At 53.9% G+C, this 66780-nt stretch overlaps 5 protein-coding genes across 9 annotated transcripts in view; 3 read left to right on the top strand and 2 right to left on the bottom strand.

Moving 5' to 3' along the window:
• ATXN2L (ataxin 2 like) overlaps positions 1–8755 on the top strand; it is a 12162-nt gene extending 3407 nt beyond the window's left edge. The window contains 19 exon segments of the mRNA XM_055340069.1: positions 1–27; positions 877–968; positions 1382–1582; positions 2292–2467; positions 2643–2756; positions 3628–3825; positions 3915–3986; positions 4446–4516; positions 4703–4940; positions 4943–4997; positions 5076–5145; positions 5641–5787; positions 5907–5979; positions 6070–6257; positions 6567–6696; positions 6782–6903; positions 7054–7266; positions 7442–7631; positions 8240–8755. The exon segment at positions 1–27 is cut by the window's left edge and continues 98 nt beyond it. Of these exon segments, the coding sequence (XP_055196044.1) occupies positions 1–27; positions 877–968; positions 1382–1582; positions 2292–2467; positions 2643–2756; positions 3628–3825; positions 3915–3986; positions 4446–4516; positions 4703–4940; positions 4943–4997; positions 5076–5145; positions 5641–5787; positions 5907–5979; positions 6070–6257; positions 6567–6696; positions 6782–6903; positions 7054–7266; positions 7442–7631; positions 8240–8322 (2460 nt within the window). The 3' untranslated portion in view covers positions 8323–8755.
• A 1811-nt stretch (positions 8756–10566) lies between these two features.
• TUFM (Tu translation elongation factor, mitochondrial) lies at positions 10567–14182 on the bottom strand. The gene is made up of 10 exons (XM_055340070.1): positions 14007–14182; positions 13709–13903; positions 13086–13252; positions 12728–12832; positions 12475–12639; positions 12194–12326; positions 12013–12117; positions 11749–11900; positions 11522–11641; positions 10567–10920 (listed from the first exon to the last, which is right to left on the bottom strand). Exons 1-10 carry the CDS (start codon positions 14047–14049, stop codon positions 10747–10749), a joined length of 1359 nt encoding a protein of 452 aa, XP_055196045.1. The 5' UTR covers positions 14050–14182; the 3' UTR covers positions 10567–10746.
• A 7229-nt stretch (positions 14183–21411) lies between these two features.
• Positions 21412–33182, top strand: SH2B1 (SH2B adaptor protein 1). 4 transcript variants are annotated; one of them, XM_055341237.1, is made up of 10 exons: positions 21412–24770; positions 26968–27995; positions 28471–28572; positions 28820–28911; positions 29021–29196; positions 31407–31619; positions 31794–32005; positions 32130–32357; positions 32752–32851; positions 33034–33173. In XM_055341237.1, coding segments are annotated over exons 2-10 (2064 nt in total). In that variant the 5' UTR covers positions 21412–24770; positions 26968–27056; the 3' UTR covers positions 33036–33173. The 4 variants fall into 4 exon arrangements, with proteins under 4 accessions (XP_055197212.1, XP_055197213.1, XP_055197214.1 ...); XM_055341238.1 differs by lacking the exon at positions 21412–24770 and adding an exon at positions 24783–24954; XM_055341239.1 differs by lacking the exon at positions 21412–24770 and adding an exon at positions 24783–26603.
• A 4624-nt stretch (positions 33183–37806) lies between these two features.
• ATP2A1 (ATPase sarcoplasmic/endoplasmic reticulum Ca2+ transporting 1) lies at positions 37807–53000 on the top strand. 2 transcript variants are annotated; one of them, XM_055341236.1, is made up of 23 exons: positions 37807–38117; positions 38445–38462; positions 38882–38964; positions 40322–40426; positions 41071–41209; positions 43120–43200; positions 44053–44138; positions 44294–44591; positions 44760–44926; positions 46644–46732; positions 47006–47108; positions 47312–47443; positions 48752–48874; positions 49003–49221; positions 49936–50271; positions 50430–50650; positions 50763–50965; positions 51152–51237; positions 51330–51463; positions 51588–51705; positions 51870–51987; positions 52237–52281; positions 52711–53000. In XM_055341236.1, exons 1-22 carry the CDS (start codon positions 38000–38002, stop codon positions 52239–52241), a joined length of 2982 nt encoding a protein of 993 aa, XP_055197211.1. In that variant the 5' UTR covers positions 37807–37999; the 3' UTR covers positions 52242–52281; positions 52711–53000. The 2 variants fall into 2 exon arrangements, with proteins under 2 accessions (XP_055197211.1, XP_055197210.1); XM_055341235.1 differs by lacking the exon at positions 52237–52281.
• On the bottom strand, positions 52954–66433 carry RABEP2 (rabaptin, RAB GTPase binding effector protein 2). Its single transcript, XM_055341241.1, has 13 exons — positions 65821–66433; positions 65148–65354; positions 60360–60517; positions 58027–58137; positions 57593–57940; positions 57247–57342; positions 57063–57161; positions 55779–55934; positions 54865–55042; positions 54731–54742; positions 54578–54633; positions 54223–54339; positions 52954–53612 (listed from the first exon to the last, which is right to left on the bottom strand). Exons 1-13 carry the CDS (start codon positions 65879–65881, stop codon positions 53511–53513), a joined length of 1701 nt encoding a protein of 566 aa, XP_055197216.1. The 5' UTR covers positions 65882–66433; the 3' UTR covers positions 52954–53510.
• Between the last annotated feature and the right edge of the window lie 347 nt (positions 66434–66780).

The following is a 66780-nucleotide window of genomic DNA, read 5'->3' as shown; positions in this document are numbered from 1 at the left end:
GATGACTATGACCTCGAGTCTGACATGGTACAGCCCCCCTTCCCTGAGAACCTGAGAGCAGGGCACTCTGCTGCCCGAGTGTGGGTTGTTGACCATGATGTCACTCTTGAACCAAGAGTGCTTCTGGGGAGGGAGAGAAAAGTCTTTCACTGTTGCCCATTGATGGCTGTCAGTTTCCAAGCAAAAAGCTACAAAAAATAATAGCAAAAATTTGTATTCTCCTACTGTCTGTGATTGACAGCTATTAGCATTTGCTTGAAGATTTTTTTTTCTTCAATTTAACAAAGCATAGGCAAGATTGTGGACCATGTAGACCCATATACCTTCTAAAAACAAATACTTTGCATCATTCAAAAATTCTTATGAGTTAATGCATTGTTACACTTTATTTCATTTGCACAAGAATTTGTTTTCCCTGCTTGTTTTTGAATTGTTTCTCATGTTGGTGTATAGATCTGGTTATTGCTTTTAACTTCCATATACTTGTGCTTATATGTGTACACATTTATGTATATACAACAAAACGAGTTTATCTTTTTGTTTACTGATTGGTACTTGTTGCCATTATTTTGCTGTTAAAAATAGTGCCTTACTGAACTTAAGAATGTGTGTCCCCATGTACACCTATGCCAAATTTTTCTAGCACATAAACCCGGAAATGGATTTGTTAGGTCTTAAAACTTTGGTTTTACTTGTTGCCAATCTGTGCTACAAATTGGTAGTACTGTGGATATTCCTACCAGCCTTGTTCCTTCCTATTTTTCTATTCTTGGTGTGGTCAGATTTGTGTGTTTTTCAACCTGGTGTTGGAGAATGACAGGTCATTGTTGTTTTCCTTGCTGAGTTTTAAAAACATTCTCCTGCATCCCTCCTCAGTCCAACGGATGGGACCCCAATGAAATGTTCAAGTTCAACGAGGAGAACTATGGTGTGAAGACCACCTATGATAGCAGTCTTTCTTCTTACACGTGAGTGTCTTGGTACTTCCCACATGGTGTAGTTTGAGGCATGGGGTCATGGCATTTGTTCATGCTTTTCTGGGTGTCCAGGTTGCCTTTGCCACACTCCTGGTCTGCTTTATGTGTAATTGTCCTCTCAAAATATCAGGCCATCTCATGGGTAGAATTAGCTGCTGCTTGTCCATTCATCTATACTTTTCCTCTAGAACTTAACCCATGCTTAGATAATACTCTTCTAGTTTAGAGAGAGGCCTTGTTGCCCCTCCTGGGACCTAGTAGGTGCCCATTATATATGTGCTGAGTTGCTGGAGGGCTTAAACATCTGTATACTTGAGCTGCTGATAGGACTGGCAGATGTTTTTCCTTTCTCTTCTCTTGTCCCCTGACACTGGGGTGGTGCTGGTCTATGGCGATCCTCTCAGGGTACCCTTGGAGAAGGACAACTCGGAAGAGTTTCGTCAGAGGGAGCTGCGTGCAGCCCAATTGGCTCGAGAGATTGAATCAAGCCCCCAGTACCGCCTGCGGATCGCCATGGAGAACGATGATGGACGCACTGAAGAGGAGAAGCATAGTGCAGTCCAGCGGCAGGGTTCAGGACGAGAGAGCCCCAGCCTGGCATCTAGGTGATTGCTGGGGACAGCCTGGTGTGTTTGGGGTTCTGGATGCTCCAGGGATTGGGCCAAGAGCATTGTATGCTCCTATTTAAGGCCATGTGAGATGTAGGTTAGTACATAGTTACTCCCAATTTGCAGGTTTAAGAATGGAGGCCTCCAAGGGAGTGACCAGCGGAGGACGCTCCGTGTCCACGCTCAGCCCCACGCCGGCCTTTCCCGCTGGGCCTTGGGGGGAAAAAAATGGAGGCCTAGAGCAGATGAGTAATTTTCCCAAAGTAACAAAACTAAAACTTACAGATTAAGGGAAAAGTATTGAGTTTTGATAGTCTTTTTTTTTTTCTCTGCACATTCATCCGTATGTGTACATCTTCTTTAAAGTAAATGAAATCAAAGCGTACATGATGTTCAATAACTTGTAAAAGCTGTACTTTGAACTACGCTGTGACTCTATTTTTCTCATAGGTGAGGAGTGGTAGAACTGTGGAGGTTGGTCAGGTCAGCATTGAGGCAACCTAAGGTCATAAGCTTATAGCTACAGAACATTTAACCAGAACAGATAGATCTTCAAGCGGGGTAGTGCAAAAAGCTGGAACTAGGCTCTTTGTGTGCATGTGTGCACTCATGCATGTGTGTGTGTGCACTTTTAGAAGGAAAGGTTTCATCTTCCAAAATGTGTGGGGTTTATGACTAATTGACCATACTTGAACTCTCTCCCTAGGGAGGGAAAATATATCCCTCTACCCCAACGAGTTCGGGAAGGTCCTCGGGGAGGAGTTCGATGCAGTAGTTCCCGGGGTGGCCGGCCTGGCCTTAGCTCTCTGCCGCCTCGTGGTCCTCACCACCTTGATAGTAGCAGTCCTGGCCCAGGTTCTGAGACACGTGGTATCAATGGAGGTGAGTTACCAAGCAAGCAGGCTTTTGTTAGGGGGGTAGAAAAGAGGAAGGGAAGGAGGTGGGAAGGATCACTGAAAGGGTACATGATCGGGCTGGAAGGGTGATGTGTTGGTGATAATGTAATAGCAGATACTCTGCCTCTTTTTTCCCATCTTAAAAAAAAAAAAAAAATTAGGCCCTTCCCGCATGTCCCCTAAGGCACAGCGGCCTCTGAGAGGTGGTGCCAAGACTCTGTCTTCACCCAGCAGTAGGCCTTCTGGAGAAGCTTCTGTTCCACCTCCTCCTGCAGGTAAAATTTCAGTTATATATGAAGAAACAAATTGGTGGGGGGCTGTAAGTATCAGTTGTGGGAATACTGAAATGGGAGACAGTTTCAAGATATGAGATTTTTTCTTTTAAGATTTTATTTATTTTAATCATGAAAGACAGAGAGAGAGAGGCAGAGGGAGAAGCAGGCTCCATGCAGGGACCCCGACGTGGGACTCGATCCCGGGTCTCCAGGATCACGCCCTGGGCCAAAGGCGGCGCTAAACCGCTGGGCCACTGGGACTGCCCCAATATGAGATGTTTTATAGGGGCTTGGATTTATGCTTTTTTAGGAAATAATTTATTTCTCTCATGTAGAAATGCCAGCACAGCAATCCACGGCTTGCATTTGGCTGGCAGATGTTTTTTGTTAGTTGTCGGGATGCCTGGCTGGCTCAGTCATGGAACATGTGATTCTTGATCTTAAGGTTGTGAGTTCAAGCCCCACATTGGGCCAAGTCTCCTTTTAAAAAAAAAAAAAAGAAGTCAATCTTAGCTATCAACATTTTAAAACCGGTTTCAAACGGGAGACAAAATTTCTGGTTTCTTTGGAAATGCAGAAAGTTCTTTAAAAAAAAAAAAGTTCTGCAGACACTGAACGTATCCTGACAGCATGATCCTAGTCAGTTGGGGCTGCTGAGTTGTGACTGCCTTTATAAACATTCCAATCTCTTATAGTGCCCAAGAGTCTGTCTTACTTGAATTTGTCATCTGTCTGTTCTCTTGGGCATTTAGGTTTGTGACCTTGCATATAAAAAAAGTGGATAAACTTTCCTTGTGTTTCTGATGGGTTTCCTATGCCCCTTACTCATTGACCAGCAGTAACCATCGTACAGCTTTCCCTTTTCTTGCAGTGGGCCGGATGTACCCCCCACGCTCTCCCAAGTCGGCTGCCCCTGCCCCAATCTCAGCTTCCTGTCCTGAGCCCCCCGTCGTCGGCTCAGCAGTACCGACCTCTTCAGCTTCCATCCCTGTGACGTCATCGGTTGTGGATCCTGGGGTAGGCTCCATTTCCCCAGCTTCTCCAAAGATCTCATTGGCCCCCACAGATGGTAAGAGCCAACTGGATGAGGGCTTGTGGACAGTGTGAAGTGTGGTTCTGGACAGAAGGACCTTCAGGCATGTGTCTTGTCTTGCTCAGTAAAAGAACTTCCAGCCAAGGAACCTGGGAGAACTCTGGAGTCCCAGGAGCTGTCCCGGATAGCTGGGAAAGGTGAGGATTTTGTTTTCTGAGGTGTAATGTCCCTTTGATTAGGAGAGCACTTCAGATAGTTAAGTGCCTTCGGCTCAGTCATGATCCCGGGGTTTTGGGATTGAGCCCCACATCCGGGTCCCTGATCGGCAGGGTCTGCTGCTCCCTCTCCTCCTCCTCCCTGCTTTTATGCACGTGCTCTCTCTCTCTCTCTCTCTCTCTCTCCCTCCCCTCTCTTTTTTTCTCGCTCTCCTTCTCTCTTTCTCTCTCTCTCTAAGAAAATGAATAAAATCTTTTAAAAAAGGTAACGAGAGTTGTGGGGGTTCAGAAACAGCGTGTGGTTGGTTGTGTGATCCTGATTTGCATTATAGAACTCATGAGGGTTTTTTTCTTGTTTTCTTTGTCCTTTGGGGTACTGGCATTGTTATCACCTTTTAGAAGAGAAATGTATATTTTTTCCTTTTTCCCTGTTTGTCCTAGTCCCTGGCCTTCAGAATGAACAGAAACGCTTTCAATTGGAAGAGCTGAGAAAGTTTGGGGCCCAATTTAAGGTGAGGAGTGTGAGAAAGAGCCAGGGTTGTTAGGATGAGGGTGGTAAGGGGGCTTATAGAAGAGGCGAGGCACAGGACTAGGACCAGGGGGGATAGATGAGAGCAAGTAAGGATGCAAGAAGGGAGGCCAAGCCTGGGGTCCAAACCAGCTGCCTGGGTACTCTATGTGTGCTGCTTTCCTTCCAGCTGCAGTCCAGTAGCTCCCCTGAGACCAGCCTGGATCCTTTTCCTCCCCGGATCTTAAAGGAGGAGGCCAAAGGGAAAGAGAAGGAGGTTGATGGTCTATTGACTTCAGAGCCAGTGGGGTCCCCGGTCTCCTCCAAGGCGGAGTCTGTATCGGATAAAGAGGACAAGCCACCCCTGCCACCAGCAGGAGGCACTGAGGGGCCAGAGCAGCCCCCGCCACCTTGCCCAAGCCAAACTGGCAGCCCCCAGTGGGCCTCATCAAGGGAGACGACAAGGATGAGGGCCCGGTTGCTGAGTGAGTAGGATGGGGAGCTGGGTGGGCATTAAGGGAGAGGAGCAAGCCGTGAAGATTGACTTTCCTCTTTCCTCACAGGCAAGTGAAGAAATCAACACTGAACCCCAACGCCAAGGAGTTCAATCCCACAAAGCCTCTGCTGTCTGTGGTGAGATGGGATGGGGAAATGAGGACTGGTTTCCTGAGAGGCTTGAGAGTTGGGGTGATAGAGCGTGGGGGAGGGGCTGTGAAAGTTGGGCTACTCTGGGGAAAACAGGTGTCACACTTGGGAATGAAGGGTCATATTTCTGAGGAGTGTTTATATGTTTCTCCCTGAGGTTTAGGGGGTTCAGCTCAAGGAAAATGTGAGTTGGGGTAGTTAAGTGTGGATTTCATTCAGGGCCCTGATTTGGTTCGAACTCCTGTACTTAAAAAAAAAAAAAAAAAAAAAAAAGCTTGGTGATCATGGAAAAACTAACTTTTTTGCCTTGGTTTCCTCACCTATAATTTGAAAATGCCTGTCTCCTGGTGTCCAGTGTGAGGCTTAACCAAGATGCAGGGTGGAAAGCATCTGGCATGCAGCACTGTGAATGCTGTATTGCTGTTTAGGCACTGGAGGGGCATACGAAAAGCAAAATTACGTGTCTTCCCTTGTCTCTTACAGAATAAATCGACCAGTACCCCAACTTCTCCGGGGCCCCGAACTCATTCAACTCCCTCTATCCCGGTGCTGACAGCAGGCCAGAGTGGGCTCTATAGCCCCCAGTACATTTCTTACATACCTCAGATCCATATGGGACCAGCTGTTCAGGTAAGAGAGACTGAGCCAGGTCTGGAGTAAGGCTCAGTTGGGCTGGGGAGGACCAGATGAGGTCTGTTCTGGGCATTTGTGAGCAAGGTATTCAGCTTCATCTGTGTTCTTGTCCCTAGGCACCTCAGATGTATCCATATCCTGTATCCAACTCTGTGCCTGGACAGCAGGGCAAGTACCGGGGAGCAAAAGGTGAGTGGAGTTCGCAGGCTGGTTGGTGGGGCTGCCCCATTCATTGCCTCCAGATGGAGCTTGAGCGTGGCACTCTTTCCCATACCCCAGGCTCCCTGCCCCCCCAGCGCTCGGACCAACACCAGCCAGCCTCAGCCCCTCCGATGATGCAGGCCGCCGCTGCTGCTGGCCCACCTCTGGTGGCTGCCACACCTTACTCTTCCTACATCCCTTACACCCCGCAGCAGTTCCCAGGCCAGCCTGCCATGATGCAGCCCATGGCCCACTACCCTTCGCAGGTGACCGAGGCACAGGGAGGATGTGGGGGTGGGGTGGGGAACAGAGCTAAAGATCACATCTGTCCATCATCCAGACTCAGTTAGCTGAGAGAGGCCAGCAATGTTCTGGGTGTCAGACTTGGGCTTCAGTCCTCACTGGGGTAGGACCTGTAGCAAGGTCTGCTGTTCTTTGTAGTACAGATAAAATAGTACCTCCTTGTTGGGGTCACTGAATGTTACAAAGGAGTGGTTGTGACAAGGCCAGAATTGTGCTGTACCCGGGTTCTCAGGTGGCAGGATGTGCTGACCACTTCTCTCTTGCCCCTCCAGCCGGTGTTTGCCCCCATGCTTCAAAGCAACCCACGCATGCTGACTTCGGGGAGTCATCCCCAGGCCATTGTGTCGTCCTCCACTCCTCAGTACCCTTCTGCAGAGCAGCCCACCCCCCAAGCCCTCTATGGTGAGTTCTGTGTCCTTCTTGGACTGTGCTCCTTAGATGCCTCCAGTGTGCTTAGCCCTGATTCTCTCCCTCTTTCCTGCTGTAGCCACTGTTCACCAGTCCTATCCACACCATGCCACGCAGCTCCATGCCCACCAGCCGCAGCCGGCCACCACACCTACTGGGAGCCAGCCGCAGTCCCAGCATGCGGCCCCCAGTCCCGTCCAGGTGCCTGCCCTGGGAGATCCCGAGTGGTCGGGGCAGAAGGGGGTAGCTGGAAGAGGGGGTTGGAGCCCCAGGGGAGGTTCAGGGTCAGTGGGTGGTAGCCCTGGCACCTGAGGAGCGGGGTGGCACTCACCCTTCCCCTCCCCCTAACAGCACCAGGCGGGGCAGGCCCCACACCTGGGCAGTGGACAGCCACAGCAGAATCTGTACCACCCAGGGGCCCTGACAGGCACGCCGCCTTCTCTGCCACCGGGACCTTCTGCCCAGTCCCCTCAGAGCAGCTTCCCCCAACCAGCCGCTGTGTATGCCATCCATGCCCACCAGCAGCTGCCCCACGGCTTCACCAACATGGCCCATGTTACCCAGGTAAGAACCCAAGGAACTTATTTCCTATGCTTCTGTTTTGCTGTCCGGACTTAAGACCCAGGCCTGTCCTGTTCTTCAATCCTTGGTGTTCCTTTCCTGATTGCTCTTAACACCGGCATTCTCAGAGCCCATGTCTAGCTTCTGGGTTGCTCACAGCTGTTTTCATTCTCTACAGGCCCATGTCCAAACTGGAATCACAGCAGCCCCGCCCCCTCACCCTGGGGCTCCCCACCCGCCCCAGGTGATGCTGCTGCACCCACCCCAGAGCCATGGGGGCCCCCCCCAAGGCGCGGTGCCCCAGAGTGGGGTGCCTGCACTCTCAGCTTCCACACCCTCACCCTATCCCTACATCGGACACCCCCAAGGTGAGCAGCCTGGCCAGGCGCCTGGATTTCCAGGAGGAGCCGATGACAGGATTCGTGAGTTCTCGTTAGCTGGGGGAATTTGGCATGGAAGAGCTGATGGGCTGCAGGTGGGGCAGGATGCACGGGTTCTGGGAGGGGAGTGAGGGGTCTTGGAGGCAGGGCTGTCCCACAGGGCGCCCGCCGACCTGCACCTGTCTGTGAAGTATGTAGGGTGGGCAGAAGCCACAGTCGCCGCCGCCAGGGGCTTGCTCCTGGCTCTGTCCTTTGCTTCCCTCCGTCCTCGCTCAGTTGTGATCCAGCAGCCCCCCTCCCCACTGCCTCCCCAGCTCTCAGTGACCCCGACTGTCTCCTGACTTAGCCGAGGTAAGGTCAGCGCAGCAGACAGGGCCAGGCTGGGGTGTGGGGGGCTGAGCTGGGCACATGAGTAAGGGCTCTGGCTCACTGGGAAACAGCGATTGATCTGTGCTTCTGACAGCCCCATGAGACACCTTGAGGAGGCCGCTCCTACCCAAACACTCCCCCCACACCCCACACTGGACGGCATTGGATGAAGGGACAGCTGCTTGGGTTCTAATGCTCCTGCTCTCTTCTCTTTCCCCTCCAACCAGTTCAATCTCATCCCTCCCAGCAGCTCCCCTTCCACCCCCGGGGAACTGAAGATTGTCCTGGCCGCGACCTGAGACCTCCATGAGTGGAGGGAAGAGTGATCTATGTCTCTTCCCCCAAGCAGCTCGGACCAGTCCCAGCTCCCCAATCCCCCCTTTCCCCTGGGGGAGCTGGGGAATTCCTGCCAAGCACCTTGAAGGGGAGGGGCCTCAAATGGGCAGGGCCAGGGTCCAGCGGGGGTGGGGGGGTTCCTGCTCTGCCCCTGCCCATCCCCACCCCATCTTGCCCTCCCATCCTCTCATCTATCCCCCGCTGGAGACGGAAGATCTTTTATTTTCTATTATTTATAACCTCAGACTTGGGCCCCCTGTTTCTTTCTTTCCCATTAACTTGAAGTGACCTGTGTGAGAGACAGACAGACAGATGCCCCACAAGGATGGTTGAACAAGGACTTTTACTTTTTATTACATAAAAAATAATTAAAAAAAAATTAAAAAAAAATAAAATTTTAAACTAACTTAACCTGCCTGTGGTTTCCTCTGGAGAACAGAGTGAGATGGTAGTTGTGAAGTCTTCGGAGGACTGAGGTGGCCCCCAGCAGTGGGGAGAATGTGGCAGTACGGTCTGAGGATGCTTGTCCTGTCACTGCCACGGGTCACCCAGCTTCCCAGTGGCTTTATTCTCGGATGCTGGCCTCATCCTGAGGTATGATTTCAAGTTTTTATTGCTAGTGTGAGTACTTATGAATTTCATCTACCTCTGCACTGAAAAGTGGTTTTGGCTGCTGGAAACAGCCTACAGGGTGCATAGCTGGGAGGTGTGGTGTGTTGGGTGTTGTGAAGATGAGCCCACTGGCAGAAGAGGGGAGATGGCTGGGTTGAGGAGCCTGGTTTAGGGGAGCAAGAAACTAAACCAGGGCCTAAATGGCACAAAAGAGCTAGGTTTGGGAATGTGGAAGTGATAGGTTGCAGAAGTGTTTGGTTATTCCCAAGGAAACAGGTTGCAATTTTTACTGTGTCCTGGCCTCGGTTTTCTTCTTTTAAGTGAACATCATTTTGCCCTTAGAGCATCAAGGGGACAGGGCTGGTATTCATGGGTAGGTAGAGGTGTTTCAGCTGAGACCAAAGCCAGAGAAGATGGGGCTGAAAGCAGGGCAGGAAAAGTAAAGGTTGCATCACATCACTGGGAAGAGATCCAAGGTGAGTCTGAAAACATAATTGGTGGCCGTGATGTGGGAGGGAGAGGGTATATACAGATAGGGGAAAACAAATGTGCAGGGTTGGGGTCCCCAGCGGAAGAGCTCAGGGGCTGGCACTAGGGGCAAGGGGGCAGCAGGAAAGTCACCTGGGGTCAGGATGGCTCAGGTGCAGATGGGACTGCAGTGCTTTTGGGTGGCCTTGAGGCTCACAGGAAGGTCCCTGCCTTCATGCAGACAGAAGTCCCACAAAACTTCGGCTCACCTCAGAAGCTGAGGAAGGAGAGTAAAGCAAACCTGCGCTATTGCTGGATAGTCTTTTCTGAAGCTTTTGTCCTTTGTTTAGCCCCCACCTCTCTGTGCTGTAAAGTCACAGATTTCAGTTGTGACTCAAAACAGCTCTTGGGTTGGGCCTAAGAGCCTCCCCTTTCTGGGTGGCTGGTCAGTGCTGAATATGCTCATTTGTCAGGAAGTAAGGTTGAAAGGGGTGCCCTGCCCTTTAATCCCTGCTGAAAGTTAAGCTTTTTTGTTTTTGTTTGGGGTCAGCATCCTGGCCAATCATTTCAAGTTTTAAATAGATACTCAGCATTTTATTCCCATCCTTACTTTAATTTTAAATCTCAGTACATGTTCAAAATGAAACCTTCACTTTATTATTTCTCAATTCCGTGTCTGAAATGGTAGGGGGGATAACCTACACAGACTTACCAGGTTCCTCCTTTTAAATGCAGGGTGTTGGTTCTAGCAGTGAGCTACAGTTCCCACTGTCCTAAAGCTTAGACAAGGGTAGGTAGATGTGAACAGCCTCAGTAACTACTACGAGAGGAGAGGTGGGCTTGGCACCTCAGCTGAACACGCGCTGGCTCCAAAGGATAAGTCCCCAGTGTCTCCCATAGGACAGCCAACAATCCAACTACAGTATTTTGCTAGGCAGCCACAACTAACTTCAATAGACCAACTTTGCTCCTTTTCTCAAGTCATTCATAATAGTTGTGACAGCATTAAGACACGAGCTTTTCCAAACTACCAGAGATGAATTGAGGGATCTCACAAGCTCACATGTCCCCAGCTCCATGTTTAAGTTGGAGAGGATGGGGGAGGGAGAAACAAAGGACACAAAACACACAATGTCCCTCACTATTCACAGAACAGTTTATTGACCTACCTCACCTGGCAGGCCCTGGGGCCCCTCCTGACCAGGGAAGGGTCAGTCTAGCTGCACTGCTGGGCTGCTCTGGGGAGGGAGCATCAGAGCTAGGAGAGAATGCTGGGCAGTGCGGCCTTCCAACAATAGAGCCAGAGCAGAGGCCAGACTCAACTCCACTTGAGGTTCTTGTCTTCCTCAGTCATGGCTGGTGTCTCGGTGACCAGGCCTGTGCCAATGGTCCGGTTGCCATCTCGCAGGGTGAAACGCTGGCCTTTCTCTAAGATCATGGGCTGCCTCAGGATTAGGCTGAGCTTCAAGTCCTCCCCGGGCATAGCAAGCTCCTGGTGGGGGCAGAGACAGGGTTCATGCATGGCCCTCAGGACACCTTCCCAACTATTTGCTGCCTACTAGAGTTGAAAGTTACAGAAATGTTAACTCAATTGACTTTAAATTAAAAATTTTAAAGAGTTCTAGGAAATGCAGCAGGGCGGTGGGGGGTGTGTGTGTCTTTCTGGGGACAGCTTCACCCCAGCTGCCAGGCAGATACAAACAGCATATATGGTGACAGAAAAGGACAAGGTGACCAGTGTTCCTAAGGTTCCTTCTTGAAAGTCCAGAAAACTTTGGGTCATGCAGGTTTCTTAGTCACAAGACTTTTCTGAGCCATTATGTGTAGTGGAACTCTCAACAGGGAGAATCCTTTTCTGGAAGATCTTTGTACAGATAAATAAATGATAGGCCATGCTAAGTTTTTCACTGGCCCAGGGAATACTGGGTGGAGACTCTCACTCTAAACCCACCCAGCCACCTTTCCATCACTGGCTTTATACCAATAATCAAGGAAAAGTCACCCATGTTGTCACATAATTGGAACTGTGAGTAGGTAGAGCTGATACGAAGAGTGTCTCTTCTATTTCTTCACATTCCCTATACCCACCATACCTTCCCTGGTGGCAAGATAACCCGACAGGCCATGTCCCAAGTCAGGGAGAACATGACAGGCATGAAGTGGGACACAAAAGGCTTATGGCGGCCACCCTCTTCTTTGCTGAGGATATAAACCTGCAAGAGAGAGAACAAGGGTGAAGCTATGCTTGATTGGGAAGACTGCCTCTGCATGGGGCAGTTTGGCTCAGCACTGCCCATCATCATTGGGAGCCCTCCCTCACCTGTGCCTCCACCTTCTGGTGGGGCTGGATGGATCCTGGCTTAGCCATGACCAGGCCACGCCTCAGATCCTCCCGCTTCAAGCCTCGGACCAGGGCCCCCAGGTTGTCGCCTGCCTCTGCCCTCTCCAGACTCTTGTGGAACATTTCAATACCTAGGAGGGAGGCGAGACAAGGGAGGAGGGTCTAGGGCAGAGGGAAGGCACAAAGGATCTGCAAGGGAAATCCTGGAGCCAGCCCCTGGGTCCCAAGTCCTCTTTCCCATACCTGTTACCACAGTGCGAATGTTCTTGCTATGTCCCAGGAACTCACACTCATCTCCCTTCTTCAAAATGCCACGCTCTAGTGTACCTGTCACCACCGTGCCCCGGCCTGGAAAAAAATAGGACATCAGGTATTCTGGGTCAGGCTATAGCTAGAGAAGGGTGCAAGTGAAGAGGGTCCTCACCAGGAATAGAGTAAATGGACTCTACAGGCAGCAGGAAAGGCTTCTCCAGGTCTCGGTTGGGTACTGGGATGTAAGTGTCCACAGCATCCAGCAGCTTCTGCACAGACTTCACGCCTAGCTCGGGGTCTCGTTGCTATGAGGGGAAATGACAGGATTCTGAAATTGTCATTCTGTTCCTCTTACTAAGAGATGCTCCCCAGATTCAAAGCAAAGCTCTGGACACCCATCCAGCCCCATCCGATGCCAGTAACAGCCCTTGCCTGACCCCCTCCCCCCCTCACCTCAAGGGCACAGAGGGCAGAGCCTACGATGACGGGGGTCTCTTCCCCTTTGTAGCCAAACTCAGTGAGCAGTTCCCGGATCTCCAGCTCAACCAGCTCCACCATCTCAGGGTCTTGGACAGCATCTGCTTTGTTTACGTACACCACAACATGCTCTACTCCAATCTGTGGATGGCAAAGAGAGAGAAATAGTGTCCTGAATGGACCCAATTTCCCACTCTCTCTTTCCACCCCTCCCCAGGCTCTTGAGTACCTGTCTGGCCAGAAGCAGATGCTCTCGGGTCTGGGGCATAGGGCCGTCATTGGCCGCCACCACCAGGATGCAGCCATCGAGGGGGGCGGTGCCTGTGATCATATTCTGAGTAGGAGGAGAGGAAACAGCCCAGTTCAAGGACCCCCCCCACCTCAGCTCCAAATCTGTCTAACCAAACACAGCAGTTAGGAATGGAGGCCCACCTTTTTCTGCTATCTCCTTCTACCCACTTTGAGTGGCTATGCCCAGAAATCCAGGACCTCAACCCATGCACCCTGAATATCCTAACCTCTCCACAAGTCCAACATTTTTTCTGGTGGGAGACAGCCCCTGACCCTGTACCCAGCAACACTCTCACCTTAACGTAATCTGCATGACCTGGGCAATCTGTGTGGGCATAGTGGCGGGCAGCAGTGCTGTACTCGACGTGAGCCGCATTAATTGTGATTCCTCGGGCTCGTTCTTCAGGGGCATTGTCAATCTCTTCATATTTCTTAAACTTGGCTCCACCTCCCTCGGCTAAAACTAAGGGGAAGGAGAAGAATAAGCCTCTCAGATGATGTACCAGAGATAAGGAGGCAAGGCTTAAGCCACACCGAGTCCCTCCCACCTACTATACAAAAGGACAGTCGGCCAGAATAATGTGTCCATGATACACGTCCTCCCTCAGCTCCTGCAGTGGGTGTAACTCGGGTCAGAGGGAAATGTAACAAAGCCTCATGGTCCAGCCCTGCGACTTCTCTAGGGTAAAGCCTCTGCCTACAGGGCGCTGGCCACAAGAGAGAGGCCATTCCAGCTCCTCAGCTTATGCATCACAAAATCTTTCACGTTCAGGAGAAATGTGTTTCCCGCATCTTGCAATCCACTGCCTGCCAGGATTCTGGCTCCTGGGGCCACAACACCTCCAGCAGCACCTCCCCAGCTCCAGGTCTCTCCTGCAGGGCGGGCGCTTCCGGACGCCCCCGACCCATCCCCGCTTACTCTTGGTGATGGCCGCGGTCAGTGTGGTCTTGCCGTGGTCCACATGGCCGATGGTGCCCACGTTCACATGGGGCTTGTCGCGCACATAGGTCTTCTTGGCCTCCACGGCCAGGCCACGGCATAAGCGGGGCAGGGCTGGGGCCTTCAGCGGCCGCAACAGGCCCTGCAGCAGGGAGGTCGGGCCGGTGCAGAGACCTGCCGGGGCAGAGGCTGGGAGTCAGGGCGCGGGTCCGATCCCGGCCGCTCGCGACAACCCCCACGTGGCCCCGCGCCGCCATGGCCTTCCCCGCCCCCTCACCGCTCAAGAGGGGCGTCGCGCGCAGCAGGGTGGTGGCCGCCATGGTGGTCGTACTCGAGCCCCGAGTGCCGGGTCCCCGGCGCCCGCGCGTGCTGAAAGGGAAGGGCACGGGGGACTGGAGGTCACTTCCGGCGGAAGTGAAGGCCCAGAGGACAAGTCTGGGTCTCTCTAGCCTCCAGTCTTCATGGCCATCATACGACTTCCGGGCGTAGGACCCAAGACAAGACCGGGAAGGTGTCGGTGTCTCGGGGGCGGGGAGGGAGGGAGGTTTCCGCAGCGCCCTCGGGCCTCGCGTGCTGATGAGGGCAAAGCGGTTGTCTCTGGCGGCGACGTGGAGCGACCGGTCTCTCCCCAGCGCCGCGGAGGCTCACGGGCGTTGTAGTTCCCGGGGCGGCGCGCTGTGTTTGCGCGGGGCCTGGGAGTCAGGTAGGGCTAGGCGGGGTCGGGAGCGAGGGGGCCGGCCTCCAGGAGGCCGAGGCGGCGGCCCGGGCCCGGGCTGCTCGGGGGCGTTCTGGCCCAGAGCCCCCGGGAGGCCGACGCACCGCGCGGGTCTGGCGAGAGATCTGGCGGCCGTTGAGCCGCCGCTGGAGGTAGGATCAGGCCCTGCGGCCAGGCTGAGACACACGGGCCTGGAAGCCTTTCGCGGGTAGCGCGCAAATGTGACCCATCTCTCCACTGAGCCTTTGTTTTCTTATCTGTAAAATGGGAACCGTAGTATCTATCTACTTCGTGGGGAGATTCTGACATCTGGCCTGAGAGGAAATGAGCTGGACAGGAGGCAGCAATGAGCCCAGGGGCCTCCGGGCCCCACAGTCCTTGACCCTCAAATACCCGCCCTCGGGCTCACAACCTGCTGGGAGAGACAACTTGGCCGTCCACCCCTGGGGCCCCCCAGCAGGCCAGAGACTAATTCCCTTGATCGCCTACCCAGTTAACGCAGATGGTACCGAGGTGAGGGACCCGCCGCAGGTGCCCATACCCGCAGCCTGAGTCTTTCTTGTTCCTGCAGTGTCCCCAGCACCAAACATAGGGTGGGGCACCCAGTGAGCGCTCAGGAAACTTCTGTTGACTGAACAAGTGAGTGCAAACCCCGCAAATGACCATTAACTTTCACCTCCATCATCTCATCACCCTGGGATGAGAATGGCAGTGCTTAACCCAAATGGTGTTTCCCAAACTCATCAGATCCTAAGACTCCACCCATGGTTTTTGTTTCAAATAGATCCCCTAATTCCTCCCTTGAAGATTATAGTTCAGGAGGGTCTGAGCACAGACAGGGAAACTGTATTTATTATACCACACACTGTTTCCCACGCTCCAAAACTCAGAGCTAGAGCTTTGTGTGTGCATCAGGCATTGTGCAAATGCTTCGTATAGGCTCACATTCAAAGCACCCATGTTGCCCTGTGTGATTGGAGCCATTAATTCCCCCATTTTGCAGGTGAGAAACTGAGCATCAGGGTGATTTAGGAACTCAATACAGCTAACCTCCAAAAAAGTGTGCACTTAACCACTGCCTGGTACTGTCATTGAGCTGTCAAACTACTGCTCAGATAAAATGAACTTGCTAAGACTTCTGTCCTCCTGGCCCTCCAACCCGTCAACTCTGCTTCGGAAGGGCTGGTGCCTAACTAAAGGCTTTCTTTGTCTTTATCCTGTACCTTTGTCACTGCACTCCTAGGGATTTCTTCTAAAACACTACCTGCCACTATCAGAATGTAAGATTTTGGGGGGAGGGAGTGGCACTTGAACAAATGCTTTCTGTTTTAGTGGTACTGTGTTTATTTGAATGTGTGTTAATTTGGAGGAAAAAAACTGGGATGGCAAATACTGAGCTTAAAAAATGAGTCAATTTTTTAAAAAATGAGTCAATTTAAGAAACTATGTGGTAGATGATATGGGTAGTGTAACTATATGGCAGATTTGGGGGGCAGATGGTATACGGATGACTGAAATTTGAGAAACATAGCAGCCGCTGTAAAGGAGTCCAAAGGGAGAAGACTTTTTGTTGTTGATGAGCTGTTGACTGTGGCATCCTCTGTAATGGTTGGATTCCTTGATTTACGAGTAACAGAATTTACATTGGCTGGTTTACACAGAAGAAGGATTTGTTTAACTGTTTGAGTTAGCTTATAGAATTGCGGGACAGGCTAGAAAAATTACTACCAAGCCACAGAACTGAATCTGACTTGGCAAGAGAAGCGCTGCTCCCGCTACTGCCACCAAACCCAAAAGGTCAGGACTTTGACTTATCTGTGCCACCTACTTGCTCATGGCACCGAAGCCACATCTACATCAAGAAAATGACCTTCCCTTCCGACCCTCCTGCCCCCCAAAGTCAGGCACATTCAAAACCTCCTTTGAATGCGCCTGATTGGAGAAGTCTAGATCATCCTGTGTCTGTGTCAGAGGAGTCTGAGAGAGCTGGCCTCACTTTGATGCTGGAGAACAAGAGTGCTAGAATGGAATTTCCCCAGATGTCAGCCATGCCCAGTGAACCCAGATGTCCTGCATGTGGATGTGGGAGCATGAATCTGGCATAGCCACTAGATGACATAGTAATAGAGGGGGCTCAGAGTTGCAGAGACAAGGGAGCCAACCACCTGGAAAAATGCTTGTGAGCAGTGCCAAGTGAAGAAGGAAGGCTGACTGCTGGAGAAACATAGCATGTGGGGGTTGGCGAGGGTTAGGGTTAGAGGAAGAGTGGGGAGTGAGGGGATGAACAGCAAAGGAAATGGGAAAAGAATCAGGACTTTAGGAGGCTGTGAATTTGTTTAGAGAAACATTTTTCTCTTTCAGACGTGAGTTTTTGAGTGATTATAGTTAAAGACTTTTTTTGTGCAGAATCTTGAACTCTTTAAAAAGATACTTTTGGAAAAAAGAAAAGATACTCTTGAAATCAAATGGCAGATCACAGGCCAGGAGTCTGTGCGTTTGAGCTCCTGCTTAACGGCCATTTTTCCATCTTCCTATACACAGGGTCTCGAGTTTGCTCAAGGTGGCCCTTTTCCCAGTTCTGAGAATAAATCCTGACAGGTCTCGTCTACTTCTGGTGGTCCCATTCTCTTTGCCAGGGGCTTTGTTTAGGGTTGGGTGTGTGACTTTCTTGGGGCCGGTGATTGGTAAGAGGAGATCTGCTTTGGGGGGCTTCCAGGAAAGGGTCTCTCACTCTGAAGGAGACACCAAAGAGCTGGACTGCCTTCTAATTCTGGGTGTTGCTGGGTGGGTCTGGACGCACACTGGACCAAACCTGGAACTGCTCTACCCATCATATTTCCAGTCAGTGATGAAGCCGAAATCCAGAAGAGAGCAAAACAGGATTTTAGAAGACTGGACTCCTTGTGAAGAGGAATGTCATTATTTAAGCCAGACTGTGTCACAGTTTTCTGTGTGTATTCAAATACCTCCTAACAGATAATCTGTCTTACTGCACTTGATACCCTGAGACATGTTTCTTGGTTTCACTTGTATGAGACGGAGTGGCCTGAGTAGGGCAAGGAATGGATTTCCTTTCTCTCTGTATCCTCCGCTTGGCCACTGTAGGGCTCTGGTTGATTGCGCTTGAACTATTAATGAGCCTTCCAAACTAAAGGGTGCCACCATGTGGTGTGTATAGACCAAACAATCACGTCTAAAACAACCCTTCATTCTCTCCCAAGCTCTGCTTACACATCTGAATAAATGGTGCCACCTTTCTAACTTCCCCTCAACCCCAAAGTCTAACCCATTTACTCAGGCCTGCTGGTTTCATCTCCAAAATTATCTCGGATGTGACCATTTCTGTCTATCTCCACTGTCGACCCTGTGGTTCATTCTGGGATCATCTGTCACCTAGGTTAGTTCACAACCTCTACAGCTCCTGTTCTTCTCAATAGCTGGCAAATCCATCCTCCACCCAGTCCTCAAATCAGCCTTTAAAATGTGGATCAGAAGGGGCTCAGTTGTTACAGCATGCAAGTTTGTTTTGTTTTGTTTTTTCAGATTTTTTATTAGAGAGAGAGCAGGGGCAGGGAGGTGGAGCAGAAGGAGAGGGAGAAGCAGGCTCCGTGCTAAGGAGGGAGCCTGTTACAGGACTCAATCCCATGACTGGGATCCCATGACCTAAGCCAAAGGCAGATACTTAACCAACTGAGCCATCCAGGCACCCTCAGCATGTGACTCTTGGTCTTGAGAATGTGAGATCGAGGCCTGCCCATGTAGAGATAAGTAAATAAAATAAAAATAAAGATTGCCTTTCAAATTTAAATAAATTAATTAATGTGGATCAGAAATTAACCCTCCCCTTGTGACTCCTTACTATACTTAGAATAAAATCCCAATTCCTACTTTAAATGGGAAAATTGTATGGCAGATGAACTGTATCTCAATAAAGTTGTATAAAAATCAAACTCCCCCTGTGGCCCACCTCTTTGACTCCATCTAGTATGATTTTCCTCACTCCCAGCCACACCGGCCATCCTGTTCTGCAAACATCCCACCACTGTTTCTACCTCAGCCTTCCCTGTCCCTGTTGTGTTCTTCAATGTAGCTTTCCCCAGGGCTGTTTCTTTCACCATTCAGGTCTACCTCAGATACCACCTCTTCTGTCCAAAGTAGCTCTCAGTCATCCTCTTACCAATGGTCCTCTGTGATTTTCTCCATAGCACCTAAATGTCTAAAACTGTCTTAATAGTTTGCTTGTTGGTTGGTTTCTGGGGTTGTTGCTGTTCCCTGTCTCACCAGATCATGACAATCAGAGCTTTTTTTTGTTTAATTCTGCGAACAGTGCCTGACACTCAGGTGAAGAAGGATTTGTTGAAGCAGCTATGTGTTGAATTATTTCAGTTGAGCATTTATGCTGGGCTTATTAAGTGTCTGGTGTTTTCAATGGAAAGTAAGTCTTGTAATCACATTCATATTAAAAATAAACGTGAGCCCCTGTAACTCTTGAAGCCTCTGCTTTATAAAATTGGGAGGGAATGATGAAGTTAAATGTTATGATCTCTAAGGTTTCTTGCAGCTCTGACCTCTAAAGGGAGGGTGGGGTCTGGTGTAACTGGAATGAGTAGTAGGTTGGTCAACAACTTACTGGCAAATGGGGCACTAGGGCCCAGAGCTTTGTCCTCAGCAGACTTATTGGAAACTCAAGGGCATTCTTCACTCTTCCCCACCAGCCAGCCTCGGCAGTGCCTCCTCAGAGATCTCACTGGTTATTCTCCTTGCTGCTAACCCCACTGTACTGCCCTGGCCAGGTCAGCACCAGCCCCTCCTGGACCACAGCACTAGTCTCCTCTGCTTCCAGTCCCCACCCGACCCCCATACTGGCCCTGGATTTCCTTCCAAACACATAAATCTGATCACCACTACCCCGGTCACTCAGATGTGACTGAAGACATTCCATTTGGAAACACTTTGTGAATATCACACAAAAACAAAGGAGTAGAAGCCACTTTAGAGGTGGCCTAGGTGGGTTGGCCATCCAAGAAGACGCCACACTTTGAAGCCTGAAACAGAAGGATGAAGATTGGCACAAATAGGGGAAATGGTGTATGGAGTGAAGCTGGAGTATTTTAGGCTGTCAAAATGTCCTGAGTGAGCAGAGTATGATTTAGAGGGGCAGGACATCCTGACCAAAGCACCAAAGCTGAATTTGACATCCCAGAAAAGACGACATAATAAGAGAAATCCCCATCTCTTGCAATGGGGTAGGGTCAAGATGACCTCCAGAAGTATCCCATGAGCAACCACTTACCCTCCTGTCAGAGACCCTAGTTATTCTTTTTTAAGATTTTATTTATTCATGAGAGGAGAGGCAGAGACATAGGCAGAGGGAGGAGAAGCAGGCTCCATACAGGGAGCCCTATGCGAGACTCGATCCCCTGACTCCGGGATCACACGCTGAGCCGAAGGCAGACGCTCAATCACTGAGCCACCCAGGCATCTCCCTAGTTATCCTTTGAAGAGCCACTTTCTGCCGTGCTCAGCCCATCCCAATCTCAGATGAGTGGTCTGTGATCCAGTAATCTATCCCTTGTGATCATAAATACTGGTTCAGGGTTGGTATTCTAGTTTCAATACCAACTAGTGCACTGAAGTTCAGTTCTGGCACTAACTGCCCAAAGTTAACTCAGACCCCACAAGCTAAAGGGCTCAGAACTCCACAGACTGACCCCTTTCAGATGTGAGCTGCAGGTGGGGTTCCCCAGCCATCTTCGCTTCTGACCACCCTGCTACAGATCTGGGAGTTTCCCATGGGTTCTCCCCCCCCCGCCCAGGTGTGATAATTTGCTAGAACAACTCACAGAATGCAGGAAGATGCTATACTTATGATTACAGTTTTATAGTAGAGAATGCAAGTCAGGAACAGCCAAATGAAGAGAAGCATAGAGTGAGGTCTGGGAGACCTCGTTTCATTTCTTGGGCATGCTTGATTAAATCATTGCCATGTGACTGAATCTCTAGATCCTCCTCCCCTTCCCAGAGGTCCAGCTGCCTCAAAATCCCAAGCTTCTGGGGCGCCTAGCTGACTCAGGAGAACATGTGACTTTTGATCTCAGGGATTGTGAGTTCAAACCCCATTATAAGTGTAGAGATTAAGGGATGCCTGGGTAGCTCAGTGGTTGAGGTCTGCCTTTGGCTCAGGGCGTGATCCTGGGATCTGTGATGGAGTCCCATATTGGGTTCCCCACAGGGAGCCTGCTTCTTCCTCTGCTTATGTCTCTGCTTCTCTGTGTCTCTCGGGAATAAATCAATAAAATCTTTTTTTTTTTAATGTAGAGATTAAACAAACCTTTAAAAGAAATCCCAAACCTCTAATCATCAGGATAGGCTTTTTGGTGACCAACCCTCATCCTGACGCTATCTAGGGACTTACCATTAGTTATCTCATTAGCTAAAACTTGGGTGTGATCTAAGGGGCACTTCTTGGTACTACTTGGTAAATTCCAAGTATTTTAAAAGCTCTGTGCCAGGAAGCTAGGACAAAACCCAAATTCTTCATTATACCCGGTGACCCAGGCGGAGCTTATGAGAGTCAGTTCTGTTGCATTTGCCAGGGCTATTGGGAAAGCTCCGATCTTTTCCCACTACAATTGTTAAGCTAGTAGGATGTATGTTTGGAGCTGCTGGTAGCCATCTCGCTACCTACCAGGGGACAATCTGCCTAAGAATTGAGACAGTCTAGAGGGGAGCAGAGCTAAGAGAACAAGTTCAAATGGACATTATTTGAGCCTCTGGCTTCAGCCATGCCTGAAGTCATTCTACCTCTGATTTTTCAATTCTGTGAACCAGTAAGCTCCCTCTCGTTTCATATTTAAATTACTTTAACTTGGGAGTGTGTATGTGTGTGTGGTGGAGGGTTCCATTACCGGGAGCTAAAAGCATCCCATCACATCCCCTGTTCCTGAGGAAAAAGCGTTTCTCCCTTTTGTATCAATACCTTGGCTTAACATGGGTCTTGCATCCTATCCATCCTATCGTTTCCACCTTCCCCAAACCCTTCTTCTTCTATTACTGTCATTTCTACTGGCTCCTTTCCCTTTAGACTTTTTTTGTTTTTGAAAAGGTTTTTTTTTTTTTTTAAGATTTTATTTATTTATTCATGAGAGACACACTCAGAGAGAGAGGCAGAGACAGGCAGAGGGAGAAGCAGGCTCCATGCAGGGAGCCGGACCTGAGATCCCGGGTCTCCAGGATCAGGCCCTGGACTGAAGGTGGCGCTAAATCACTGAGCCACCCGGGCTGCCCATTTTTTGAAAAGCTTATTCGAGAGACACACAAAGAGAGGCGGAGACACAGGCAGAGGGAGAAGCAGGCTCCCTATGGGGAGCCGGATGCAGGACTCAATCCCAGCACCTTGGGATCACACCCTGAGCTGAAGGCAGATGTCAACCACTGAGCTTACCCAGGCATCCCTCTCTTTAGACTTTCCACATGATCAAGTCTCCCTGGGGACAGCTCTCAATATTCCTCCTCCCATTTCTTCACTTCCATTAATTCCTCAATCCACTACCATTTGGCTTCTGCTTCTCCCACTTACCTAAAATTACTGTCACCAAAGCCCCTATGCAGTCTTAGGTGATGAGGGATAGAAGTAGAAAATATTCACCTTTAGCCCGGAAGGCTGACCTAACCCCTGCATAGCCCTGACAAGGATCAACTACGTGCTGGCTGCTACATTCTTAAAGGGTCTTATGACTGTCTGTACATCTCACTGATAGTTAATATCCAACTGAGTGATAAGCACCAGAGAAATCTTGCAAAAGTAGTTACGAGTAGAAATTGGAAGAAAACATTTATGATCTAATACTCCCTACATGTCCCCTCCCCCTGAACACTAAGCATATAACCACCAGCTTCATAGGGCAAAATGCAGCTCTTTCTACCCACAGGTCTTTTTGGACCAAAAACACCTCAAGAATTCTTTCTCGACCATTCACCCATGGCCCCACATCATTAGTCATCAATGTTTTCCATAGGAGACAATGGCAGTGCCATGGATACCTTTCTAATCATTTGCTTGTGATGTATCTGACCAACTGTACACACACACACACACACACACACGGACACACACACTCTATATTTCCACACCCCCCGATCTTTGTTGTGTGGTTTCTCTTCCAACAGTTAGAATGTCCAGATTTTTTTCTTTTTTGGAGCAATGTCCCCAGGCCACTGGAGGCGTTGTCTTGATGAACTGATGTCTCTAGGAGTATTCCTTGGTCAACGGCTGAGGCATGTTGGTATATGAAAGGCCCTGCTCTGGACAAATCTGACAAATAACTTTCATCAAGCTCCTCTGCAAGATCAAGTTGAACTACTCTCTGCCTGAGATCATGTTTGTTTTTTCTCTCCTACCCTCTCCTGCTTCTCTCCTTACTGGTTTCTTCTAGTAGCATTGTTTGACTGAATCACTCACACAAAAATCCTCATCTCAAGGTCTGCTTCTGGGAAACCTGACCCAAGAGATCATCTGAGTACTTTTTACTCTTTCACTGCCTACCTAATAAATGTGGCTTGTTTTCCACAGCTAGGTCCTGGGTGCTATTCTCTATAGATATTGCCTGGACAAGCACTCATGTCCATAGCTTCAACTGCTCCTCACTTCTTATTATCACCAAACTGCTTTATGCAGCTCAAACTGTAGCTCCATCTCTGCTGGACAGCTCCACCTAGCTGTCCGCAGACACCCCTACACTAATAGTCATTAGCCACATGTGGCTATTTTAATTAAAACTTAAATTGTTCTCTAGTCTCACTAGCCACATTTCAAGTGCTCAACAGCTACTCAATAGATCCAGGCTATCACACTGGATAGTGCTGATACAGAGTATCCATCATGGCAGAAAGTTTTATTGGACAGCTTAGACACATTTCCAAACCTAACTCATCATCACCAGACCCTTGCTTTTCTGTATTCCTCAACTGTGTCCCTCTCCTGGAGACAGTGGGCAGAAACTACAGAGACTACAGAAACTAGAAACTAGAGAGAGAGGGTGTGGAAGGGTTTCAGGGATGAGGGAGGTGACCACAGAACTAGAGACTTTTCCATTGATATCTTCCTCTGAACTGGGAAGACGGATGGACGAAGATGGTGATGAGGACCTTAGCAAAGGCCACCTGTGAGCTGATGTTAGATTGCTTGGAACACTGGGGAGAGGTGGGGGACGAAGGCTGGATAGGCCAGAACTTGCCCTCCGCAAGGAAGTTTTCCAATTCCATCTGGCAGCCTCAGCCTTGACTAAACATCCTTGTGTGAGTCAGGGCATTTATTCATCCCCCGTCTCTTGTGTTCCAGGATGAGCATTTGATGGAAGCAAATCAGCTAAGGTCAGTTCTGGAAATTTTTTGGCAAATCTTGGAAAGGGGCACGTTCCTTCCACGTGAATTGCTAAGCTATTAGGAATTCAGTTTGGAGCCATGGAAAGCCATTTTGCCACGGAGATAGGCCTGCCTGCGAATGAAGCCAAATGCACAGGGAAGGCAGAGCTCAGAGAAAGTGAGCCACGGTTCCTCACATCTTTTGTCTCTTTTACTCGGCTGTTGCTGAGGAAGCTCGGTCTGTTCTTTTCAATGGTTTCAGCCAAGATTCCCCTCTTCCTTAGGCCAGTTGGAGGTGGGTCAGTGACAGACCTTACTGATCTTCATCATGCTTAGGATTTCAACGGCTCCCTCTCGCTTAACGATTCCCAGTGTCTGTAACTGGCCTCGCTGACTCTAGTGATCATGCTCCAGACCGAATGTCCACCGGCGCCCTGACGTCCCACACGCACGTCCGAAGGGATCCCCCTTGTTTCCGCCCTGTCTTCATTTCCCGCCTCAGATGGAATCTCCTAGACGTCTACTCCAGTCCCTCGGCTCCGAGAAGCCAAGGTCGTAAGTTCAGGCGCCGCCTCTTCGCGGGGCCTCACCCAAGGTCACTCGCGTCTTCCCTCGCCTGGCTCCTTGGGGGCGGTGTCCGCGAACCCCTCAGCCGCAGGGCCCGGCGCTCTAGGCGGCGGCGGCGGGCCTGCAAAGAGCCTCCTCAGCTCGCTGGTTTCCGGTAGCCGGTGGCCGCTCTAGCCCACAACAGGGCCTCGGGACTCGATCCCCTAGGCCGGCTTCCCTATGGCTGGCGCCTCTCCTTTGTGCCGAGTTTCCTCCGGGAGGGCTCCTGGTGGGAACCCCTTCCCACGGCCGCTTTTAGGGTCCCTTTCGGGGGCAACCGGAGAAGGCCCTGAGCCCACCGAGAGTCGCAACCTCGCAGCACTCGAAGGGCCGGCGCGGAACCGGAGGATGGCGGAAGTGAGTGTATAGCCGCCCTTCCCTCTCGCCGCCCTTCTCTATGGTCGCTTCCTTCGGTGACGGGAAAAGGGGTCCCGGCGCCTGCGTAGAGGCGGCCGGGGAGCTAGTCGCGGAGCGCGGGGGGAGGGGCAGGGAACGGGAGCCGCCGCCGCCGCCGGAGCAAACCGCGGGGACCGAGATGCAGGTGGGACCGGAACCGGAACCCCCCTCTTCAAGTACCTCTTCCCTCTCCGCGACCCGGCCCCGGCGCCTGAGAGGAGCCCTGGGTGGGGGCGGGCGTAGGGGGGCCAGAGGCGGGAGGGGCGCTCGGCCCCGCAGAGTGCAGCAGACGGGGCTGGTCCCGAGGCGTCTGCGGCCCCGGGGAATGGGCGGGTCGAGGGTGTCCAGGGAGTAGGGTCGGGTCGGAGTGCATTGACCACCGGGCCCAGAGGGTCCGAGCCGGGAGCGGAGCCTGCACCCTTCACCACCCGCCCTTCGGGAAATTTCAGAACTGAGCCAAGAGGCAGGTGCACCGGGAAAATGTGTCTGAGTCCTGCTTGGCAGAAGAGAAACTGAGTCACCAGCTCAGGAGCCGCAGGGTCAGCGGGCCTGAAGGGGGCTGGGTCTGCTTGTGGTGCAGAGGTTTGGGTGGGCCCTGTGTGAGCTGAGGTGGCCTCTGCCTGGAGATTGGTCTCCCTGCTGTGTCTGCACCTCTTGGCTCGGTTCCCCTGTGCTCCATGACTCTTGCATCTCTTGGCTGCTTCTCGTTGGTTTGGAATTGTCCCTGCGGCTGGAGCCATCTGAATGTGTAGGGTCTAGGCCAAGGAGGCAGGGGAGGGGTTGCTGATGGTGGGATTGTGGGTCTGAGCAGAAGGCTGAGGTTTGGGGAGACTTTTCCTGAGCTGCCCTCCCCCATCCCTCCCTGTCCTGGTGCCAGTCATCTTCCAGTATAATATGGGGGAGGAACACTAACAAAAGAGCCATGGGTTGTAAATGCCATGCCCAGCTCTGCCACTTGCTAGTTGTAAGATCTTGGGAAGCCTCTTCCTTTCTCGTTGCTCTTTTAGAAAAATTGGAACCTATAAAGTTAGTAATAATGGCGGTCGTTTATTGTGTGCTTACTTTGTATCGAACCCTGACTTGTTCCATTTAATTCTCCCGATGATTCTGTGGGTTAGAGAGCATTAGCTCTTTTATGGCTACAAATCTGCACTTCAGAGAGGATATATAATCTCTTCCAGATCACCCGGCTAATAGGTGGCAGAGCTGGGATTTCATCCCAAGTCTAACTCCAGATCCGGTAGCCTTAACCACCAGGCTAACCAGCCTTTAGGGCACACTCCCTAGTGAAAGAAGAGGAAGTGAAAAAGCCTAGGGCCCCAGCTCCCTGTTATGTTTTATTTACTTTGTGGCCAGCAGAGACTTGCTCTGACCCAGCCCACAGTCTTTCCCTGCCTGGTGCTGCTGCTTCTGGGCCCCAGGGTGAAGGGGCACCAAAGAAGCGGGCTGTGGCCATTCTAAGCCTCCGTCACACTGTGCCAGGGAACTGGGCCCCGGGGTCTACTTTCAGGACAAGTGTGGTTTCGATCCATCATTCATCTGTCCTCCTTCCTGAGCAGCCACCCTCCTCAGAGCTGGATCTCAGGACATAATGAGGCAGGGTCTGTAAGCACTGCAGACCTACCTCCCCTGAGAGCTGGGGCAGTGAGGGGCTGTGCATGAGGCTGGGGCAGCCAGTCCCTGGGGATGAGGACTATGCAGTGGGCAAAACTGTAGACTGGGGGTTCTGAAACTGTTCTGAGCTTCAGTTTTCTCATCTGTTGTCAAGGTTATCAAAGCCTGTTACAGGGAAAGGTAAGAACAGCACCTGGGAAGCATGTGATAAATCTTGAAGGACCTGTTTTAGAGAAGGGAGGTGGCGTGAGGGATAGATTCCTTTTTAGAGGAAGGTACTCCACGGCTGTCTGTCACTCCCAGAACCAGAGCCAGGGGGAGTGGGTTGGAATGCAGCAGAGTAGGTGCGGGCTGGACCCCGGGGAGCCAGCCAACTGGGGTGTGTGGGGTGTGAGGATGGGGAGAGGGAAGGGGGGCAGTGTGTGGTGTTCCCCATGGCTCTCCAAGGAGTCCAGACCAGAGTAGGGAGTCCGGCTGGGGGTGGGGCTCAGCCCCCAGTCCCACCTCAGCAGTGACTCTGTATGTGCCTCTCTTCCTTCTGCAGCTGCTGCCGCTCACCCCGTGTCTTCTGGCCGCTTCCCTCTTTGCTGCCCCTCCCCACAGGCTCTCCCTCTCCACCTCCTGGGGACCATCATGAATGGTGCCCCTTCCCCAGAGGACGGGGCCTCCCCCTCTCCTCCCCCTTTGCCACCACCCCCTCCTCCTAGTTGGCGGGAGTTCTGCGAGTCCCATGCCCGGGCTGCTGCCCTGGATTTTGCCCGCCGTTTCCGCCTCTACCTGGCCTCCCACCCCCAGTATGCAGGGCCTGGGGCTGAGGCTGCCTTCTCCCGCCGTTTTGCTGAGCTCTTCCTGCAGCACTTTGAAGCTGAGGTGGCCCGGGCCTCCGGCTCCCTCTCGCCACCCATCCTGGCTCCCCTGAGTCCTGGTGTGGAGATTCCACCACATGACCTGTCCCTTGAGAGCTGTAGGGTGGGCGGGCCCCTGGCTGTGCTGGGCCCTTCTCGATCATCTGAGGACCTGGCCGGCCCCCTCCCTTCCTCAGTCTCTTCCTCTTCTACGACCTCCTCGAAGCCGAAGCTAAAGAAGCGCTTCTCCCTCCGCTCAGTGGGTCGCTCGGTCCGCGGTTCAGTCCGTGGCATCCTACAGTGGCGGGGGACTGTTGACCCCCCATCCCCTGCTGGGCCCCTCGAGACCTCATCAGGCCCCCCAGTCCTGGGTGGAAACAGCAACTCCAACTCCTCTGGTGGGGCTGGGACCATTGGCAGGGGACTGGTTAGTGACGGAACATCCCCTGGAGACAGATGGACTCACCGATTTGAGAGGCTGAGACTCAGTCGGGGAGGGGGCGCCTTGAAGGACGGAGCGGGGATGGTGCAGAGGGAAGAGCTGCTGAGTTTCATGGGGGCCGAAGAGGCAGCCCCTGACCCAGCAGGAATGGGCCGGGGAGGAGGGGCAGCCGGGCCTACCTCAGGGGGAGGAGGGCAGCCTCAGTGGCAGAAGTGTCGCTTACTGCTCCGAAGTGAAGGAGAAGGAGGAGGAGGAAGTCGTCTGGAGTTCTTTGTACCGCCTAAGGTGAGGCTGCGACAAGGGTGGGTATCCGGGAGCGGGGCAGTTGACCCACCAGAGTGGAACAGCCCATGTGCATAGTTTTGCTCACTTTGATTTTTTTTTTTAAAGATTTTTATTTATTTGAGAGAGAGAGAGAGCATGTAAGAGAGAGAGCATGAGCAGAGGGAGGGGTAGAGGGAGAAGCAGACTCCCCACTGAGCAGGAAGCCCAATGCAGGGCTCAGTCCCAGAACCCCCGGGATCATGACCTGAGCCGAAGGTAGACACTTAACCAACTGAGCCACCCAGGCGTCCCCTCACTTTGGTTTTTAAAGCCAGCTCCTGACTCTGGGATAGTAGTTGTGGGCAGGGCTGAAAAAATAACATGACCCTTTGTCTAACTCCCTTAGGGCATAGAAGGAAAGATGGGTCTCTGGAAGGAAGTGAAAGGTGGTCCCTGCACACCAAAAGTTTGGATCCTGTTCTCTTTCCCAACTTAGGCGTCTCGGCCTCGACTCAGCATTCCCTGCTCTACCATCACGGACGTGCGGACAACAACAGCCCTGGAGATGCCTGACCGGGAGAACACGTTTGTGGTTAAGGTAGGAGCTCTGAGCTCCTGCCCCCACTTTGGAGCACTTGTGTTGGGGAAGAAGTTCACGTAGCTCATTGAAGGAAGGGACTTTGTGGAAGGAGGTGCCTGTGTGTCAAGTGCCTTGAGAGTGTGTCCCTGGGGCTGTAGCTTCTCTAGCAGGAGGGAACAGGAGGAGGATGTTTTTGTTCTTATTAGGGGAGGCTTATAGCCTCTGGACCTGGAAGTGGCCTGCAGGCCTCCTCTTGTCCTCGTAGGTGGAAGGCCCCTCGGAGTACATCCTGGAGACAACCGATGCTCTACATGTGAAGGCCTGGGTGTCTGACATCCAAGAATGCCTGAGCCCAGGGTGAGGAGCCTGACTGCTGTCATTGAGGGGATCCGGAGGGGATGGGGAGCAGCCGTGTGCCTCTCACCTGCTGAGTTTCTTCACAGCACCATTCTCCCTGTCTCTGCAGACCCTGCCCTTCCACCAGTCCCCGCCCTATGACCCTCCCCTTGGCCCCTGGGACGTCATTCCTTACACGGGAGAACACAGACAGCCTGGAGCTGCCCTGTCTCAATCACTCAGAGAGTCTGCCTAGCCAGGATCTGCTGCTGGGACCCAGTGAGAGCAATGATCGCCTGTCGCAGGGTAAGGGTGGAACCTCACAGGGCTGGGAACCTCAAAGCCGCCCCCGCCCCCCGTGCCAGGCCCAGGCCTTCCTTCCAAACTCAACTGCGCACCCCATTCCTGCCCCTCAGCTGCACCCCCTACACACCGAATGTCTGGCTTTTGTCCCAGAACGTACCCTGCCACAGTTGGCCACTTAGAATTCATCACCATCACCACCTTGCACGAGCCCCAAGCAAACTCCCTTCCAACCTTCCGTACCCAGCCTTTGCTCCTTTTCTATAAAGCTTGTGCAGACCTCCACTCTGGCTGGAGATAACGACTCTCTTTCCCAAGCTCCTGGAACACTTCATACACGTCTTTGTTTTGCTTTTACTCTGCATCTCTGTAGGTATGTCGATGTTTTTCAGTCAAAAACCAGATGTTTTTGACTCTTTATTTCTTGGCCTGACTGAACATACACAGCCCGACTTGCACACAGGTATGCCCAGAGACATGTGTCTGCCTGGCCCAGCTCTCACCTTTTTAGACTCTATTATTCCCTTTGTCTTGCTCCTCTATTCCGAGTGGAGGTTCAGTGGTGCCTGGCACCCTGGCTGTGCTCACTGAGTAAACAAACAGATTGAACAGTCTTGGAGCTAAGATGGACCTTACAAGTCATCGGTTCTATTCCCCTCAGGCAGCTAAGACCAGGGAGAAGCAAAGGCTTTTCTTTTCTTTTCTTTTCTTTTCTTTTCTTTTCTTTTCTTTTCTTTTCTTTTCTTTCTTTTCTTTTCTTTTCTTTCTTTTCTTTTCTTTCTTTTCTTTTCTTTTCTTTCTTTTCTTTTTTCTCTTTCTTTTTCTTTCTTTCTTTCTTTCTTTCTTCTTTCTTTCTTTCTTTCTTTCTTTCTTAATATTTTTATTTATTTATTCATGAGAGAGAGAGGCAGAGACACAGGCAGAGGGAGAAGCAGGCTCCATGCAGGGAGCCTAATGTGGGACTCGATCTGGGGACTCCAGGATCACGCTTTGAGCCAAAGGCAGGTGCTCAACCACTGAGCCACCCAAACATCCCTGGGAAATGGCTTTTCTGAGGTTACCCGAAAGCCCCTGAAAAAGACCAGGGCTATGCAAGTCTGCTCTCTGCCCCCCTTCTCTCCATACCCCACATACACCTGTCTTCTGAGCACTGACTGTGTGCTCAACCTATTCCCACAGGCTCAGGCCTGCCAGCCAGCAGACATTCAGGAATGCCCTAGTCCACACCTGAGCCTGTGCTAGGGTCTGGGGCAGGATGCAGGAACCCAGAGATGCTTGAGATGAGCTCCTTGTCCTCCGTGGGCTCCCAGACCAGCTGAATTGATAAGCTGTCACTCCCTCTGAAAAGCAGGACTCCAGAATAGAGAGCCTGTGCTAGTGTCCTCTGAGCAGCACTAGCAGGAAGCGCTGTGGGAGCTCAGAGGAAGAAGGGAATCGAGGAAGGTGGGATAGACAGGATATCACACAGGGGAGGTGAGAGAGAACAGGGCTTAGAGGAAGTAGATGGCCAGAGCCAGACCTGAGGTGGGGAGAGCCTGGGAGCTTGGGAAAATCGGGCGGGATGATCAAGCTCATGTGGAGACTCCAGGAATATAAGCCAATGTGAACATCAAGGTGGGGAGGTTGGGCTGATTAATAGGAGGATCTTTGATGCCTCTGAGACTTGGGGACTTTGTCCTGTAGGCCAAAAAAGGACACTTTTGGGCAGTCCCGGTGGCTCAGCGGTTAAGTGCCACCTTCAGCCCAGGGTGTGATCCTGGAGACCCGGGATCGAGTCCTACATCGGGCTCCCTGCATGGAGCCTGCTTCTCCCTCTGCCTGTGTCTCTGCCTCTCTCTCTCTCTCTCTCTCTCTCTCTCTGTCTCTCATGAATAAATAAATGAAATCTTAAAAAAAAAAAAAAGGACACTTTTTAATGTGAGAGTACTTGCAGGATTCTTCCCCCCAATCCCGGCAACAATCGCTGTCATTTCAGCTGTTGATTCATAAAAAATGGAGGCACTTTTGGATTCCAGGACCTCCTTGCAGTAACTCTCCGGTCCCCTAGCAGTGCCTGAGCCTCAGTCAGGAGCCAGCCAGCAGAACCATCAGGGTGGCTGCCTCAGGAAGGGGTGGGCATCTCAGCCCACTGACTCTGCCCGAGCACAGCACATGCAGCACACACAGGGCGATTTCTCTGGTTCTCAACTTTGCCCTCCTCCCTCTCTTCCCAGGAGCCTATGGGGGTCTCTCTGACCGCCCTTCAGCATCCATCTCCCCCAGCTCTGCCTCCATCGCTGCCTCCCACTTTGACTCCATGGAACTGCTCCCCCCAGAGTTGCCCCCCCGCATCCCCATTGAAGAGGGTCCCCCAGCGGGCACAGTTCATCCCCTCTCGGCCCCCTACCCACCCCTGGACACTCCAGAGACAGCCACAGGTACCAGAGGTGAGCGTGTGTCCAGTTCCAGGCCCAGCTGCCTAAACCCTTGTCTCGGGATCCTGAGGGATCGGACCCCGGGGGAAGGAAGTGACAGGTGGAGGGGAAGCCAGGCTTCTCTTCTCCCAGGATGGGGGAGGCTTCCCTGACGCCCCGGTTTCCCTCCCTCTCTCCTTCCTGAAGGATCATTCCTGTTCCAGGGGGAGTCAGAGGGAGGTGAAGGGGACCAGCCCCTCTCAGGGTACCCTTGGTTCCACGGGATGCTCTCTCGACTCAAGGCTGCGCAGCTGGTGCTGGCCGGAGGCACTGGCTCCCATGGTGTTTTCCTGGTACGGCAGAGTGAGACGAGGCGGGGCGAGTACGTCCTCACTTTCAACTTCCAGGGCAAGGCCAAGGTCAGTGAGGAAGAGGCTGTGTGCCCCAGAGGGAGCCTGCCGGGAGTGGGGCTGGCCAGGGGAGGCGCTTCTGGGACACATAGGGCATGGGCTCCTGTTTCACCTCCCTCATCCCCGCCCTTAGCACCTGCGCCTGTCGCTGAATGAGGAGGGTCAGTGCCGGGTCCAGCACTTGTGGTTCCAGTCCATTTTCGATATGCTCGAGCATTTCCGGGTGCACCCCATCCCTCTGGAGTCTGGAGGCTCCAGTGACGTTGTTCTTGTCAGCTATGTCGTGTCCTCCCAGCGACAGCAGGGTGAGCAGAGCAGGTCTGCAGGGGAGGAGGTGCCCGTGCACCCAAGAAGTGAGGAGGTGTGTGTGCCAGAAAGACGGGGTGGGGGGAGGGCTATGAGGAGGAGAAGCTTCGTGAGGGAGAGTAGGGTAGAGAAAGTTTCTGGGTGTTGGGCTTTTGAAGAGGAATCAGGACGCTAAGGACATAGGGAGGCAGAGGGCTCCTTGCTGGAGCTGGGAGGAAGTGGAATTTGGGTTGGTGCATCCCCATTCCATCAGACCCCCGTTCCATCATCTGTGTGTCTCCTGGATCCATCCTCCTCAGCCTTGTCTTTGCCCTTTGTCACAGTCTTGCCTTGGGCCTGTCCTCCTTGGGGATGCTTGGTCTGATCCTGCTCCCTCCTCCCCTGATGTCTGATCTCTCCTTTTCCCCACCCCAACGTCCCATCTGTCCCCACGTTGCCCCCCCCCCCAGGCCGGGAGCAGGCCGGGAGCCATGCAGGGGTGTGCGAGGGAGATCGATGCTATCCCGATGCCTCCTCCACCCTCATGCCCTTCGGAGCGAGTGACTGTGTGTAAGTGTGGTCCTCCTCTCACCACCACCCATGATCCATCTTCCATGGAGTGGGGGGGTGCTGCTCAGGAGATGGGCTGTGGGGGAGATAGCACATGGCTTCTGGGGGGGTGAGTGCAGAGGGGAGGCTGCTGCGAGAGCTGGCCTCCCTCCACAGTCTGTCTTCTTGCCCTTCCTATCCAGAACCGAATACCTCCCATGACCCACCCCAGCCCCCTGAACCCCCTTCATGGACAGATCCCCCACATCCTGGGGCAGAAGAGGCGTCGGGGGCGCCAGAAGTGGCGGCAGCAGCAGCCGCAGCAGCCAAAGAGAGGCAAGAGAAAGAGAAAGCGGGCAGTGGAGGGGTCCAGGAAGAGCTGGTCCCCGTGGTTGAGCTGGTCCCCGTGGTTGAATTGGAAGAGGCCGTAGCACCAGGCCAAGAGGCCCAGGGAGGCGCTGGATCCGGTGGGGCCCCAGGAGCCACCCCGATGGTGCAGCTCCAGCAGTTACCACTAGGGGGCGATGGAGAAGAAGGGGGCCATCCCAGAGCCATTAATAATCAGTACTCCTTCGTGTGAGACACCCTACCCCGCCCTTTCTCCACTCTTCTTGCTCCCCAGGCCCTAGTGCGTGAAATTGGGGCTGGGCCGGTGGTAGAGGAGCGGTAGGAATCCCCTCCCCCACGTGCTTCCTGACCCTTGATGGCCAAGGGCATATACGTTGGTACAAGAGGTTCAAGAGCCCTGTTAACTCCCCAGTTCATACACTACAGGTGCCCCATCCCCTAGGCAGGGGATTTGGGCTCCATTACCTCCCCGAGGGGCTCTTATGGTCAGCCCCACCCCTGGGGGCCATTTCCCCGCTAACCACCCCCTAGCCCGAGGAAGGGTGAGGGGGAAGGGCTGTCAGTTATATTAAGGTGGTTGTTGTTGTTGTTTTAAACAAAATGGAGAAGCATAAATAAATAAAAGGGTTTATCTCAGTTGCATTGCGATGGCTGTGGCCAGTGTTTGCAGTGGGGGGCTGGGACAGGGGAGTCAGGAAGGCAGCCCACTCTGTTTCCACTCCAGAGCTGAGAGGCCAGAGGGTCAAGTCAAGTCCCTGTTGCCCTCCAGCACTGTGCTTTCGGCCTGTTGTTCCCCAGCCTGTTGTTCCCCAGCCTGTTGTTCCCCCGCCGTGCTGTAGAGTGGTAAGTGCAGAGCCATACCGGGCTTCCCAGTGTCTCCAGCCAAGTTCTCGTAATGGGACAGGACAGGACAGCAACAAGATTGACAACTTCTAAGGACCCCTCCACACACACACACACTCTGAATTCTTCAGTTAAGGCTTCTCACCCTAGGGAGAGTGAGTGGGGCCAGGGCCTGGTTGGTGGCTGTGTCGGAAGAAATTTAAAGTGGCAGTCACAGGCTGGCTGCAGAGGGGCCCGAGGACAGGCTGGCTGCCCCCTTCTCAGGGCCGAGCTGGGAAGCTGGAGGATAGAGGATGGAGCCCCATTTTTTTCACTCCTGGCTTTTCCTCTCCTTTGCTCTTCGGCCTAGGCAAGGAGGTAGGCTCTGCGGCCTCAGTGTCCCCATCTGTAGAGTGGGAGGTTTTATCTGGGTTGGTGCTGTGGACATGATTTGCTTGGCCTGGATAGCATCTCCATTGGGATTTCACAATAGAAGTTCAGATTACCGGCTTCTGAAAATCTGAAGATCCAACCTCCCATGCTCCACCTTCCACATTCCACACCTGCTCCATCCCCACTGGCCCACTGCACCCATGTGACCTTCTCAGCACTGTGGGCATGAGTTTGCAACATCTCTCCCTCCTTGTGGGACCCCTCATTAAACCCAGGCTCTACTCTTTTAACGGATCTGCAGCCATGCCCTCCTCCAACGGAGGGCACCTTTGGGTTTCCCAGCTCTCTGGGTGGCAGGTGCCCACAAGGAGGGGCCAGATTTGAAAGAACCTGTTTTGCTTGGCCCTCTCCGCTCCTCACCTCCACCCAGGGCTGCCTCTCACCTTCCTTCTCAGGCAGCATGGAGCCTATATTCTCACGCCCCTCAGCCACTGTCCCCACCTCCAAGAGGCCCTAGCCATGCTTATGACCTTGCTATTCTGGGCCTTGTGTCCTGTTGGGAGATGGACAGGAGACAGCTGGGCTCACAGGCCACCCAGGCTGGGGGCTAGCTGGGGGAAGCCTGCTGGCTCTCCCAGTTTTGTCTAATTCCTGGGGCTCCCCCAAACTTTGACCTCAGGAGACCGGGGATAGAATTGGCCTTGCAAAGGAGGGGATGGTTTGGGGATCTAGGTGCTGTGTTCTGGAAAAGGAGGTGGTGAGTGAAGGCTGTGGCACCCCAGGGTAAGCAGGAACTGATCCCCTTCTAATCTAGCAGCAACTGGTGCTGCAAGGCTCCCCCTCCCCCTAAACCCTGCCAGCTTCAGGGACTTGCCTTCTGAAGTTGGGTGGGGGAGGGGGCCAAGGAGCAACCCCCCACCCCAAGGTTTGCATGTCTTGGCTGGAGAAGCCTAAGAGACTGTTTCCCTCTCAGCTTTGCTTTAAGGATGGGGTTGAGATGAAGTTTGGGACCAGCCAGAGACCAGCCAGGCTCTGTGTCCCTGTCCTTCAGAACCAGGCCTCTCCCATTCCCAGCTTCAGCCCTCCTAGGGGGGAGGAACACTCCCACTGTGGGCTTGGAGACCCCCCCCCGGGGGGGGGGGAATCCAAGAGAACCAGTAAGACACTGGTCCTCCACCCCAGTCCACACCCCCAGCCTCCCCAGCCGCCAGCCTTTTGTTTCTCCGTCTCTGGCTTCGGCTTCCCCTCTGGAAGTTGGGGGTGGGGGGGCGGGGTCACCTTAGAGGGCCCCCGCTGGCAGCAGTGTCTCGTCCTCAGCCTCCTGCTCTCAGCTCCCCAGAAGCCTGGATCCCTCCAGTCTTCTCCCCCTTCTCCATGTTTGGGCATTCCTGCTCCTTTCAGGACCATGCCCCTGTCACTCCTCCAGGTGGTGGCAGGGAGAAGCCAGAGAGCACCAAAAGGCTTGGCCCATGCTGAGCCTGACTCTGGCCTAATAAGGGGGGTGCTGGGCCAGATGGAGGTGCCTGGGGATGGGATCTCATTGTCTGAGCACCCCCCTCCTCAGGTCACAGCTCAAGGGAGGGGTTCATGGGAACCATGAAAAGGGGCAGGGAAGGAGTACCGTGTCCTCACCTCACCCGGGAGGCTCCCCTCCCCTCCAAGTCCAGGCAGAGGAAGGGATAAGTGCGGGGGGCTAAGTCCTTAAATGTCTCCCTCCTGGCCTGCCTACTCCCCCAGAAGTGGGGCTGCCCTTTCCTTTTCCCACTGTCTGCCTGCCATCCTCTGCTTAGGAACCTGAGTGCCAGGGGCAGGCAGGGGGGAGCTGCTTGGAGAACCCTTTCAGTGGCCCACACTCCTGACTGTCCATCTCAGGAAGCCAGAGGCCTGGCCACAGGAAGGGCTCAAGGCTCCTTCTTCCCCTCCTGGACCTTCCACCACTAACTCTCATTGAGAGGCTCTCCTCTCTCTGCCCTCCTTTCCTCCCCTGCCCCCGGTGCAGGCTATCCTCCGTCTGCTCCTCCAGCAGCTGCCTTGTTAGTAACCAAGACGCCCCCATCCAGGATCGGGGGTGGGGGTGGGGGGCTCAGAGCAGCTGCTTCTACAAGGAAGCTGACACCAAGGCCAGCCGCTCAGCAACAACTTGTGGCTTTGCACCCAGCCCTGGGCCCCCACCCACCTGGCTGCTGCCTGCCAGCTTCCTGCTGTCCCTTTTCCCACTGCTCCTCAGACTTCCCTCTGACCCTGGCAGCCCTGTCTCGGTTTCCCCAGTCCGATTCTGTCCTTATTTCCCCTAGACCTGTCCTCATAAGTCTGCCCCCTCCCCACTCCTTTGGTCTGGAGCGTCTGTCTGCTCTGGGCAGCTTCTCAGCCCCCTGTCCTTGACGCTTCTTCCCTCGCGCCTCTTCCTGGAGGTTATACGCCCAGCACCTGAGCATGCAGCTGCCATCCTCTCTCCCCTGAAGGAAACACTTCAGAGCCAGGGTGGAGTGCGGACTACACACCATCTGGGATCTGCCATGTGAACCCCTTGAGTTAAATAGCACTGTAGAGGCTGAGGGGACCCTCATTCCAACACTTGGAGGGACTCTTGCCACCATCCTGAAACATTCATCCCTCCCCCTCACCATCAGCACATTTTGTGGCCTCCTGGATTACCTAGCTGCCTGGGTATCCCATTTTCTTGGTGGGGGGGATTCCCTGTCAGGGAAGGGGGCCCCCCAAGGCTACATTTCCAGAGGCTGAGTTAGAGTGATGGGGAGGGGGGGTGTTTGGGGGAGAGACAGGCAGTCCTGGCTTTGCTCACCAGGGCTTGGACACTAAATCCCTTGTTGATGGCTGCAGCAACCCCTCCCGAGGGTAGGGTTACCCTCTTCTGCCCTGTCGCCTTGACCCTCTCCCCTCCCTACTTCCCCTTGTCCCTCTAGAGCCATTTCCTCTGGCCCCTAAAGGATGTTGTTCCCCTCTCCAGTCCCCTGAAGGCTGGAGTATCTGCTGCCCTTTCAGCAGACTGGGTGAGGAAGGAGACTGTGGCAATAGAAACAGGTTGAGAGTTGGTAAGACGGGAGGGGATCAGGAAAAGAGAAAAGTGGAGGCCTGAGAGTAGAAGTGGAGAACTTCAGGGATGAGTTTGGACCAGGAAATTCGGTACAACTGAGTAAGTCTGGGCAATTGAGGGAGGGGTCAGCAAAAGACAGAAAGTGAAGTCTCTCCCTGCCCCCCTTCCCTGAGGCTGGGGCCACCTTAGCTTCCCTCATGAGTGACATCTCAGGCTGCAGCCCCAATGTTCCCCCTCTGTCAGCAGAAATATCTTTCTTCTGACCCCTCCTGCCGGAGTCTTAGCCAGCCAATCCCTGATCTGGGGGGGGGGGAGGCTGGCCCCCCCCACTCCCTCATAAGGACCAGCTGGGGGTTGGGGGGGGTGGCCGGCTGCTGCAAGTGGGACGGGGGTCAGAGCTTTGTGGAAGGAAGAAAAACCTGGGGGGGGGCAGGAGAGAAAAGCAAGAAACCCAGGCAAACAGGCAGGTGGACACTGAGGAAGGCCCCCAAAGCGTGAGGACCCCCCCCAGAAGGAGCACACCACCCCCTGGCCCCCAGGAAGGGAGCACAATGGAGGCTGCACACTCCAAGACCACAGAAGAATGTTTGGCCTATTTTGGGGTGAGCGAGACTACAGGCCTTAGCCCGGACCAAGTGAAGCGGCATCTGGAGAAATACGGCCCCAATGGTAAGTGTCTCTTGGAGGAGAGGCTGGTAACGCCCTCTTGCTCCCTCACAACACAGACAGACACATACACACACTCACACACTTACACTGGAGTCTCTCCCTCCAGAGTACCTCAGGGAAGAGCTGGGCCATGGTCCAGTGACTGCAGGGGATTCTGACAAAACAGAGTGCCTGAGAGAGTTTTGGGAGGTTTCTTGGGATGACCTTGGTGAACCTCAGATGCCCTTTAGGTAGCCTGATTCTCTTACCTTAGCCAGAATCCTGGGTGTGGGGGGCATTAGACTGAACCCCAAATGAATATGTCCTTTTCTTCTTTTTCCTGGGTAGAGCTCCCTGCTGAGGAAGGTAAGTTACTGGAATCCCTGAGCTCTCTTAATGACCAGCCCCCGCCCCCCAGCCCCTGTGCCCACTCCTTTATCCCCACCTTCTCCCTACTGACTCCCGGGGCAAATACACTCTCCAAAGGTTAGAGTCTGGCTGGGGGCAGGAGTTTCCAGGCACTTTCTCCCAGAGGCCTCCAGTCCTTGAGCAACTAACTGCCCACCACCACTTTGTGGAGCCCGTTTCGGGACTCCCGGGGAGCCCCCTCAGCCTCCTCTCAGTGCCAGGCGGCCTGCTCATCCCCCTAGAACCTTCCTGCTCAGGCTGGAAGTCAGGCCACTGTTGGTCCCTGGATCCCAGCCTGCCCTTAGAGTCCAAGCCATTCATCCTCCAGACCTTAACCACCCCCCCCGGGGGGGGCCCTCCCCTGCCTCTTCCCCCAGGGAAGACCCTGTGGGAGTTGGTGATAGAGCAGTTTGAAGACCTCCTGGTGCGGATCCTTCTCCTGGCCGCCTGCATTTCCTTTGTAAGTTTGGGCAGGCATCTGGGGGCGGGCTGAGGTGTGAGTCGGGGGCGCTCCGGTTCCTCGGCTCCTCGGGTCCCAGTCCTCACCATCCTCTCCCCTACACCAGAACTGAGGGGGCAGGGAGGGGCGCTGATGCGCACGCCTCGGTCCTCCTCCACACCCCACAGGCAGGTTTTATTTTAAGCTTTAAGGGTGTTCTCAGCCAAAACACTGAAGCTAAGCCACCCCCGCAGCCTCAAGGGCTTCGAGGGCTCGGGTTACCCCGCAAGCGCCGGGCTCCCCGGCTTGCGGCTCAGGCTCTGTGGCTCAGGCTCTGTGGCGCTCCAGCACCAGCACTCCCGGCATGCCCCGAGGCGCGCAGCCGCTCCACCAATCCCCGAGCCTCCTGGCGCCCCCGCCCCTCCCTCCTGACGCTGATTGGTCGCCGCAGAGACTCCCCCCAGAGGCGGGAAAGAGCTGCTGGTGTGAGGGTACCTCTGAGTGCACCCGAGGGCGGGCCGGCCAGACCCCTCCGCTGGCCCCGGGCTTTGATGCCTGCCGCCCGTCAGCGCTAGGGCTCCGGGACCCCCTCCTCACCCACCCGGCCTGACCTTGCCCGCCCTCTCTGGATCCCTCGCAGCCGCAAGGCCGCCACCTCTCTGGCCCCTGAGGCCACCCCCACCCACCCCCCACCAGCACCCACCACCCCAGCAGACCGCCTGCCTTCTGGAGTTTCTTCCTTAACATCTTAGTCCCACCAGAAGATAAGGCTGGGGGCAAAGAAGTTTCCCTGTCCCCTGGTCTCCTTCACGGAGGCCCTGTGGGCCTCTGAGTACTAGCTGGCAGGGCCTCCCTTCTCCCTTCTCAGATTTGCTCCTTGACATTTGCCTGTGGCTGTTGCTTGGCAGTGGCAACAGCTGGGGTGGGGTGTGTACAGGAGGCCCCGTAACACTATCCCCCCTCCTGTTCCCTCATGAAATTGGAGCTTCCCTTGCTGTTGGGGAGGGCTGTGGGGGGGGGCGGGTGGTGTCTGCAAGGACCACAGGGTTTTCCCTGAGGAGTTTTGGCTCCCGTGGGATGGATGTGGCTGTAGGGTGGCCTGGGTGGCCCGTGAGCATTGTTTACAGGCCAACAGCCCGGCCAGGGAAAATCTAAAAGCATTCCCAATTAAACCCGGAGTTGTGCATGTCTACACCTGCCAGTTCCTGTTGCCTGAGAGCAGGGGCAGTGCTCCTGTGGAGTGTGTAGGACCTCAGACTGATGAGGGGCTGCAGTATCCCCGAGATGCCCAGCCCCATTTGCTCCTGCACGCACACTCACCCTCACTATGTGTTTGAGGGGTTTTGTTACCGTTAGTCTCCATTTCCCTGCTCCCCAGGTGCTGGCCTGGTTCGAGGAAGGCGAAGAGACCATCACTGCCTTTGTGGAACCCTTTGTCATCCTCTTGATCCTCATCGCCAACGCCATTGTAGGGGTTTGGCAGGTTAGCCATGACCCCGCCCCACTGTCTTCCTCCCAGTCTCCTTCTCCTCCGTCACTTCCTCTGGACTTGCCTTGTTCCCTGTCTCTAATGCCCAGTTTGGAAAGGGGATGGAGTGCAGGAAAGAGATGGGAGACTGGTGTTCCCACTGTCACTTGCTGGCTTCATAACCCAGACAGGTTCCTTCACCTCTCTCAGCCTCAGTGTCCTCATCCATAAAATGGCTAATAATCCTGTCCCTGAGTTGTGCTGAGATGGAACAGAGTGATGCATGTGGCGTGCCCAGCCCTGCACCTGGCATATAGTAGCAGGTCAATAAATGCTAGCTTGATTTTCCTTCTCTTCCCTTACCACCCTCTACTTTTCCTGTCCTTTGCTTTCTGATTCTCTTTTCTTCTCTCCCCTGAGCCTCCTTACCTGTCTTCAGCCATAAATGATAATTTCCTCAACACAGACACCTACCCTCACATAGACTTTGTCTACTCCTATGCCAGGAGCCACTACTGCATGACCTGCCTCTTCCTCTGTAATGTCCCTGTTTCCCCAGAACTCTGGCCCCTGCCCCTCCTAGGCCCCACCCAGGCCCCTCTCATTCCCCAACCTTCCTCCCTCCGATGACCCTTCTCTCTTCCACCCTGCCCCTCCAGGAGCGAAATGCAGAGAATGCCATCGAGGCTCTGAAGGAATATGAACCCGAGATGGGAAAAGTGTACCGGGCTGACCGCAAGTCAGTGCAAAGGATCAAGGCTCGGGACATTGTCCCTGGGGACATTGTGGAGGTGGCTGGTGAGTGATGGGAATGAGTGGTCCAGGAAGGGAAGTCTGGACTTTGAGGCCGAGAGGATGCATATGGTGAGGGTGGGGGCCCCTGATCCTGCTGTCCAGGAGGTAGCTGGGATGGTGGATTCTTTGCTTCTCCTTCTCAGACTCCTTAGGAGGTCACCCCAGGGCACTGTGGCTGTAGCACCCCTCCCTGTCGGAGTCTCAGCAGGAACAGCCAGTCCTGTCCCTGACGCTCCAGGCAGACCCCCTGCTCCCCCTCCTCTCACCCAGCACTTGCAAGCAACAGGTGGAACCTAGTCCCTGCCAATGGCCCCGTCTCCACCCCCCCTCCTGAGGCCTGGCTTCTCTCTCCTTCCACCCACCCCCAAGCTTGGTCAGCTTTAAATCTTGACCTCTTGGTGCCCTTGAGGCCTCTTGAAGGGGAAGGAGTGAGGGTAGAAGGGAGGAGGGGGGCCGAAGGCTCAAGCCCCCAACCATGTAAGGGAAACTCAGGTCCCAGCGGGGAACACGGGACCTGGGAGGAGGGGAGCTCAAGGAGGGGCCCCGCCTCTCCAGTGAGGGACACTTAATGCCTGACCAGGGAGGGGTGGGGGCCGGGTGGCTAAGATTACTGGGATTCTGCCCCCTTCAGCGGTTTTTATATTTGCCTTGTGCAGGCCTTCCCACATCTTCAGGCCCCTGGCAGAGGGGAAAGGATCTAGGCCTGCTTCCCTCCACTAGACTCCCCAGTTGTACCTCAGGAAGCCTAGGGAGGGGGGGGGCAGGCTGAGGACCCCGGGGCACCATCACAGGGCCGTCCTGCCACGGTGACAGTTTGGAGTCAGCGCCATGAATGTCTATAAATATCACTTGGGCTTGGGTGACAGGGTGTCCCGCCCAACTCCTTTGCCGACCTCCTCCCTCCTCTGTCAGCTTCCTCTGACATAGGAGGAGGAACCTTAAAAACAGGGAAAAGAAAGCAGCCCAACCAGCCCTGTCCCCAGTATCCCCCGTTGGAACAGGGGGCACTAGGCCGAGACAGTGGAAAGCCCTGAAGTTCCAGGGGGGCATAATCCGCCTTGTCAGCCTCTCTGCAGGGGGGTCTCCTGTACTGACCCTCTCCGGTGCATCTCCTGTGCTCTGCCCCCACTCTGGCTCTGCTCCCTCCTGCCCTGCCGTTCCTTGTTCCCTGCAGACCTCCCCTTCTCTCCGTCCTGCCCATCTCCCCGGCTCACTCACTCGCTGTGGCTTCCTGCCTTCCTTCAGGTGCACACGGGGCCTGGCAGGGGTCTGACAGGTGGTTTTCACCAGGCTCTGCTGGACCTGCACCCTCTGCCCCAGTGCCTCCCCTCTCCTTCTGCTTCTGCCCTTCTTACCCTTTCTTTTGCTCTGCCTTCTGTCCTACTGGACACTGCTTTTCTCGATTCTCATAACTTCTCCTGTTTCTTCCTGTGTCTTCCTGTCCCCCTCCTGCCCCCGTCTGTGATTCCACGACCTACTCTCCCCCTCCAGGCGTGTCTTTCAAATTCAGTCTCCTTTCATTCTTTTCTTGCTCTTCTCTCTCCATCTTTCTCTCTCTTGTTTCCCTCTTGGTTTTGCTTCTCATTACACAACTGGATGGTTCCTAATTTTCCCTTCAGCCATTCAGCGTACGTTTATTGAGCACATGCTGTGTGCCAGGCAGTGCGCAGGGCCCCAGGGTTTAGGGAGGGGGAGAGAAAGCAACGAGGGGGCAGTTGGAATAAGTGCTGAGAGGGGGATGCTTGCTGGAGCTACAGGAGCCCATGCCAAGGGCCTGACTCAAGCCCATGACGGGCAGCCAACCCTGGTGACCTGAGGACGAGGTGAGGTTGTCAGACAGAGGTTGGGCTTTAATTGGGAAGGAAGAAAACTGCTTTCTCAACTGACTTGACTCTTGTTTACTCTCTCCACAGTGGGGGACAAAGTCCCTGCAGATATCCGCATCCTATCCATCAAGTCCACCACCCTCCGGGTGGACCAGTCCATCCTGACAGGTCTGGTGGGCCGGGGGTGGGAGGATGCTTCAAGGGGGTGTGGGGATGAAGTGGGGAGCTGAGTGCCACACAAGGATGAAACTCTAGGTGGATAAAAAGGAATAGCCAGCCACATGGCCCACTCCTGGCTCTGTAGCAACAGTGATGTCAGCATGGCTCAGCTTCATTCATCATGGCAAGCCTGAAACAAAAGGGGTCATGGGAGAGGGTGGAACATTTGTGCCCATTCTCCACATGGTCATCGACCCCATCCTTCCCCATGGACATTCAGACACCCAGAGAACTGTCCTGTTGCTTCAAAAGCCCCCAAGTGAGGAACCATAGATTCTAGGACAGGATGGAGGGTCTGGATGCACTTAAAACCACAGCTGCTTCTGCTTATCTGCTAGGAGAGAGAGGGTGAAGAGCCAGCGAGCGTTCCCTGTGGTCCAAAAAGGCAAGGCTGGACCGGTGTGGGGCAGCTGCCTGAGCCCCTGCCCAATGTAGGGAAGGAGGCAGCTCTGCCCTTGACCCCACCTCTTCACATATGTCAGCTTCTTTGACTTTCACCAAGACCTGGTTCTGGAGGCTATATAGTATCGTCCCCATTTTACAGAGACCAGAGGTTAAGTGATCCCAAATTATAAAGCTTTTAAGTGGTCAGGCTGAGGCTCAGGTCAAGGTCTTTTTACTGTAAGTAAAAATATGGATTTCCTATCTGCCTCCAGTGGCTTTTCCAGTGTTCAGCCTTCCTCCAGGACTGCAGTTTGGTCCTTACCAGGCTCTGTCCTGCCAAGCAGGGCGAGTTAGGGGTGGGAAGGATGGGAGGAGGACATGATGTCATCTGGAAACCTCTTGGCTCCTTCCCCACAGGCGAGTCCGTGTCCGTCATCAAACACACAGACCCCGTCCCTGACCCCCGAGCTGTCAACCAGGATAAGAAGAACATGCTTTTCTCGGTGAGCCATGCAGGGCCAGCTGTCATGCGCTCGAGCCAGAGGCCCTGGTGTGGGAGAGACGTGGCAGTGCGAGGAGAGATGAGCCCTGCCATCAGGAGGGTGCCGAGTGAGGGCTGCCTCTCGCCTGAGTCCTTGCCTCTTGCTTGCCCTCTCAGGGTACCAACATTGCTGCTGGCAAGGCCTTGGGCATCGTGGCCACCACTGGTGTGAGCACCGAGATCGGGAAGATCCGAGACCAAATGGCAGCCACAGAACAGGATAAGACCCCTCTGCAGCAGAAGCTCGATGAGTTTGGGGAGCAACTTTCCAAGGTCATCTCCCTTATCTGTGTGGCCGTCTGGCTCATCAACATCGGCCACTTCAATGACCCCGTCCACGGAGGCTCCTGGATCCGTGGGGCCATCTACTACTTTAAAATTGCTGTGGCCTTGGCTGTGGCCGCAATCCCAGAAGGTACGGCAAGCTCTCTTTCATCTCCCACTGGCTAATCTGACCTGCAAAGGCCCCTTTTGCAAGCAGGGTAACATTTTCAAGTTCCAGGGATCAGGACTCAATTTCCTTGGGGGGCTGTGGTCCTCCCCCATCACTGACCCCTCACTCCTTCTCCTTCCTCCCCCACAGGCCTTCCTGCAGTCATTACCACCTGTCTGGCCCTGGGCACCCGGCGGATGGCAAAGAAAAATGCCATCGTGAGGAGCTTGCCCTCTGTAGAGACTCTGGGCTGCACTTCTGTCATCTGTTCTGACAAGACGGGCACCCTCACCACCAACCAGATGTCTGTCTGCAAGGTCAGGGGAAGTGTGGGAGACTCCCACTCCAAAAACTGCCTTTGAGGGGAAATAAGCCCTCCAAAAATGGGGTTAGCACTTCATCACTGGCAGCTTCTGCTTCTGGCCAGGGAAATAAATGTACAGAGGGCAGGTATATATTGCCACCCTGCCAGATGTGAAAAAGATGACCGGGGTCCCCCGCCCCCTGCCCTCAGAATGGCCCTCCATGGCAGGATCTGGGGAGTCTGGCCACAGTAATCTTTAATAGCATTTCCTAAACCAGGGCTCTTAATCTTTCCTGAGCCTCAGACTCAAGCAGTCTGGACCTCTTCTCAATATAATAGTTTAAATGTATAAAATAAAATACACAGGATTCTGTTTTTAAAAATGCATTGACTTACAGAGGAAACCAGTGATTGAGATACAGTTATCAAAGTATTTTAAAAACAAATTTGTGATGTGGTCACACTTATGCTTCTGCACGAATGCATTCGGTAGCAGACCTAGTGGTGGGTCTGAGCAATTTTGAGGGCTTTACAACAGTGCAGTGTGATAGGAAGGGATCTGTGATCGTATGGGTGGTAAAGTTATGGGTTTTGCTAATATCGATGTGATCCACTGTGATTGGAAGGAAATGCTCATGTCAGAGAGAAAATAAGAAATTTCTTTCTTTCTTTCTTTCTTTCTTTCTTTCTTTCTTTCTTTCTTTCTTTCTTTCTTTCTTTCTTTTCTTTCTTTCTTTCTTTCTTTCTTTCTTTCTTTCTTTCTTTCTTTTCTTCTTTCTTCCTGTCTTCCTTCCTTCTTTCCTTTTCTTTCTTTTTTTTTTAATTTTTATTTATTTATGATAGAGAGAGGCAGAGACATAGGCAGAGGGAGAAGCAGACTCCCTGCAGGGAGCCCAATGTGAGACTTGATCCCAGGACCTTGATCCCAGGACCCCGGGATCACAACCTGAGCCAAAGGCAGATGCTCAACCACTGAGCCACCCAGGTGTCCCTCTTGGAACCTGTCTTAAGCCCTATCCGCCCCCCCCCCCCCCCCACTGGCTACAGTTTGGGATGGGCTGCTTCTCTCTGGGACCTTCCAAAGCGCAGGCTTCAAAGCCAGACCTCAGGCTTCTGCAACCGGTTCCTAAAAATGAATTGATTGCCCTCATTTGAAAGTCAAGAGATTTCACAGGAAAATAACCTGAATTTCTGGCTCTTCCTGCAAAACTGGAAGATCCTGGCCATGAGTGGCTAGAGCTATAGCTGGGCCACATGCTCTTGTGTACCTTATTGCTCACACCTACTTTTACCAACTCATCTAAAGGAGCCTCCAGTGTGGCCTTCAGAAACTAATGACTTCTGTTTTGAAGCCATTAACACTGAACAAGAAGGGCAGCTCTGGTGGCCAGCGGTTTAGTGCCGCCTTCAGCCTGGGGTGTGATCCTGGAGACCCGTGATCAAGTCCCATGTTGGGCCCCCTGCATGGAGCCTGCTTCTCCCTCTGCCTGTGTCTCTGCCTCTCTCTCTGTGTCTCTCATGAATAAATAAGTAAAATCTTAAAAACAAAAAAACACTGAACAAGGAGAATGACAGTCAGGGGGTGGCGGGAGAAGGGAGGCAGGTGGTGGGGAGCCTTGGTTAGTCTACAAGGGTGATTGGGAGAGGGACAGGATGCCAGCCTCTCCTCTGTACCAACTGTCAGGGATGGTGACAACCAGACATGTGTGCTCATATCCTTCTCCCTGCAGATGTTTATCATTGACAAGGTGGACGGAAACCTCTGTGTCCTGAACGAGTTCTCTATCACTGGTTCCACTTATGCTCCAGAAGGAGAGGTGTAAGTGCCCCGAAGCCCTTTCCTCAGCTCCTTGTGCCTCCACTAGACTCATGCACACCCCACTTTCCCGAGGGCCTCCCTCTCGTTTTATCTTCCTTCCTCTCTCCTCTTCCTTCACCGACCTTGTTCTCTCCCCCCCCCCACCCTGATTATTCTCCATGCCGGTTGCCACATCCCTGACTGTCCCTCACGCTTTCCCCAAGTCCTCTCTGCATCTCGGTCTCTATTCTCTACCTGTCTCTTTTCCTTCCTTCCTCCCTGCCCTGCTACCAGCTTGAAGAATGATAAGCCAGTCCGGTCAGGGCAGTATGATGGGCTGGTGGAGCTGGCCACCATTTGTGCCCTCTGCAATGATTCCGCCTTGGACTTCAATGAGGTAACTTCTTCATTCCTGATGCAGCCCCTCTGTCCTCTTCCAGCTGGCCAAGGCCACATGGGAGGGAGACACCTTGTACTGAGTCCTCTTCTGGGTGGAAGGGGGAAGGAGTGGCTGGCCCCCTTCCCGTTCTAGGGGGAAGGTGGAAGCAAGGGGCCGGGAGCACAGGGCACTTACTTCCTCTTCCCCCTCTGTCCTCCCAGACCAAAGGTGTTTATGAGAAGGTGGGTGAGGCCACCGAGACCGCACTCACCACCCTGGTGGAGAAGATGAATGTATTCAACACTGACGTGAGAAGCCTCTCAAAGGTGGAGAGGGCCAATGCCTGCAACTCGGTGAGTGTGGGTGCTCCTTTCCACAGGGTCCCTCTTTGCCCTGTGTCGCATTGCACAGGCAAGGACCAGAGAAACTCAGGGGAGCAGAGGCCCCCAGTCCAGCCAGGAAGGGCCTCGGGCCCCAAGCTGGGACGCCACTGGCAGAGGCAGGACCTCTTGCCCGTGGACGGATGTGCCGTCTGCCGCCTAGCTGTAGCCTCCCTGGATGACACTTCTCCCGTTGTGTCCCTAGCTGGAAGTGGTGGCACTGGGCACAGAAATCACGAGCCACCCATCACAGTGCTTCCCCTTGTCCAGATGAACAAACCCATTCTGCTCCTCTCTAGGATGCTACTGTTAATATTTACTGAATGTGTATATTGAGCTCCTCTTGTATATTATGTTCTTCATATAGCTCATTCTTTTGTTTTCTTTTTTTACATATGTAAGATGCTCATTGCTGCCTAATATGACAAGATTAATGAAAACGATCTAAATATCAGTAGAGAGTACGTGTAAGAAATTTACAAATGAGAATATAAATGTCAACTTCTATTTATTGTTACTTTTGTTCGTGTTTTTTTTTTAATTTTTATTTATTTATGATAGTCACACAGAGAGAGAGAGAGAGAGAGGCAGAGACACAGGCAGAGGGAGAAGCAGGCTCCATGCACCGGGAGCCTGATGTGGGATTCGATCCGGGGTCTCCAGGATCATGCCCTGGGCCAAAGGCAGGCGCTAAACCGCTGCGCCACCCAGGGATCCCTTTTGTTCATGTTTTATTTTGAAACACCTCTGACACATTTGATGAAAAAAGGATCTCATTCATTTTTGGGGAGTGCTTATTACTGCATGCCAGGCACTTGGGCTGCATTGTCTGATAACCGTCTCTAGGAGCTCTCATATAGTTCTTCCAATTTAAATTAATAAATAAAAGTAAAAACTCACTTCTTCAGCTGCACTAGCCATATTTTCCATATTGAATAACCGTGCTTAATTACATCCTACCGGGCAGCTCAGAGTACAGAACATTCCTGCCAACCCTGAAAGTTCTGCTAGACGGTGCCATATTGTGCCATCCTGTTTCTGTTGCGCTTTAAACTGGACACTAAGAAAGTGGCAGCATCAGTCTTAAAGTTCTCTCCATTTGTGCTACAGGCACCAGTCTAAGCTTCAGTCTGAGACTCAGCTTGGGGTCTGCTCTGACCCCCAGATCATCTTTGGCTGTGTTTTACGGGGTCTGGGACTCTGCCCTTCTAGCACAGCATCATCATTCTCAGCCTACCAATTTCACATCTGGCCTCTCCCTCTCTGTCTCCTCTTTTCCAGGTGATCCGCCAGCTAATGAAGAAGGAATTTACCCTGGAGTTCTCCCGGGACAGAAAGTCCATGTCTGTCTATTGCTCCCCAGCCAAATCCCGGGCTGCTGTGGGCAATAAGATGTTTGTTAAGGTCAGAAATCAGAATGGGCCTCAGTCCCCTTCTTCTTCCTAATCTCAGAGCCCTCTCCTATCCCTGCTCCCTGTCACTGTGGCCCAGAAAAAAGACCGTAGTCTCTGAAAGCTCTCTTGGTCTCCTAGGGCGCCCCTGAGGGGGTCATTGACCGCTGTAACTATGTGCGAGTTGGCACCACTCGAGTGCCGATGACGGGGCCGGTGAAGGACAAGATCCTGTCGGTGATCAAGGAGTGGGGCACTGGCCGGGACACACTGCGCTGCCTGGCCCTGGCCACCCGGGACACCCCCCCAAAGCGAGAGGAGATGATTCTGGACGACTCTTCCAGGTTCATGGAATACGAGGTGAGCAGCGAGGGGCCTCCCATTGCCTCAGAATCATCTGCCGCCCCCCTGCTCCACCCATGTCATTCCTATTGCGTCACGGGCCCTGGAGTCCCAGGAAAGGACTTAGAATCTGGAAAGAGTGTCAAGAATCATCTAGTCCAAGGCTGCTCTGCCTGTGGTCGTGGACTTGTCCCGGATGAGGTGAGGCACTTGTAGCCAGAACAGAGACCCAGGTGGTAGCTGGCCATTCTTGGTTCTGCTACATGTTTCCGTAGTGAGACACCCCTGAGATGAGAAGCGGGGCATAGACCTGCATTCTGGTGCCAGCACCATATCTTATGGTGGACAGGCTTTCCAAATAGCACCAAAGTCCACCACTTCCTTTTCTAGATGGGACCCAGTGGCCCGGCAGGTAGCCTGGATTTGCTCAGGGTTATAGGCCAAGGTAGTGGCCCCACTGAAAGCAGAAATCACTGCTCTAACTCCCAGCTCCAGTTCTTTCCTTGAAATACAGGCGGTCGCTATCTACTCTGGGCCTGGCAGCGCCAGACCTGCAGGCACGCATGTGAACACGGAGTGTCTCCTGCCCCTGGTCTTATGGGACCCCGCTGAGATGTGCACACCAGGCCAGGGGCAGCTTTCTCCCCATCTCCACCCCCAACCCCCTGAGCTTCCTCCCTGGCTTACTTCCAAGTCCTTCCCTGACCCCGTCACTCTCTGCTGTCTCCTCAGACGGACCTGACATTCGTTGGTGTGGTAGGCATGCTGGATCCACCACGAAAGGAAGTCACCGGCTCTATTCAGCTCTGCCGGGATGCCGGAATCCGCGTCATCATGATCACTGGCGACAACAAGGGCACAGCCATTGCCATCTGCCGGCGGATCGGCATCTTTGGGGAGAATGAGGAGGTGGCGGACCGAGCCTACACAGGCCGGGAGTTCGACGACCTGCCCCTGGCAGAGCAGCGGGAGGCCTGCCGTCGTGCCTGCTGCTTCGCCCGCGTGGAGCCATCCCACAAGTCAAAGATTGTGGAGTACCTGCAGTCCTACGATGAAATCACAGCCATGGTGAGCGGACAGAGGGGCTGCGTGGCTGTGGGGTAAGGGGCAGTCTCTGCCCAGAGCCCCTTGATGGGAGGGTCTCAGGAGCAGGGGGGCAGGGGGATCAACTCCCAATGAGGGGTAAGTGCAAGAGTCCACGCTCCACCTTCTCGTTCTGCCCTCAGACAGGTGATGGAGTCAATGACGCCCCTGCCCTGAAGAAGGCTGAGATCGGCATTGCCATGGGATCTGGCACCGCCGTGGCCAAGACTGCTTCTGAGATGGTGCTGGCCGATGACAACTTCTCCACCATCGTGGCTGCGGTGGAGGAGGGCCGTGCCATCTACAACAACATGAAGCAGTTCATCCGCTACCTCATCTCCTCCAATGTGGGCGAGGTGGTCTGGTGAGCAGCCAGGGCAGGCCCCTGCAGGAACCCAGGGCCGGTGGGTGGGGGTGGGGGCCGGTGACCACAGGGCCAGGGCCAGGCCAGACATGTGACCACCTCTTTCTGGCAGCATCTTCCTGACCGCTGCCCTGGGGCTGCCTGAGGCCCTGATCCCTGTGCAGCTGCTGTGGGTGAACTTGGTGACTGACGGGCTCCCGGCCACGGCCCTGGGCTTCAACCCACCAGACCTAGACATCATGGACCGCCCCCCCCGGAGCCCCAAGGAGCCCCTCATCAGTGGCTGGCTCTTCTTCCGCTACATGGCAATTGGGGGTGAGCAGGATGGGAGCCCCACCCTTCCCAACCCTTGGGACTAGCCCCCCCTCTGGGATACCTGTTCCCCTAGCACAGACACCCCATGGGCCGTCTTCCTCAACAAGCTATTGATGGCCATGAGCCCTCTTGACAATTCCTGTCTTCCCAGCTGGGACCCCAAATTCCATCTTCTCTCTACCACAGGCTATGTGGGTGCAGCCACTGTGGGAGCTGCTGCCTGGTGGTTCATGTATGCAGATGACGGGCCTCATGTCACCTACAGCCAGCTGGTAGGGAGGACAGAGGAAGGAAAAGGGTGGGGAGCAGGAGGGAGGCATGGAGGCTTCTGTGGGATGCCACTTTCTCACTCCTCCCCCTGCAGACTCACTTCATGCAGTGCAATGAGGAAAACCCTAATTTTGAGGGCGTGGACTGTGAGATCTTTGAGGCCCCTGAGCCCATGACCATGGCCTTGTCCGTGCTGGTCACCATCGAAATGTGCAACGCTCTCAACAGGTTAGGCCTGCCCACCCACCCCGGCCGCCTTCCAGGGGCCTCTGTGTCCTCCCCCTTCCTTGCTCTGCTCACCACTACTTTCTTGTGCTGTCCCCCACCCTGGCCTCTGCCCGGCCCTTTGCAGCCTGTCTGAGAACCAGTCCCTCCTGCGGATGCCCCCCTGGGTAAACATCTGGCTACTGGGCTCCATCTGCCTCTCCATGTCCCTCCACTTTCTCATCCTCTACGTTGACCCTCTGCCGGTGAGCCTTCTCTGGGCCAGGGACCACTGTTCTGCACCCCACAGGGAGCCTCTGTGGGTGGGGACGCAGACAGAGGGAGGAAGGGTTGAGGGGGGTGGTGCCGGAACCCTGGCCCCCTCCCAGAGAGGAACACCAGTCCTCACCACCTCCACCTGCCCTTGCAGATGATCTTCAAGCTCCAGGCCCTGGACTTCACCCAGTGGCTTATGGTCCTCAAGATCTCATTTCCAGTCATTGGGCTTGATGAGATCCTCAAGTTCATTGCTCGGAACTACCTGGAGGGTAAGCCTCAGCCCTCCTCTGAGCCATGTTCGCCCCTGGCCCCCCACAGGCCCTCCCTCTGCGCTGCGAAGGTGCCCGCCCCCCTTCCTTTTCAGCAGGGTGCTCTGGCCCTGAGAGGACCAGCGTCCCTGCCCCGGGCCCCCACGTCCCTGCACCTTTGCAGGTGCCCACAGCCTCCTTAGCCTTTCTGGCCCTCCACGCCCGCCTCTGCCCTCCGTAACTCTGTCTCTCTGTCCTCTCTGGCCATAGGGTAACCCGTTTCCCCTTCCTCCATCTTTTTGAACCGTGTCACAGGTATCGCCCCCTTCTCGCCCTCGCCCCCAGCTGCTGTGCCCCCCGCGCGTCCTCCTCTCCCCCCCTCGGTGGCATCCGAGGTCACTTGCGCTCGCTGCTCCACCCGGAGCCGCTGCCGCCACTGCCACGCTTCCCAGTGGGTGGGCTGCTGCCCTCACCCTGTGCGGTCAGTGCCGCCCCGCCTCGGACGGCACGGTGCCTGCTGGGCTGCGCTGCGCTGCGCTGGCTGGGCGCTGAGCTGTCCGCTGCCTGGGCTGCAGTGCTGGGGAGGAGTGGGGTCTGGGACACAGGTGAGTGTGTGTGGGGGGGAGCTGCAGCAACCCTCCAGGTGAGTGTGCCAGGGGAGAGGGGACAGAGAGCCTGAGAGGGACGTTACCTCTCCCCTCCTGCCCCCCCTCACTCCACTTCATCCTCCCCTTTCTCCTTCAGATCCAGAAGATGAAAGAAGGAAGTAACCAGTCCTTTTGCCCCTTCTTCCCCACCCTGATAGTGATGCATCTTCAGCCAGAGCTGTGGCACAAACTACCATGTTCCCCTCCACTCCGACATTTTTCTGTTTATAAACATGATGGTCCCTTCCACTTTTGCACCCTCAACACCCCATCTTCCCTTCTGCTCTTGTAAAACCTCCCCTCCCCAACCCCGTGGGGCTTGCAGGGACAAGGTGACGGATTGAGCTGAGCTGCTTATTTATTGAAAATAAATGACAGAAAAGTCTGGTCTTGCCTCCGTGCGCATCTTGGGGCCTGGGTGGGGCCCTGGGGGGACAAGCATCTTAGTGTCATGCAGTCCAGAAAGCAGCTGCCTGTCCCAGGTGCACGTATGGAGGGACTGCTACCACAGGCCAGAGGCGCCCAGCCACCGCTTACAGCTTGGCTGTACCTCGGGAAGGGACAGTGCCATAACAGGCTGTTAGTCCGGCTGGGAGGGGGCCAGTGGCAAGAAGGTTGCGACCCAGGAGGCAGCATGGTAGCCAAAAGCCACAGGGTGAAGCCTGCACCTCTGGTGCCTGGAAGGGGCTGGGACTCCCACCCAGGTGTCATCCTCGGGAGCAGAAGGCCAGCCACCGCTGGGAGGAGGTGCTGCAGAGACAGGGCAGTGGAGGCCCCATCACCTCAAGCCCGGGCTTAGAGGGGATCAAGCCTCTATCCTGAGACCTGCAAAGCCCAGGCCTCTCAGTTCAGATGTGGGGAAAGGCAGTCTCCCCCAGGTGGGTGGGTCCTAGCCTCTCAGGTGTCCTGGATGTCCCTGACATCCCTCAGGGGCGCCTCATCCATGATACTGCGCACTTGCTCCAAATTTTCTGCCTGGCGGATCCGTTCCAGGCGCACCTGCAGGGTTCAGTGAGGGAGGAAGAGGGCCCTTGGTGGGTAAATGCAGCCCCCTCCCATCTGCCAGGCCTCTAATGAGGCAAGGGTCCCCACCTTCCCCAAGCCACGGTGAAACTGGGATTCAAGGGAAGAAATGGGTCCTAAGAAAGTGGCCTGACCAAGGGTGGGCAGGGCAGGTGGGGCTGACACAGGGAGTGTGGAGGGACTGCTGCCACAAGCCAGAGGCTCCCAGCCACCAGTCTCAGCTTGGTTGTGCCTCAGGAAGGCACGGCACCATAACAGGCTGTTAGTCCAGCTGGGAGGGGGGCAGCAGCAAGAAGCCTGGGACCCAGGAGGCAGCATGGCAGCCAAAGCCACAGGGTGAAGCCTGCACCTCTGGTACCCGGAAGGGGTTGGGACTCCCACCCAGGTGTCATCCTTGGGTGGGTCCGGGGCTTTACACATCCAACAGAGACCTGCACACAACAGTTTGTTTTGAACAAAGCTCAGAGGATAAAAGGATGCCAGCCTCAGGAGGAGGAAGAGGATTCCCCTGATTGGGGGACTGTTGTAGGACCTAGGATCAGCCACCTGGACCATGCCAGCCCAATGGAAAGGGGACACACCGTACCTGCAGGGCCTGAGACAGTCGGACGAAATCCCTCTGCACCTGTTCACTGGTCTCCAGCTCTGCCTGCAGCCGCAGCACCTTTGCCCTCTGTTCCGAGAGCAGGTCTGTGAGCTGGGCCTGGGGGGACAGGACACAGGGGTGGGGCCTTGTGCCACATGGGAGGGGGTGCAGCCGGAGACACAGGAGGTCTGGATGGGGGAGCCCCTTCCACACCATCCCTGGCTCTGACCTCTTCTGTGAGGCCAGAGCCCCACCCGGCCTCCTGGAGACAGAAAGGACAAACGGGCCCACTGAGGGTCCCCACACTGCAGTCCCTCCCGCCGTCACAGAGTCTGGCTCCAGAGCCCAGCCTCACCTTGCTCTGTTCCTGCTGGACCCGCTCCATCTCCGTCCTCAGGCTGCACAGGGAGGCTGGGAAGTCAGGCAGGAGCCAGCTGTCAGGCCCACGCCCTCTGTCCCTCCCTCCCTCCCATTCCGCCCCACCCGGCAGGGCTCTGGCGGTACTCACCCTCTAACACCTCTGTGTGGAGAGAAAGAGAGAGAGGTCAAAGCTCCTCCTCACACAGGCTCCTCCCTCTCCCCTCCTGGCAAGCCCAGGTGCTCCCCTGTGGGGGAGGTCAGCCTCCGTTCCTCCTCCCTTACCTGTCTCCTCCCGCTGCACCCTCAGCTGCCCCTCCAGGCTGGCCCTGGCTGCCGTCTCCTCCTCTAGCGCCTCCCGGAGTGTCACGATCTCAATCCGGAGCCGCTCGGCCTCGTGCTCCCGGGCCTGCTGCTGGGCCCGTGCCTCCTGCCTTGTGTGGTGCACCAGCTGCTGCAGGTCCTGGAGGGGAGCCACCATCCCAAGGGTGGGGGAGAGGAGGAGGGGAGGGAGGGAGGAAACTTAAAAGGGAAACCACCAAAGTGCTCAACACAAGGAGTGGGGACGTCCAGAGATGGCCACCTGGAGGACGAGCCCAGGCCCCGGTGCCGGTGCCCAGTGACAGTCCCGCCCAGTTCCCTAGAGCAGGATGCCCCTTTGTCATGCTCAGGACACAAAGGTCAAAAAAAAAAAAAAAAGAACACAAAGGTCAGTTTGTGTTTGGGCAGCTGTGCAGGTGTGAAAACAACACCAAGAAAGAGCAAGGCAATGGCAGAGGTCAGGACAGCAGACACAGAACCAAGGACCGCAGGGGTGCATGTCAGGAGGCAGACGTGGTGGTTCTCAGGGTGGGCAAGGGTTCTAATGAACTCAGTCAAGGATGACAGTTTCTTATAAACCAAGACAACGATCAACTCCATTTTGTGGATCTCACTTAAAAATAACTAACCAACCAAATCACTGCTTCTCTGTGTCACACATTCTGCTAACTCATCTTCTCTTCACACCAAGGCTGGGAAGGGGGTACAGTCCCATTTTTCAGATGAGTCGAGTGAGTCGGTCAAGGTGACACAGCTAATACACAGCGGCCCGGGGTGAGTCCCTGAGTCCCACAGTCCCAGGCCAATGCCTTTCTGTGTGTGGAGGGAAGGGGCCAGAGGAGTGGCCCTTGGGTCCTCAGCACCCACACTCTGCTTACCGGCACCGAGCTGGGCAGCGAGTTCTCATGGCCCTCATCCTGCTCCAGACCCCAGGGGGCTGAGGACGGCGGCTGCTCAGCCCGGAGTCCTTGGTTTTCCTCAGTCAGCTTCTTCACCTTGTGGCTCAGGCACTTGTGTGAGGTGGCCAGCTCTGCCTGGGGATGGACAGTCAGTAGGATGGGATGATGGGGACCAGCTGTCACCAGTGCCCCGTGAGGCCAAACCCTGAACCCTCCTCCCGATACCGCTGAGGGCCAGAAAGCCCTTGCCCTCTGCTGAGAAAGGAAGGATCATACTCTATTAAGTACCTTTGACCACCAAGCTCTTTTTTTTTTTAAGTAAACTCCATGCCAGTGTGGGGCTCGAACTCACGACACTGAGATCAAGAGTTGCGTACCCCACCGACTAGCCAGCCAGGCGCCCCTGACCCGCAAGCTCTTTTTTTTTTTTAATTTTTATTTATTTACGATAGTCACAGAGAGACAGAGAGAGAGAGAGAGAGGCAGAGACACAGGCAGAGGGAGAAGCAGGCTCCATGCACCGGGAGCCCGACGTGGGATTCGATCCTGGGTCTCCAGGATCGCGCCCTGGGCCAAAGGCAGGCGCTAAACCGCTGCGCCACCCAGAGATCCCCCGCAAGCTCTTTATGCATGCTCCCCGATGGCCTGGAGGTCACAAGTGGCAGGCCACTCCGAGTGTTTTATTTGTTCCATGTGTTTTTTGTTGTTTTTTTTTTTTAAAGATGAAATTAGTTATCAACTTTAAAAACTGGGAGACAATACAGAAGTACCCAGGTTTCTGGCTTCTGTTGACAAATCAGAAAGTGTGTTGGCATCGGGCTCACATTCCCACGTGGCTCCCATCACAGAGCCGAGGGACAGCAGAGCCCTTTGCGAGCCTCCCGGCTTCCGCACTGCTCCTTCCAGTCTACACCTGGCCTGACTCCGGGCTTGGGGCACATTTGATTTTGCAAGCCTCACTCATGACTCTGCAAGCGCAAGCGAGGTCCTGCCATCTCTATTTCAAGGAGGCAAGGCAGAGGCTCTGAACTCGTGGGATCAGCTCAAGATCACAGAGCTGGTATGTGGTGGGCCCCCTAGAACTCCTGCTCCAACCACAGTGCCTGGTGTTTGGAAACATTTTATGCACTGGGCACCAAACTCCAGGGTGCAGCTGGAGTGGCTGGAGGCGGGCGGGGCAGGACAGGTGCCTTGACCTTCCTGGAGGCCCCTCTCAGCCAATTCCCGTCACACACTCCGGTCCCTCATGCCCCGGCCTCTCACCATCTGTAGCTGAACCCGCTCCTGGGCCTGGCTCACAGTCCCCTGCAGGGTCCGCAGCAGCTGCTCTGAGTTCTGGACCTGGGCCAGGAGTACTTGCATCTGTGGGTAGGAAGCAAGGGTGAGGTAGGGGCCAGGAGGCAAGCAGCCAGGGACCCTGCTGGGACGGTGGCAGAGCGGGCCCCACCTGCTTGGCGCAGTCTTCATTGCTCCGTCTCAGGCCCTCCTGCAGTTCGTCCCGCTCCTGGCTCATGCTCTCCAGGTCCTTCTGCAGCTGCCGCCCCTGCCACGGATGCCAGCCTCAGTCTCAGCCTCCAAGCGGAGGCCTGCACTCCTCACTGGGCCCCTTGGGGCTGCTTCTGCATCACAGGGGCTAGGCGGGGGTGGGGGCACAGCTTCCAACTGGCCCCCCTGCTTCTGTGGCCTGAGCCCTGGTTCTAGCTCTGGGTGTGGATGCAGCAGGTGCTCAGTGAGCATCCGGGGAAGAGGAGGATGTGTGCCCCTGGGTGGGCTGCTCCGCCCCCTCCACTCACCTCTGTTTGCAGCTGCTCCCACTGGGTGTCGGGCACGAGCTGGTAACCAGGAGGGGGCAGGTAGATGCCCTCGGGGACCAGGGTGCCCGTGGACACCAGAGAGGCTGTCTCCTCCTGCTCGGGGCTCAGGCCCTGGCGGCTGCGGGGCAGGGAGGTGCTGCTGGCCCCACCGCCGAGGGAAAAGGAAGAGATGGAGGCACTGTCATCACAGTTGTGGGCGAAGGCTTCAGCCGCTGCACCGCCGTCTCCACTCAGCTCCTCGAGAGGCTCCAGCGGGGGCGATGGGTCCCGGGACAGAGTCAGCAACTCCGTGGAGCCGTGCAAGGAAGGGGGGTGCCGGGGACGTCTCTAGGGGAAGGATCAGGGAGGAGGCTGGGGGGCCAGGGTCCTGCAGTGCCCCCTCTTCCCGCCGTACCCCCTGGCCGCCCCCTCACCTGGATCTCTTGAATCAGTTCCTCTGCCCTGAGCAGTTTTGCCTTCAGCTCCTCAATCTCTTGCTCCATAGGCAGCACAATCTCCCGAAGCTTCTCCGAGTCCTCATGGGCCTGGAAGAAGGGGGTTAGATGGTAGCAGGCCCCCCCCATCTCTAGACAACTGGACCCCTCAGGTCTATGCCGAGCCTTCTCTCTAAGCATGTCAACCCTTCTAATCCTCCCAAGGAGGTGCTGTCCATCCCCATTTTAAAGATAAGAACACAGAGGCTCTGAGAACTTACACGACTTGCCCAGGTCCCACAGGAGGCAAAGGGGCTGAAGTCATGACCATCTGCCTGGTGCCCATTCACTCATCATCCTTTCCTTCCCCACCATTCTTTTTCACTTGTATTTTTTATCACAGGCGCTTACATTTGTAGTTGAACACATGCCCTAAATTCTACACCACCATCTACATTTTTCAGCTTCCCTGTAACTAAGCATAGTCACATGACTCATTTCCAGCTAATGAAATGTTAATGCAAACTTCCAGGACAACTCCTTCAAGGGACAGGGTGTGCTTTTCTTTACTCCTCCTCCTCTTTGATGCTTAGACTGTGGACATGATGGCTGGCACTCCAGCAGTCATCTTGGACTGTGAGGCAATAAGCTACCCATGGCAATACAGTAACATAATGGAAACCTGTGTTCCTGATGACTTGTTAAGCTAACATCATTCCTGGAATGTCTATCTGTGGATTTTAAGAAAAATAAACTTCTATCTTATTTAAGCTACCGTTGATTTGGGTTTTCAAATCTCATCCTAACTGATATGTCCTTTACTCCCATCACCCCCGCATTGCTGGCCATTTCTTTTTGGTCTGTTTTCAGGTTTGGGATCCTGGTGAACTTGCAAAGCCAATGGCCTCTGGCCATCTCTACCTGGATGTCACACAGGCTCCTCTATTCAAGTACAGCCAAGCACTTACAACGCTGTTTATCCCCCTATGGGCATCAGATCACCTGCCCAGCTGTCCAAGCCTGAAATCTGCCAGTCACCCAACCTCTTCTGATCCATGCCATTTCTACCTCTTGAATCACTCAAACACCTGTCTCAAGGAAGCTCAGTTTAACCCTCCAAATCCCTTCTGTGAAAAGTTGCAACAGCAGGGTAAGCCTGAATGGCCCAAATAAAACACTTCTGGTCCCGTCCGAAGTCCTGGAATACACGCTCTGCGGATGCCCGTGCACTGGGCGGACATGGCCGATGCAGGAGATGGGTGGGGACTGACTGCCCGAACCTACGCCTGCTGTCCTTCTGCTCGCTGCACTAGGCTACTGCTCGGCAGGGCCCTCTCCCTCACCCACCGTGGAAGTGCTCCCTAGCATCACTGGCAATGCAAGCAGCAGCCTCTGCTGGGAAGCCGTGGGTTGCAAGCCTCCTTTCTCAGGCTCCTATTTGGATCTTTGTGTTTCTATCCAGGCCATCTTCCCGAGCCTCTGCTTCCTCCTGGCTTCCTCCTGCATGAAATGAGGTAAGCACCTACACTACCTCACAGGGCTGCTCTGAGGATCAAATGAGGTAATGATGTGAACTTGTTTTGAAAGACTGAAGTCTGGGAAATCAGTTCCCTACCACGTCAAGGGGACACCGATGATAAAGGCGGTGATAAGCCACAGAGATTAAGAACAAGATTTTTAGAACCAGACTGCCTAGATTTTTAAATTCCTACTCTGCAGGCCACCTGGGTGGCTCATTGGTTGAGCATTTGCCTTTGGCTCAGGTAGTGATTCCAGGGTCCTGGGATCGAGTTCTGCAATGGGTTCCCCATAGAGAACCTGCTTCTCCCTCTGGCTATGTCTCTGCCTCTCTCTGTGTCTCTCATGAATAAACAAAATCTTTAAAAAAAATTAAAAAACAACAAAAAAATAAATCCCTCCTCTGCATTTTATATGTATAACCTGGGAGATTTACTGAACTTCTCTGAACCTTGCCTTAGTCATCTGTGAAATGGGCCAATGAGGAAAGCTTGGAGACAGATCTGTCAAGCACTGTTCTCAGGGCCTGATGCACAAGTGCCGTCATTAAGTGTCAGGTCCCTCCCCCTTACGTGATCTCCTTCATTTTGGAAGCAAACAAATCGAGCCATCCTGCCAAGAAGCAGTAAAGCCAGGACCTTGCCCAGTACAGAGTCAGTATGTGACACACGTGGAATTATTACTGGGTGCCCTGCTCCCCACCATCTGGGAATGGGACTCCAACAATCCCTCTGCCTCGTGGTCACCTTGGCTGCTTCAACATCTTTCCAAATCCTGGGGAGTGTGTGTGTGTGTGTGGGGGGAGTCACCCTAACCTTTTCCATCTGCTTCTCCAAGGAGTCCAGGGGGTGAGCCCGGGACAGCAGCTGCTTCAGGCGCCCCAGCTCCCGATCCTTCTCCTCACAGTCCTGCTGCTGTTGCTGCCGCTCCTGCTTCAGGGAAGTGATCTGAGCTTCATAGCTGCTGATGGAGTCTGGAGAGGTGGGGAGGGCAGAGGAGAAAGGGTCAGCGCCCTGGCTCTACCTGTGGGTGACGATGGGGGGGGGCTCTTTATCCCCATCGCTCTCTGCGAGGCCGTTTATCAGAGTGACGGAGGCCATGGGCTTTGTGGAGAGATGGCCCTGGGCCATCGGCGTCCTCAGCTGCGAAACGAGGACACTAACGAGTACCCCACCAGCTTGTTGGCAAATGAGATGACATCTGGAAGGTGTTCAGCCCTCCTCCTGGTACACAATAAATGAGGAAGATATGATCTCTATTCTCATTGCTATGTACCAGTAACGAGCAACCTCCAATAACAGTAGTGAATTTTTACTCTGGGCCAGACTCTGAGCTGGGTTCCGGAAACAGAGAAATGAATCAAACACAAAGGCTGACACCAGAAACCCACATTCTGATGGGGAAGGCAGCTGTGGGAACAGCTACAGAGGAGCATGATATACAGCTCCAAGAGGACCATTCTCGGGCTTGTGGGTCTCAGAGGAGGAGCTCTCCAGTCTGCTTGCCTGGCCAGGAGAGGACACCGGCAGGCAGTGGAGGAGACAAGAGACAGACTAAGTCACAGGACCAGCCTGAGAAAAGGCTCAGTGGGGAAGTGGATGGTGTATCTGGGGCAGGCTGGGCATGCTACAAGAGTTAGAGTGAAGGTGCCTGAGGAGAGATGCCAGAAAGGGGGGACAGGGTGGTAGTGGATGGCTCCCGAGGAGCCATACCAAGGAGTTTGGAATTTGTCCTACAGGTTAGTGGGAGGTGGAGGTGATGCTGGGTGGCACAGGGCCACTTTTTTTAAAGATATTTTTTTGAGAGAGAGTACGCACGTGTGAGTGGCAGGGGCAGAAGGAGAGAGAGAATCTTAAGCAAGCTCCACTCCCAGCATAGAGCCTAGTGCAGAGCCCAATGTAGGGCTCAACTCGAGACTTGACTTCACGCCCATGAGAGAATGACCTGAGACGAAATCAAGGGTCAGACACTTAACTGACTAAGCCACCCAGGCGCCCCCTAAAGTTTCTTTTTTTAAGTCATCGCTCCAACCAATGTGGGGCTCAAATTTACAATCCCAAGATCAAGAGTCCCATGCTCTACCGACTGAGCCAGCCAGGCGCCCCACCACTTTTTATTTGCATAATTATTTATTTTAACATGTACTAACATTTGAAGTAAAGATTCTCTTTCCAGACTACCTGGGTTCAATCTTCTGCTTTCTAGTTGTATGACCTGGGACAAGTTATTTAACCTCTCTGGGCCTCAAAGCATCCCCTGCAAAATGGAAACAGATACTAATTCCTACCTCATGGAGATTGTTATGCAGATTAAATACTCATAAAGTGGTGTCCCTGGCTGCCTTAGTCAGAAGATCATGCAACTCTTGATCTCAGGGTTGTGAGTTTGAGTCCTAGGTTGGATATAGAGATTACTTAAGTAAATAAAATTTATTTATTTATTTTTTTTAAATTTTACTTATTTATTCATGAGAGACACAGAGAGAGAGAGGCAAGACATAGACAGAGGGAGAAGCAGGCTCCTCACTGGGAGCCCAATGTGGAACTCTATCCCTGGACCTGGGATCACACCCTGAGCCAAAGGCAAATGCTCAACCATTAAGCCACCCAGTCGTCCCAAATAAATAAAATTCATTCATTCATTCATTCATTCATTTATTTAAAGATTTTATTTATTCATTTGAGAGGTACAGAGATAGCAACAGAGATAGAGAGAGAGAACATGACCAGGGAGGAGAGGGAGAAGCAGGCTCCCCGCTGAGCAGGGAGCCTGATGCGGGGCTTGATCCCAGGACCCTGAGATCATAACCTGAGCTGACGGTAGACACTTAACCGATTGAACCACTCAGGTACCCCCAAATAAATAAAATTTAAATAGAGAGTCATAAAGTATTTAACTCAGAGCCTGGCACATAGTAAGTGCTCAACAAATGTTAACTATTGGGGTACCTGGGTAGCACAGTCAGTTGAGCATCCAACTCTTGGTATCAGCTGAGGTCGTGATCTCTGGGTTGTGAGATCAAGCCCCAAGTGGGGCTTCCTGCTCAGTGGGGCGTCTGCATCTTCCTCTCCCTCTGTGCTCGCTCTTGTCTCACTTTCTCTCAAATAAATAAATAAAATCTTAAAATAAAACAAATAAATGTTGACTTTTATTATTATTATGACTACAGGTATGCTGCATTTTTCGAAAGTTCACATTACACCACTTCACTTTTACAAAAATCCTATATTAGTACCTGTTTTTACTAACTAAAAGAAACCAAAGAGGATTTTCAGTTTTGCAAAAAAATGGCAAAAGGTGAAAATGGTGGTTAGTGCTTGTTTTGCAGGGAGCCCTCAGAGGCAGTGCGTACCCCGAGCAGCCACAGTGGCACTGCCACGCCCCTTGCCAGGGCACTACACTCAGCCTCTCAGCATCATGGCCTTGAACTGTGTGAGCATCTTGATTTATTTTATGCATTCATGAGCAAAATGGGTCGTAAAGTATCAGAAAAGGGTGGTAAAGCATCAGAAAAATCGTAAAGTATCAGGGGTTATTTTTTAGATCTGGGAATACTCAAAAAATTTTCATAAATTTTCATAAATTTCATAATTTACCATAAATTAGTGATAATTGTGCCTTCACCTTCATTTTACACGCTATTTTGGTTTAGAAAATTTTCATAGGAATGCTTGAATTTTGGATAGTGGGGGAAACCGGCATTATTATCATTTAGGACACAGCTTCTCTCATACGGACAGGAAGTTTCTTTTCTTCATCATTATTTTTTTAAGTTTATTTATTTAAGTAATCTCTACACCCAACATGGGGCTTCAACTCATAACCCTGAGATCAAAAGTTGCATATTCCTACCAACTGAGCCAGCTAGGTGCCCCAAACTTTTTCTTTTTCTTTCTTTCTAGATTTTATTTATTTATTTGAGAAAGAGAAAGAGAGAGAAATTCATTTATTATGAATAAATAAATAAATTAAAAATCTTTAAAAAAATTAAAATAAAGGGATCCCTGGGTGGCGCAGCAGTTTGGCGCCTGCCTTTGGCCCAGGGCGCGATCCTGGAGACCCGGGATCGAATCCCACGTTGGGCTCCCGGTGCATGGAGCCTGCTTCTCCCTCTGCCTGTGTCTCTGCCTCTCTCTCTCTCTCTCTCTCTGTGTGACTATCATAAATAAATAAAAATTTTAAAAAAAATTAAAATAAAATAAATGTGAGGGGTGGAGAGGGGAGAGAGAATCCCTTTTTTTTTTTTTTTTTTTAAGATTTCATTTATCTATTCATGAGAGATACACAGAGAGAGGCAGAGACACAGAGGCAGAGGGAAGAGCAGGCTCCATGCAGGGAGCCCAACGTGGGACTCGATCCCAGGTCTCCAGGATCATGCCCTGGGCCGAAGGCAGGGGCTAAACCACTGAGCCACCCGGGAATCCTGGGGAGAGAGAATCTTTTTTTTTTTTTAATTTTTATTTATTTATGATAGTCACACAGAGAGAGAGAAAGAGGCAGAGACACAGGCAGAGGGAGAAGCAGGCTCCATGCACCGGGAGCCCGATGTGAGACTCGATCCCGGGTCTCCAGGATCACGCTCTGGGCCAAAGGCAGGCACCAAACCGCTGCGCCACCCAGGGGTCCCCCAGGGAGAGAGAATCTTAAGCAGACTCCGTACTCAGCACAGAGCCTGACGTGGGACTCAATATCGCCACCCTGAGATCATGGCCTGAGCTGAAATCAAGAGCCAGAGGCTTAACCAACTGAGCCACCCAGCACTCCCAAAAAATGGGTCTAATTTAAAGAATAAATAGTAAGTAGATAATAGAGTAAGTTGTATGAGGAGATAACCATGGTGCACAGATGGTATGTGGATGCCTGCAGTGTGGGAAATACAGACCCAGAGAAGTCTGGAGCCAGCAGTGGTTGTGAGAAAAGGAAATGACATGATGAGATGGGAATTTTAGGAACTTTACTGTGGAAGCCAATGTCAAGGCCAGACTATGGGGCCAGACCTGTGAGAAGGCTGGGGGCACGCTCCAGGGGAGTTATCCAGAACCTCACTTCAGCAGGGGCCACGGAAACAGAGGAGTGGGAGAGGGCTGGAAGCAATTTCAGAGACTAGACCAGAAGGGGGAAATAACAGCATTGGCTAGCGGGGGGGAATCTGGGGTATCTGGAGCTGGTGCAGCTCAAGGACAGAATGGAAGGGAGGACAGAAAGTCTGAATATGTGTGGGGCAGTACAAATGTACGAGTGCTTGTGGAAGGAAGGAAACCAGAGGGTTAGACTCACAGAGATGGGGCCCAGGGCTGAGTCTGAAACCCAGAGGCTTACATGAGGCTGGTTCCAGGAACTGAAAACTTGCCCATCTTTCAGGGTTGATCAGTCATCAGTGAGGGACCAGAAATGACACCAGTCAAGGGAACAGGTAGGAGCTCAGAACTAAACTTAGTTGGAACCCAACAGAGCTGCTTCTAGCAGGGGCAGCACCTCTATGCAAATCAGAAAAGGACACCCCTTCCTCTGGGCCCTGAGGCCTGCCTCATGCTAGGCAGCCCCACTAACCTACCCCACAGCACATCTGTGCCCTCTGATCCCCTCTTATGGGGCTGCCTCACCTTTCAGGATGGCCTGCAGCGAAGCCACCTCCTCTTGGCACTGCCGCTGCACTGCAGCCACGGCCTCGGCCTTCGTGCTCTCGCTCACCTCCGCCACAGCCTTCATGGTCTCCATTTCTGCCAGGGCGCCTGCCAGCTCAGCCCGCAGCCGGCTGAGCTCTGACTCGGTTTCAACCTCTGCCCCGTCTTGGGGTTGGGGGTCCAGGGCTGCGGAGGACAAGGATCAACCTTTTTCCCCATCACTCCCAGGTTCCCCTGTACCCCCAGACTCTCAAATCTATAAGTACTGCAACCTAGCGCTTGCGGCCACGGTCCTCCCACCCCCACCTGGCCCCGCCCCGCTCACCTGGCCCCGCCTCCTTCTCACCTCGCTCTGCCACGTGCTGCTTGGAGCCCCGCCTTCCCCCTCCGCCCACCTCTTTTCCCAGACGAGACCCCGCCCTTCCAATGGCCCCGCCCCCTCCCCCACGGTGCCGCCTCTCACCTGCCGAGGGCCCCCTCGACGGCCGGGCCACGCCCCCTCCTCGGTGGCCGCAGGCCCCGCCCCCTCCACCAGACGGCGTGGCCCCGCCCCTTTCCCCAGTCTCCCCTCACCCCCCCATCCGCCCGCTCCGAGCTCGGCCCCGCCTCCGGCTCCACCGCCCCTCGCGTGCATGGACGCGCCCTCACGTACCGGCCCCCGGCCGCCGTGGCCAGCCATCCTCGCCCGCGGCCGCCGGCGCAGCCGCCGCCATCGCCTCCGCGCAAACGGCGGGTTCCAGCACTCCCCGGTGACGGCGCTCACCCCTTCCGGGTCTCCTCGGCTGTTTCCGGATCCGCTCGGCTGTTTCCGGATAGGCCCCGGGCTCGAGGCCCAGGCGGGAGTCGGGGCCCGATTGCCGAGCCCGGGCCGAAGATTTCCGAGTCGCAGCCCGAGCCCAGCCGCGGGCCCACGCCCCGCCCCGCCCCGCCTTCTTTCCTGGGCAGCGCTGTTCCAGAAGGACGCTTGTCCTTCAAACCCTCCAGAAGAAGTTCTTTCATCAAAGGCCTTCTGGCATTTCCGCGTGACCTTGGAGGGTCTGCTCAAGTTACACCTTCTCCGGGACGCCCGCCCGCCTCAGCCTAAAGGGGGTGAAGCTTCGCGGTCTCTCCCGAGCCCCGCAGCCAGCTCCTCGATGGTCCCCTGACCCCCTTCCGCCGGGGCCCGGCTCGCATGACAGCGAGTTGTGGCCGAGCCTGCCTGCACCTCTGCCCTGGTGGAGCGTCCCTCGGGGCAGGGCTGCGTCGGCTTCACTTTTCAGGGCGCAGGAGTCCCGCGTAGTCCGTTCGAGAAGTCGGAAACTTCCACGTCCCCGCCCCCACCTTGATGCTCAACCAGTCAGGGCTTCCTGCTAATCCCCCCCTCCCCGCCCCGCCGCCCTTTCCTGGGCCTCTCAAATCCCTCCTCTCCTCCCGGGCCCCTGCCCTATATCAAGGTCTCATTATCTGTGAACTTTCCAACAGGCGACCTGACATCTTCCCTTGGACGGTGACAGGCAGCTCAAACTTAGGTCTAGGATCTTGATTCTCATTCTCCCAAGCCCGTTTCTCCCTCTTTGAAGTACATTCCAGGAGCCTGCAAGTCCTGTAAACCTCTACCTCCAAAGGACTGAAT

The sequence above is a fragment of the Nyctereutes procyonoides genome, unplaced genomic scaffold (genome assembly GCF_905146905.1).
Source record: "Nyctereutes procyonoides isolate TBG_1078 unplaced genomic scaffold, NYPRO_anot_genome, whole genome shotgun sequence".
Lineage (NCBI taxonomy): Eukaryota > Metazoa > Chordata > Mammalia > Carnivora > Canidae > Nyctereutes > Nyctereutes procyonoides.
Note: the sequence above shows the minus strand (reverse complement) of the source record. Positions and strands in the feature narration are given on the sequence as shown.

Excerpts from the sequence above, each read along its gene's own strand:
- TUFM (XM_055340070.1), bottom strand. The coding sequence starts at position 14,049 with ATGGCGGCCACCACCCTGCTGCGCGCGACGCCCCTCTTGAGCG. Across the intron at positions 13,253-13,708 it reads GACCGCGGCCATCACCAAGA|TTTTAGCCGAGGGAGGTGGA; the intron begins GTAAGCGGGGAT and ends CCTTCCCCTTAG. Across the intron at positions 12,833-13,085 it reads GTCATGCAGATTACGTTAAG|AATATGATCACAGGCACCGC; the intron begins GTGAGAGTGTTG and ends CCTCCTACTCAG.
- SH2B1 (XM_055341237.1), top strand. The coding sequence starts at position 27,057 with ATGAATGGTGCCCCTTCCCCAGAGGACGGGGCCTCCCCCTCTCCTCCC. Across the intron at positions 28,912-29,020 it reads CAAGAATGCCTGAGCCCAGG|ACCCTGCCCTTCCACCAGTC; the intron begins GTGAGGAGCCTG and ends CTGTCTCTGCAG. Across the intron at positions 32,006-32,129 it reads ACTTCCAGGGCAAGGCCAAG|CACCTGCGCCTGTCGCTGAA; the intron begins GTCAGTGAGGAA and ends CCCCGCCCTTAG.
- ATP2A1 (XM_055341235.1), top strand. The coding sequence starts at position 38,000 with ATGGAGGCTGCACACTCCAAGACCACAGAAGAATGTTTGGCCTATTTT. Across the intron at positions 38,965-40,321 it reads TGGCCGCCTGCATTTCCTTT|GTGCTGGCCTGGTTCGAGGA; the intron begins GTAAGTTTGGGC and ends CCTGCTCCCCAG. Across the intron at positions 51,706-51,869 it reads TCTACGTTGACCCTCTGCCG|ATGATCTTCAAGCTCCAGGC; the intron begins GTGAGCCTTCTC and ends CTGCCCTTGCAG.
- RABEP2 (XM_055341241.1), bottom strand. The coding sequence starts at position 65,881 with ATGGCGGCGGCTGCGCCGGCGGCCGCGGGCGAGGATGGCTGGCCACGG. Across the intron at positions 58,138-60,359 it reads TGGAGAAGCAGATGGAAAAG|GCCCATGAGGACTCGGAGAA; the intron begins GTTAGGGTGACT and ends CCCTTCTTCCAG. Across the intron at positions 57,343-57,592 it reads GGGAGCAGCTGCAAACAGAG|GGGCGGCAGCTGCAGAAGGA; the intron begins GTGAGTGGAGGG and ends CATCCGTGGCAG.